The sequence below is a fragment of the Ischnura elegans genome, chromosome 9 (assembly GCF_921293095.1).
Source record: "Ischnura elegans chromosome 9, ioIscEleg1.1, whole genome shotgun sequence".
Taxonomy (NCBI): Eukaryota; Metazoa; Arthropoda; class Insecta; order Odonata; family Coenagrionidae; genus Ischnura; species Ischnura elegans.
In genome coordinates, this window is record NC_060254.1 from 111,628,561 (window position 1) to 111,700,649 (window position 72,089).

Consider the following 72,089-nt stretch of genomic DNA (forward strand, 5'->3'; position numbering starts at 1 on the left):
AGTTTTCACTCTTTGACTTGCATTTTATTTCCAGATAGTATTCAAACAAGGACCACAAATGTGAGCTAATGATATAATTTTGGGTTGTGTAGACCAAACAACTTACTGAAACTGTGAATAACTGTCATGTATGTACTTAGTCCATGATTTTGTAAAACCAGAGTATTACATTGTTTTAATTTATCTGCTGTCTTTTTTTTGATTGAATAAAAGAAATTTTAATTTTTGAAATCTTTTAATTAATTTCTAATGGTGTAAAACCAAGCCATTTTTTTATTGGGAAATGCAGCAGAGCAGCATGCCAGTACCCTTATCCATGTTGGGAAGTATGACCATTGTAATTTTACCAGAAATCTCAGGTGGAATAGTTCCATCAAATACTTCCTCAAAAATTGCCCTGTATATCAGACACTATGAAATGAGATCACGTCATCAATAGCAGCTTCTCGACTCGCGAAAAGTATTTTGCTGCATTTTGCAGGTTACTCCTGCCTTTCTTTCCTTCCAGCTTGAACTTTCCCCTTGAAGTCACAATGAGGCCAATTCCCTTTCATTAAATTTATAATTTCCTTCGTCATCCTTCCCCTTCCTCACATTCACTTACGTTCTTCCCTCTAACACTTTTTCCAACATCCCCTTCCCGCTAAGAACTCCCTCCATTCATACCTTCTGTCTCCTCCGTATCTCATCTAAAATCTGCCTCTCCTCGCCAATCATATCCAGCACTTCATCGTTCCCCTTCCTCTCCGTCCACTTCACCTTCTCCATTCTTCTCCAGACCCACATCTCGAAAGCCTACACTATCTCTCCACGTCCTTCCAAGGGTCCATGTTTTCACACCTTAAAACACTACACTTAAGATGATACTCCACCCTTTTCTTTCCTTACTCTTAGATACAGTAGCGTAACTAGGAATATACTTTGGGGGTGGAGGATGAGATGGCCTGGGGTGGGAGAATTATTGAAAAATGACAAAAATTTAAATTTAAGCAGATGCAGTTCTTATATTTCAAATCTAGGGAATATTTTTAAATAACTATTTCATTTCTCTGATGCTTTCGGGGGGGGGCTATCCCCTCATCCCCCCCATAGTTACGCCACTGCTAAGGTGACAATTCCCTCATCAGCTCTTTCCTTAAATCCTGCTCATGTCAACTTCGCTAATGCATTTATTTTCCCAATTTCCCCTCCTCTGTTTCACTTTTCCTTAAGTGTGCTGCTAAAACTAGTTGAACTGCTCTGTATTCTCAGGGTTATGACCACCCCTTTTTATCCTGAGCTTCACATCCCTTAGTCGAGTTGTTTTCCCAATCAACGCATGACTTTTCTCTCTCGCGATTTACCCTAAAAGCATTATTCCTTTGCACTTGAGTCTTCAGCCCTCTAGCTCACGGGCGGAAAAATCCTCACAATCAGGGGCGCAGCTAGGAATTAAGGCTGTGGAGGGGGGGGGGGGGGGTTTGGGTGCAACTAATACCGGGGTGTGTGGGGGTATAGAATACCCACCAGGATAAGTGGTAGGTGCGAGATTAATAAATTGCGGAATTATAAGATAAATGGTCCAAAATGGTGAGTTTTACGGCGGAATGCACACAACCCACAAATATGGGTGTACCCAGAATCAAAACTGGGGGGGAGGGCAAAAGTAGCTGTGGTTCCTGGTGTATAAGGAGGACAAAAATCGTGGACCGGCATCATCTTCGACCTGAAGACGCTGGCAGCAGTGCCAGCGAAACTGTTGTCATCACCAACAAACCTACGCTGTTGCACCGGAAACATGGAGAAATTGGAACATGAACACCGCGGAAACCTACGTAGTCAAAATGGAACAATTAATGTCCACCACTTTTACATTCAAAATATTTCTGAGAAATTCATTATCTCTGACACTAATAAAAATATTTGAACACATGTTATCATGGTTTCCATCAGTATGCTATCAATTTCATTTTTATATGCATGCATAAAATGCAGTTACATACATACATACTTTACATGCATTATTTGCAGAAAATAACACATAGAGGTAAGAGATAGTGATCACATCCTGCTTATAATTTCCCCACAAAGCACAAGATTTTGGGATAACCCATTGAAATAGTCTGTGGGGCAATGGAAGAGAAGAGCCACCTTCAGCAAGAAAGGGTTGGTCATTTTCGTTTGCTGCTGCTATTAATGATGTGATATTAGAAAATGCAGAGCCACTGTTTGTGGCAATGATAACATCTTAAATGGTCATGTTTGTATTATTGGTAGAATACTGGCCTCCCACTCAGTGGACCTGGGATCAAATCTCAGCAGTGTGGGAGATTTTTCAGTGACTTCCCAATCCCATCATGAGGACCACTTGGAACAAACTTCAAATGCACTTGAATCAAAATCACTCTTCAAATAACACTCTATAAGAGATCACTGGATGCTTCACTAGGAAATTAAAGGCATTAGTCAATGGTATGTCAATTTTGTATAAGTCAATGCCCATCAGTCATTCCATCAAGAAGGATTCCCGAATGACCTTTACAAAATAAACTGGTGTCGTATTGGTGAACTCGACTCGATCGACGAAAAAGTGGAGACATTAAATTCTCTGCTCCTAGACACTGTCGACATTCATGCTCCCATTAGGACTGCTCGAGTTACTCACCCACCAAAACCTTGGATTTCAACAGAAATAAAGCTTAAAATTTATGAAAGAAACATAGCTCGAGCTACGTTTAGACGCCACAAGAACCCAGTCATATATGCTGAATACAAAGAACTACAAAATTGAGTCAAATATATGACTTGTAAGGCCAAAAGCGAATACTTGAAAAATACCATTGGAATGCAGACTGCTACGAAAACAATGTGGAAAACTATTTGTGATCTTGGAGTAATACAGCCAAAACATATGAATGTCATCAACATAAATCTAGATATACTCAATAATTATTTCTCTTTAAAAGAAATTAACCACTAATGCAATGTGAGCAACGTCCTAGAGGGTCATAAAAAAACAATATCTCTGGAAACCATTTTTATTTCTCCCGCATTTCTTCCTTATTAGTCACGAGAGCATGCAAATACATCACGAAAAGTGCAAAAGGTCATGACAAAATAAACATTTCCGCAATAAAGATGGCTCTTCCAGTGATACTTCCGGCGCTTCCCAATATTTTCCATGCCTCTCTGCAAACAGCGCAATATCCAACTTTATGGAAACATTCCATAATACGTCCAATCCCCAAATGCTCTGAACCTACCTATCCGTCAGACTATAGACCAATAGGCATCATTCGCGCTTTTGCTAAGATTCTAGAACGTGTGGTATTTGAACAAATCAATAGGTTTGTCATATTGATAACCACATATTAAATTCATTACAATCCGGCTTCCGAAAAGGACACAGTACTCAAACTGCACTATTGAACATTACTGAAGATATAAGAGTGGCTATGGAGAACCAAGACATCACACTCCTGGTACTATTCCATTTCTCTAAGGCTTTTTATTTGGTAGATCATGAACTGTTTCTTCATAAACTGACGAAATATAACTTCTCAAGTAGTTCAGCAAATTGGTTTCGATCCTACCTCAGTAACCGAACCCAATCAGTGGTTGGACCTAATAACACACTTTCTAACTGGATATATAATTCCAGAGGCGTAGCTCAGGGCTCAGTCCTTAGCCTTCCTTTTTTCTCATTATTCATAAATGTTCTCCTCGAAGTCATAAGACACTGTAAATACCATCTCTACACTGATGATTTCCAGATATATTGCCCCTCGTCAATTCCGGACTTAACGTCTACAATTGCTCTGATCAATGAAGACGTTGAGCAAATGGCATCCTGGACACTGGAAACCCCCCTATGATTAAATGAATGTAAAACAAAGTCCATAATAATTGGGCAAAGCTACTTGCATGCTCAAATAGACATTTTATCTCTGCCCAGCATTCAAATTGGAAAGTACACCATACCATATGAGGAAGCAATAAAAAAACTTGGTGTAACATTTGATAAACATCTTATTTGAAAGCTTCAAGTACAAAGTACTAAAGAGAAAACCCTAGGTATGAAACACCAGCTGTATACATCAAAGTATATTATACCCCCAAAAATATGCACCATCCTTGTACAAACACTAATCCTTCCACACCTGGAAGACTGCTCTTCCCTGCTTACAAATATAGATGAAAACAGCTACAAATTACAAGTGACAATGAACTCGACAATGCAATTTATTTTTGACCTCAAAAAGTGGGATCGAATTAGTAGTTCATATGCCCGCCTAAACTGGATGAAATTCAAACAACGTCGCCTTTATCATCTCACCTGCCTAACATACAAAATACTTTCTTCTGGTAACCCGCCTTATCTGTACAAAATACATATTTATTGGGAAAAGAAATATTCATTTCATACCCACTAGAAACCACAGCTTTGACATTCATATCCCCCACCATGGAACATCTCAACTCAATAAATCATTCATGGTAACAGCGGCTAGAATATGGAACTCACTGGCGATAGAAATAAGGAATTTGCCATCAATGCATGTATTTAAGAATAAAGTATTTAAGTTCTTTAGTTATAGTTCGTAGTAATTCCCAGTGTAACGAGCCATGTTGATGTAATTGAGTACTGATGTGGATGAGGGGAGAATATATTCTGTATTCATGAGATAAATTTCTATTGGTCCTTCGTTTTTCTGTTACACCTGAATATTTTTCTTTGAATTAGTTGTGATACTGTTTCAAATATATTTAATATGTCTGAAAATGTTGTGCGGCTAGATACCCGGGTATCCGCATTCGGGATGCAATTGTACGTATTGGTATGCCTGTATAGACTTATATTTCGTTTTTTTTTTATTTTTTGTATCTCTATTTTTTGCTTTTACTGAGTATTGATTTTGGGTTTTTTTTTCTTTGAACCTTTGTCAAATTTTTTTTACTGAATTGTTGTGCTCTTGTAAATTATCTCATGGGCCAAATGACCCACGATAATAATTTAATTGAATTAATTGAATTGTATTCAATGCATTTATGCTGTTGTTGATGCAGGAGGAGAATTATATCCATCTGCATTCCAATTATGTACTCCAACATTTTCACCATTCCAACTCAATTACTGCCTGAGGAGAGAAGATGATCATAAAGATGGAAAAGAAGGAGGCAACCACATTCATGGGGACGTGGGATGCTAGGATGATGAAGAGGGGCTGGAAAATAATAAAAGGGAATTGGAGTGAGGGAGAATGGGTCTGTGTGAGGTGAAGTGGAAGGATAGTGGGGACTATTGGATTGAATACAGCAGTGGGGAGGAAAGTGACGGGTAGAGTTGGTATTCAGTGGGAAACTTGCTAAGTGAGTGGTACGAATGGAGCACAGGCATAGCGATTCTGTCTCTAGAAATTGATTCCACAATGACCCACAAACACTGCTTTGGTTCAAGTTTATATACCCCCAGCAATCATGGGGAGGAAGAAGTAGATGAGATGGTTGAACATCTCGAGGAAATAATCAGGGAAATCCTGGGAAAGAAAAATTTGCCATTGATGGGGATTGGAATATAGGAAGCGAGGGATGGAAACGAAAATTATCTCTGAAATTTCCTGGATATAGACAGTTACTTATACCACTTATTTTTTAAGTGCGCGACCCGGGTTTCAATGAGTAATCATCATCATCAGGCGCTAATTAACGCCTAATTAATTAATAATTAGCGCCTGATGATGATGATTACTCGGGTCCCGCACCGGGTCGCGCACTTAAAAAATAAGTGGTATAAGTAACTGTCTATATCCAGGAAATAATGGAATACCACAAAGTTAACCAAGAATTAGTGAATTTTATCTCTGAAATGTCTGCACCGCATTGTGGGTTCATAAGAAATAATGGGAAAATTGAGAAAGCCCTGCAGGCATGCTAATGGCGGTTTTAGGGGTGCCTTCAGGGTATTTCATTACATAAGTCAACTGTGGAAAAAACTCTGCCACCACTCAGGGAATAGTGTAAGTCCCTATGTGTGGGGCAGTGGCGCCGGGAGGGGGGGGGGGGGTTTGGGGGTTATTCCCCCCACCCCCCAGAGCTCATAGAAATTTTAAAGTATAATCCATTTTACTTAATTAGATTTATATTACTAATAGAGTAGTGTAAGGATTAATAAAATATCTGCAGAAAGCTGTAAAACTCACCATTTTGAACCATTTATCTTAAAGTTCCGCAATTAACTAATCTCGCACCTACCGCTTATCCTAGTGGGTATTCCATACCCCCACGCACCACCATTGTCAGATTGCAAATTGAAATGTAGACTTCATCTCCGAAATATATTCCAAGATCATATTTTCAGTGATGATGTTAAAAATCGAAGACTGACCATAATAAAAAAATTAATGAATTGATTGCCAACCAATGATTCTAAATTCATTTTTTCCTCTTACAATTAGGGATATGAATAGAGGTTAATATGTCCAACACGAGTGAATCAATGTATATCATAGGTAGCTCCATGTTGGTTTAAGGACATGAAGGTAACCCAACTAATGGCATATTTTTACATTCTTACTTTGCTATATTTATTTTTTTAATAGTGCGGTTTAGACTAGTACATTATTGCCAACTCATTTTCATGCATGATATGTAGTGCATGCTTGATGAGAATACACCCCCTACCACACACCTTTATTTTGGCTTGCAGGATGTTGATGTACAGAAATTCTGGTAATTTATGATATCCCGTTGATTCACACTGCATCTACACAAGTTTTAATTAACAGGCAAAAAAATTGGTATAGGTTCCCAATTATGGGAGCAATGTTCATAATGTGACCATTACTTTGTGTTATTGTCATTCTGAAATGACACAATGATTTTCCTTAAAATATGATTCGTGAACCGCATCATCACATGATTCATGATTTGAGACAAGGAAAAAATCACATGATTCATGATTTGAGACTTGAATCAAATTTCCAGACGTGAATTGTGATTTGTGCTTCGAATCTAATTTCTTCCATGATTCGTGACTCGAATCAATATTAGGTGATTCGTGCCCAACCCTGCCTCTTACGTGGACTACAAAGGTTTGTAATGACAAATTGGCAATGCTTATCTTTGTTTGTCTGACAGAATTTGAAGGAACACAATTCAAATTCCAAGTAGCCAGATGATTTTATTGCAGAGAATTTCAGACGCTGCCGGGAAATTCTCCCTTTATGGAGTACACCCAAAAGTTTGTGCCTAAAGAGATAAAGAATTATTCAAATTTCACTGTTTCAGTTTGAGATCATTCCATTTTTTTCTTCTCTAAGGATTAAGTGCATTCCTTCAAGGAGTAGACGTTGGAAACTGAGAAAGTTGAGATGCCTTTGTATGGTGAACTGGTAATGAGAAGGAAGAGAATGAGGTGAGTTTTCCTCTTGCATACACAATCTGTTGTGAGGAGTAATGCAATGGTTTTGGTAGTTGAGCACTTGAAATCATACCAGTGATTTTTCTCACTCCCTTCGGTGATACATCATCGCTTGCCAAAGTTGCACCTTCATCCAAATAACTTGATAGTGATTCTTTAATATTTTGTTGTCATTTTGGAATTTTAATTTTTTTCTATCTGCTGAAGTTATTGTAGCGATGCCCGATCATAAAAATAAATTACAACTCACAACCTGAAAGAAAACCACACAGCATGAATGATTCTGGTGCATTTAAATGCATGTTTTGAATCCCCATCAAGGGACAAGAAAATATCTCGAAGGAGTCCTGCGTAAATGGTGATTGTTCAAATTGGTGAAAGACTGCAAATTTATTGTTGCATAAATTTAGATGTTTTTGCATACATAATAAGTTAATAAATGCGGATTCCCTACACTCTTACCCCCTACTCCCTTATTTGTACCTCTGTTATTTAGAAAGGTCTCTTCAGAACCATTTTATGCAAAAACCTGGGTAAGAAAGAAACCTCTATAAGCGAGAATATAAGGCTGATCCTTTGAACTCCCATTTATCAACGTTTTCGACTGTACATACATTTTTCTCGTTATGACAGTAAAAAATAAACCACTGATTTACTGCACATTAAAAAAACCCTTGATAAAATACCTAGCATATCCTGAATGCTATGCAGTCTAGTCTTGCCTACGAATTTAAGTGTGTTGCGTTTTATAAGGATGACCACTCATGGCTGGAAATTGCAGGCCTGTTTGTGGATGTATTTTTCTCAATATGTAAAACATTACACACTTCCTGTTTGGTAATTAGTAGCTGCCATATTTGACATCGGAGGCTTGGGTACACTGGACTGGTGTGTTGGTAGAGCTGACTGATCATGACGAGGTCTTCCTAGCTGATGAGGGGGCATACCCAGAATAAAAACTGGGTGGGGGGGGTAAAACTAGCTGTGGTCGTTCAACTTGTAAATTTTTGCACAGGAAAGGTTAATTAAACCAAAATTTTAAGGAAATTATGATAACAATTTATTAGTGTTTATAATTATTTGCTTGAAAAATCAAACTTTGGGGCGAATCAAGGATTTCCTTCTAGGTATACCACATAATACAAAATGGACGCAATGATAATGGGACCATATTAAAAATCTTGCATATTTATAAGGGTTTGGGGGGTGCAAGTTCCCCCGTGCCCCCCCCCCCTAGATCTGCCTATGATCAAAATGATTTAAAAATTAAAAAAAGTATTTCCTAAAAAATTTAATGAAACCAAAATTTTTAAGGAAATTATGACCCATTTATTAGTTTTTACAATTATTTGCTTGAAAAAATAATGATTTTTATTTTAGTTCGACGTATTATACAAATATCGTTTTCCTTCAAGAGAAAAATAAGTTATTTTCGCTGCCAGTGGGGCAGTACGCCTATGTGAGGAGGGGCAGCTCCAGCCAGTGGCATAGCAAGGGGGATTCTCTAAACTCTGGGGGAGACGAAACCCCCCAGAGGAGGATAATAACCTCAACAGAGCTCAGAGAATTTTTTATATAAAATTATTTTAATGTGACAAATTTTGTAACTAATGCCAGGGGTACGGATGTTCACACAGCCGTAATACTCACCATTTCCAACCAATTACGTCTTTGAATGATTTTCTGGGGCAGGGCCCCTGCAATTCCCGCAAAATAGACCCTGTTCTAAATTTCAAAATGGGCTAGAAATTGTGTCCAATATTGTGAAGAGGATATTGGACTAGAAATTGGTGTGTCAGTTTGACCACAATCCAATATCCAATGGATTGGTCAATAAATAGGGAAGTACACTAGTGTTTCAAATGCACCAAACACATTTTTTAAATTAGAGTTCAGAATAACATAATGTCGTAAAACCACAGTTTAAATCCTAATAGTGAATACTTGATTCGAGATGACCGTCCGAAATATGGAAAAAATCAAAGGCCGCTAAAACGGGTGTCCATGTTGAATATTGGCCGTGACGTCACAAGGCAGTAGCAGAAGGCAGCTTCTACACCGTTTAGTTCTACCACTATTATTGCATAGAAAAATTACAGAATTTGAGGGTATCCGTTTTTTGCTGTCATAAAATATCTTCAGAATATATATGTGGCTGCTTCTCTTTTGAGTAAATGACTTCATCGTTGCGTAATATATTAATATTCATTTACGTGTCAACTTCAAGTTTGGAAAGAGTAGTACGATTAGCACATTGAATCTTTAATAAATAGATGATGGTATTTATTTTTCGCTGGGTATATTTTGGCACAATGCCGTTTATCATGCCAAAACATTTTTTTTAGAACTGAGTCAAACTAATAAACCTATTTCCGACGTTTTGTGCAAGACTTATTCGTTGCGTATGTATTCACGCCGGCCGGAACGTTTGCCCTTCGCAACTAGAATCATGGGATGTTAGCCTTATTTCCGTGCTGGCTGGTTGTTGCAATGGTTCGCTGTCCAGGATGGGTTCAAGAAAAGCTAATCTTGGCTGGGAGAAGGAAAATTCCAACGATTTATAAACGGTATACCAAACTTTGATGTATTTATGGCCACTGAATTTTTGAAAAAGGAGGACAGGTTCAACGCTCCATAGAAATGCGAGACGTTACGGCTAACAAGAGGAGACCACGTACCTTGCTCCATCTTTTTCAATTAGGGCCTTAGTTAGGCTGTAATAAATTTATTTTCATGCGTTACTTTTCACAAGTCATATATTTAATTTAAAATATCCACCGTTTTCCACTGGGTCGGTTTGGGTAGTGGTAGCGTGTACTGTGTCAACGAAAGAATCCCACCCTAGGTACCAGTGCTCAATATTTCGTCATGGCATTATTTTTTGTTGTCTTCATTGTGATCATACGGCGTCAAGTTTATCATTAATTATAATTGTAGCAATAATTGACATGAGACAATTTTTTTATCATCATAATGGCGTTAAGATATTTTAACAGTGTCATTACAAACGCAGAGATACGATGACTACAAGGGTTGGTGTGCGCAAAAATGTAAATTTTTTTCTTTGCTTATACTGACCAACTTCCACATTAAAAATGAAAACCACTCTTGCAAGAGCACATACCATTAAAGGCTCGCGGCAAGCAACAATATGCGTACAGGCATAATTAATAAGAACACAAAGCGAATATAAAATGCCATATATCTCGAACACTTGTAATTCACATTACTCCAAAGGGAGTTTACTTACTCAGTACATACCTCAGTACCTTGTACTCAGTACCTACCAGTTTACCTCAGTAGCAGTGCTAAAAGAACCATTCTGAAATATAATTTCAACTAACAAATAGGATGAAATAAAAGTTGATAACCCTAGACCGGGCGCGCTGGCGTATAAAATACGTCAATCTTTGAAAACCAAGGATTTCGACATTGTACGTACATTCTGGGCTATAATGGTCTCGTGTATTCTTACAATGTACTTTGACTGCCTATATTGCGAGTTTTCAAAGTTCGAGGTATTGTAGCTAATTTTTTGGATCAGCAAGATGAACCCGTCACCAGTGGTGTACAAATTACGCCGCGCGACCTGCCGTGTACCTTTATATCTGTATCACCTATAAATGTACTAATTTCAACAAATAAAGATTAACTTTAACAAAAATCGTTTGTTATCATATATGCACATATCATGGGCAAAGTACGCATTTTGCCCGGTCGTGTAAAAAAACAGTCGCGCCATAATTCTTTAACCAAACTACTTTCAGTTTATAAATTACGTAGGTCAAGCGGAAGATGACTCAACACACTTTCTGATGTGACTGAGGTACCTATTAAGTAAATGATCATAATATAAATATCAATTTGATCTTACAATACCTTCAAATGATCTTCAAAACAGAATATCATCGATAGGTAAGAGTCAGGAACAGCCTTGAACCATTTATTCCGTATAGCTTGTGCTTAAGGCACGGGAATGAATATCTTCTCCAGGCTTTTGTTTCAACGTCGAGATAAAATTTGGAATAAAAAATCATTTATAATTCTATTTGAATTCATGTTTTCGGTACTAGACGACATTTTTAGGAAGCAAACTCCACCGATTCCCGGAAACTCTCGCCGCGCTATAGAAGGCGACGGAATACAGCGATACTCCACTGGTGACTACTGCCTTGTGACGTCACATCTCAATCAAGATGGAGGCACTGTGTTTCAGCGCAACATGAAATTTTCCGACTTTCAAAACGTTTTAAAGTGCATACCCCAGATGCAGGAAATAAAAGTGACTATACTAATGTTTCTTTTTTAGGCTGAACTTTCAAATTCGGCAATAAAGAAATGAGTGCACTTCCCTATTGTTTTTAAATTTATTCGAGGGTCAAGCAGGAATAATTGTATTAGATCCTGAGCATTGGGTAACTCATTTGATTGCCTTGTTGCTCCGGAAAATGGTCGAAGTATTAGCCAGGGAACCAAGTAAATTGCGACATGATTATCATCTTGTGAAGAAAATAATATTGGCGAAATATAAACTAGGTACGAAGAAACTTCGACAGCTTTTTATGAATAGTCAGAAGCCAGTAAATTTAACGAGAAAGGAGTTTGCGTACCGGATGAAAACATATTGCGAAGGTTGGTTAGAAGGACACGGGGTGAAGGAATATGAAGAATTAAAGGATCTGATAATATGTGAGCAATTAAAAAGGAGAGTTCCATACGAAATCAAGGGTCATTTCATTGATAGGTGGGCCAAGCTGAAGTCTACGGACGAAGTAACCACGTTGGTAGAAGAATATATCACCGTTCGTGAAGAGAAGTATGGAGAGAGAGGAAACAGGCAAAATACAGGAACCAGTAAGACGGCAAATTATAAAGTAAGTAATACCGTCAAAGAGAATAATAATGAATATTCAGCATCTAACCGTGGCTTAAGACCAAACTTTCCTTTTCGTCAAACTAATGATTCCCATATGCAAATCTGGGGATCAAATAACATGAAAGATCCAATCCACAAGGAATACGAAAAACGAGCGGGGAGGACTTGTTATATATGCCATTCTGCGACTAATTTTCAGGCTAGCTGTCCGAAAGTCAGAGAAAGAAATGGGAAGACTGCTAGCGTAAATTGTGTGGAGAAAATCGCCCGAAATGACAACTTTAAGGTCGAGAAGAGAGAGAAGAACAAGATGAAAAGGAAGTAGCAAATGGACGAGAGGATATGTGCCGAGTTGAGAATATTGACACCGTCAAAAGGGAAGATACTTCAAGCGGACTTTTCCCTTATATGTCCAGGGGATATGTGAATGGGCATGGCCTAAATATTTTACGTGATACTGGCGCATCCATAGATATTGTCGCAAGTACATATGTAAAGCCTGAAATGCACACTGGAGAATACGTTAGAGTGAGGACACCGTTGCCAGAGGAATCGGTATGTTTACCTGTGTCGGAAGTAGAAGTTGTGGGAGATTTTGGGCGTGTATTCTCTAAGGCTGCTGTAGTAAGAGGTTACTTAGACAAAGGGTACTACATTTTAGGAAACAAAACTGCAGATTTTATTGAGCTACAGAGGACGCAAGATCCTCAGCCAGAAATATTATACGCCTTTTCGACTACAGCTACAAAAGCGAGACAAGAGATTGAAGAAGAAGAGCAATTTACGGATGAGACTGGACCAACAGAGGAAGAGGAAGATACGATTGAAGAACATGATACTAAAGAGCCTGAAATTTTAAGGTTGATGGGTGTGGCAGCAGAAGAGTTTCGCAAAGAAATAAGACAGGATTCGGACATTAAGAAATTAAGAGAGAAAGCAGGACTTCAGACTTCAGAAGGAGAAGGGTGCGTCGAAAGAAATGGCTCATTATTAGTGAAAAATTGCGATCGGTTGAGGGAGCAAAAAGAATTGATTGTGGTGCCTGGGAAATATCGACAAGGTCTATTGTCAACCTGTCACGAGGGGACAGTTTCACATTTGGGGGTCTCAAAAGCCAAGGAGCAATTGTTACGATATTTCTATTGGCCCGGGTGTTAAAAAGACGTGGAGAATAATGTGAGAACCTGTGATCTACGTCAAAGAGTTGGGAGAGGCGGGGATATGAAGAATAGTCCGATGAAGATATTACCGGTAATAGAAGAAGTGTTTTCTAGAATAAACGTAGATATTTGTGGTCCTTGGCCGGAGTCAGAAAACGGACATAGATACATTTTTACGGCAATTTGTATGGCTAGCCGATACCCCGAGGCCATCCTTCTCCAGAGGGTTCATCGATAACGATCATGGATGCCTTTTTAGACTTGTTTAGTCGAATTGGATTTCCTAAAGAGATTCAGTGTGATAACAGGTCGTATTTTGTGAGTGTATTAACAAATGAATTCTTGCAGAGACTTGGGATACATGTGGTTCATAGTTCTGTGTACCACCCTCAGTCTAACCCAGTAGAAATGTTACACCAAGAAGAAGATTATAAGAATACAGTGCAATAGTTGTGTTGAGAAGACACAATGGGAAAAGGCAATCCCGGCGATGCTTTTCGCCATCAGAACATCGGTAAACGAAAGCTCAGGGTTTTCTCCCGTTGTGATAGTACATGGAAGAAATTTAAGAACGCCTTTGACTTTATTATATGAAAAGTGGAAAATGGGTGACACAGCGGAGACTCAAACACCGGTAGTTGGAGTACGTCTTGCGAATTATTAATCGTATCCACAATAGCATGAAGATATGGTTGAATAGGTCTCTGGACAAAATTTTAATATCCCTTCAAATACTAACTAAAAATCGTAAAATATAGTAAAATTGTCATAAAGGCCACTTTAACGCACTCATTTCACATATTTTCTAAAGAATTTAGAAAAGAAATGACCGAAACAGTTCCAAAAACACACCCACTTCAAAACGTAATTGCATTGGCCAGCCGGAAAGTGACGTCACCTCATGCAATCGTGTGGGAAATCCAGTGGCGTTGCGCATTGTCACCAAATTTCTCGGTTTATTTAATGACTTTAACGTGAGGTTTTATTTCTTATATATCTTTCGGAGGTTTTATCGTAAAAAACAAACGCCTCGGAACCCGGTTTCACCAAGGCTGACACCGGAAACTAGCCGAAAATTACAACGGCAGCAATGTTTACTTACATAAGCAACAGAAATGCTACATGCATGCTGAAAGCCGGGGAGTGAATATGCATAGCTATGGAAATATAATATCACCGGCTCTTGTAAAATAGATATTAAATGTGTTTATGAAATTTAACAATGAAATTCCATTTATTAGGGTCGGACGAGAAGATTACGCTGACGACGCCATTCGCACAATCTAAACATATGTTGATTGCCATTGGTTGCGTGCAAATTATGCACTATGAAAACGAATGTATCGTTCGAGCTCGTGTGTGCCCCGAGCACAACCTATTACGTGGAGGAACGAGTTTTTGAGGAGGACGGTGAGGTGGAAGTTAACAGCCTTTCTTGCAATGATTGCATAGCTAGTTCTGAGAGCAGTTCAAGTATTGTGTAAGTAGGGCTGGGCAAAATTGAAATGCACAATACCTGTGACTTGGGAGTTTGAAATCTAAAGCAGTATTTGAAATACTTTTTGAAAAAAAAAAACATGTGTAAGCCGGCCGGTCGACGGCCGACAGAGGTCTTCGTTAATATTTTTAAAACACCTTCCCTAGGTATTTCGCTGGAATCCTCATTCCATGGACAGGTGAAACTTATTTCAGTTCCAAAATATGTCCTCAAAATGCAAACCACGGCATCACCTTATTCATTAATCTCCAGAATTTTCCCTACATAGTGAGCAACTGACTTTTTGCTGCTGAATCTAGCCAGAATCCAATCTCCACTTTGAATGTTACGGAGTCGCGGTGACTAAATATTTTTTAAGATCTCTTAGTTTCCATAAGGTGAGTTCAGTGAGGTGGGGTAAGTGCTCTTACCCCACCTCACTGACCTCACCTTATGGAAACTAAGAGATCTTAAAAAATATTTAGTCACCGAACTTGTTAAGCTTTTTCGACTCATTGGTATCTTGTTAATGAGAGGACTCTATTAAAAGACCTAGTTTTATAAACTTCGGTGTTTTGCAACATTTATTTAAGAAAGTTTAACGCAATAACTGCCAGACAGAAACTAAAAAGTTTAACGCAAGATCTGTTAGACAGAAACTAAAAATTCAATCCATACTTCAACCTCGTAGCCTGGGGTAAGTGCGACAGGGGGTCGCACTTACCCTAGGCACAGTCTAAACATGTTTGGACTGTGCCCTAGGTAACGGGGTCGCACTTGCCCCGGAAGGTAGGAATGAATGGTTACGACGGGGAAAGTGCGACCCCCATCTAAACTAAATATAATGACCCAAGTTCCTAAATTTTAAGTAAAGCAAGGAAAACCAATCCATGAAGAAGAGAAAACAAGATATAGTTCTTACCTAACTCCTCCGATGCGTTGATTCAGAGGGAACTGCGGTATAGACCAGGGGCGCCGACTTATAAAAAATATTGGGGGGGCCCATATCGGGGGTCTTTCCCCGGGAAGAGGTTAAATTCTAAGTGTGTCGCAGCACCGAAAAGCTGTCATGATTCACACCACCTGATGCAGTTAACCTGCTTAACCTTATAATTATTTGTTTTAACACATTGCTGAATTTATTTTAAAAGGTAACTATCGTCAAACATGGGAAAAAAATTACCAATATATTTTTGTGATTTCACAAAGCATAATATAACTTAATTATTTTCTTGAATTATTGAGGGGGCTCCGCCCCACCAAACGAATCTTTGAGGGGGCTCGGGCCCCCTCAGGCCCCATGGAGTCGGCGCCACTGGTATAGACTCTCCCATAGAGTTTACATTATTTATGGACTCTCCTCAACCAACTAAGACTACGAGATGAACGGACAGGTATATTTCCAAAGCATGTGGAACGAGAAATTAAGGGATAAGTATTACAAAGTCGTTGGCTCTGGTTTCATAACAATGTGTGGAATATGTTGCACGACCGCCACCTGCTTCGAGAACGGAAATACGATTTTCCTGGAGGGGAGTCGCACTTACCCCGCAGTCGCACTTACCCCACCTCACCTTATGGAAACTAAGAAATCTTAAAAAATATTTAACCTGTTTTTGCTCGTAAGAATAGTTACAAATAGTACACGAGAAAGGTATGTTTTAAAAATGTATATTTTATTTTTTAAAGTAAAACTTCTCAAATGTTGCTCTATATGGTTGCATTAGTCTCCTTGAGGGATACAATTTTTTCAAAAAGTGTCGGACAGAGATCCCCTCGAAGTGGATAAAGCCAGCTTGTGAAAAAACTTTCCACTGGTGAAGATGAGTAGGTATAGGATTGTGTCAAATCTGATAAACAATGCGTTAATATTAGAATTCATTTTTTTCATTCATTCACATTCGTCGGCACTTTCTCATCCGAACCAATATTCGTTCTACGTCTTGGGTGACCGTATGAAAATATTTATTTGGAGCATTTCTAGTCGTATTTCTGCACTTAGGCACAATGCAGTACTTGAAGCTATACGCTGCGACATATCGAGGAATAACTACGACATGAAAAATACGGCGTAATAACCACAATATCTCCGCTGTAAACTTCAATAATGTGCACGGTCAAGGTGGTTAAGAACAACACTATTGCATGAGCTGACGTCATTCAAGATGGCGGCGGTGCGAATTACGTTTTTCCTTGATGGCTTATAAGACGTATTTTAAATGCTCGTAATAAAAAAATAGATGACTTTACAGCCATATTGTTATAACTTTTAGCTTAATAATTACAACTACTTTTCAGAAACGTCTTTACCTAAATAGGTGTTCAGAGACCTATTGTATTTGTATTCGTATTTGTGTTTATGTTGGTGGTTTGCAGTTGAGGGCGCTATGGTGATGGAGTAAACAGGGGATAGTTAGTGAGAGAGCCATTTTGGATGGAGGAGAGGAAATAAAGCTCTAAAGATAATAAAAGATTATTATTGTCTGAGAAGAAAAAAAGGTTACGACATCACACCAGCCAGCCGTTGCGGGGTGGGACATTAAGGTAATCAGTAAATAGTCTACAAATACGAAGCTGCAGAACGCGAGGAAAAACATAAAATGTAATGATACCATGTACTAAGATATCTTCTTACATAACATACAACACAAAAATCTGGCTTCCAAAACACCCATCTGAGGCAAAAGTGACGTCCCAGAGACAAGATCTTCGAGATTTGAGATTTCTTCATCTATCTACATGTGTATAATAACCCGGAAGCCGCCTACAAGGCGTGAGGCAGGGAGTGTTCTGGCTCCAGCCGTATAAACATAAAAAATTGAAGTGCTCTACCGAAGTTCAATTTCATACATAAAACAAAAACATAAATTAAAGGTCTAAAGTAGGTAATTTCTCTCACTTTGTCGTTGCACTTTCCTTATATACTTTTAACAAAACCCATTTTACGATTAGCTTGACCGGTTATTTCTCGAATATGTTTATTCCACGATAGATCATTATTGAGTCTAACTCCTAGATATTTCACGGATTCAATTGCCTTTAATTGGGTGCCCCGAATGATATAGCTATGCTGTGGGGAGTTATTCTTCTTTCAGAAATACATTACGACGCATTTTTGCAAATTTAATTCTAACTGCCAAGCATCGCACCACGCTTGGACAGCAGCAAGATCTTTCGTTAGTTCATCCCTATTTTTGCTGGAAGCGATTTCTCTGTAAACTACAGCGTTGCCTGCAAATAATTGTAACTTACTGTTTACTACTATTCCAATGTCGTTTATGTAAAAATGGAATAGGAGTGGGCCTATGACACTACTCTGAGGGACGCCAGAAGTGTCCTGTCAGCTAATCTTATCACGCCCGCCTATCTCTTCTATTTCACAACCTTCTTTAACTGTTCCATACCTTTTATTTAAGGTCTTCTTTTTTCCTTCACACTATCTACCAGTCCTCCCACGGTTGTCCTCAAGAGGTCATCGTATCTCTAGACTTCTGCCGATTAGGTTGGAAAGTCCGATGCCTCTTGGGCGTTATCAATTTCTTATCTCGTGCAAATACTTCAAGTGCTCCGGAATTTTCCACAGATGAGGACATACAGCGACATTTAGCGATGAAATCGGGTGGCATACGCTACGTGAGTCCACTGCATTAGAGTGAAAAAGTCAGGAGCTAGAGAGACGAAGAATTTCTCCAGGATAGAGTGGAGTTATTTCTACCCCCTCTGAGGTAACAATGACAAATGTGTACAGTATTTAACCCCTCCTCTCCCCAAAATCTCACCGTATCACTATTCGTATGTACTAAATGATTATTTTAGTTTAAGTAAATCACTTATCACAAAAACAATATATACCTACCAATTATATTTGTCACTTGTCTTTAATCGAATGTGAATATGGTCCATTCCTTTAGTTATTAATGAGAGTATTTGATTGATCCAGCAAGTAATATGGAGAGTGTTTCATGTTTACCATTTACGTTATCCTGAATACATGGATGGCATTGCTTACCCTCAACAGGTTGACTGTGAGCTACGTGGCCCTGCGATGCCCATTGACCCTGTTTCAGCGTCCTCGGCGACCTACTGCTGCTACTGACCACGCTCAAAACCTGCTGCCACGTGTGAGTAGGTACAACCTCCGTAATCCGGGTTTTCGGCAGTCTAACACGCTCGGACATCCATTGTCACTCACCTCGCACTCACTCACATGACTTACGACACTCTGCCGTTTTAAACGCATCACTTTCCAATTTTAAGTAAGACCTTTCTTTGCTAGATGTACTGTGGGGGGAAAAAGTATCCAATAGAGTTTGTGTCGCCACCATCGCTTCGCAAGAGAATGAATTCCCTTTCTAAAGGTATATAATCCTTGGAATGAGACGAGGGAAATTCAAATACGGTCTTTTTTCAGCCACCAAGGTCGTCACGGTGAATTTGCCTGCCTCGAACCGAGGCTCGAACGTATTTCGTACTCCTCTCTATAATGTTAGCGCATTCGATATCAATAGGAACTGTGCCTTCCTTTTACCCGCTATCTCCCTATAACCCTCTTTTCCGTTCCTTCTTCGCACCTACTCCGGCACTCGTAATAAAATTAACTGGAAGCCCATCTCCACTTCCTCATATTCTCGTCTCTGAAAATTTACGAGATAAATATTCGCTATACGTAATATGCAAGACAGCAATGGCGAGGAGCAATTTTGAGCATGAGGAATTACTCTAAATACACTGGTCAACAAAAACTTTTTTTCTATCCTAGAGTTGTTGGGTGATCATAGAGGTGCTTTTCGTCCGGGTTCCAAATCTGGGCTCAGATATTTTCTATCACGTCTACTTTCTTTAGGACAACCGAACTAAATAAGGGTTCAAGGATATGTAAGTATAAATCGTGATTTTAAAAAAAATGTGAAAAATAGGTACTTTCTTGGAATTTTCTCGTATATTTAGCATCTTGTAAGTCCCTATTCAGTGTCCATCACTTATCCGCTAACATGTTGCTGAAATTTCCTTGGTGCTATTTTTCCAAATGTAAAATATCTTGGTCACTGTGTTCATCTGTGACAGCGCTGAGATTTGGTGGAAAAAGGGAAGGTTTGAGTAACGAAAATATTGCTCTTTTGCCAAATATATGACGCAAGTATATATTTATTGAATAGTATTATTAGAATTATAGAATAGCTGATATTCTTGGAAAATATCACTTTCCGAATGACCACTATACATTAATCAAATATTTACTGTTTTTCGCTTAAATGTTAACTAACTCAGAGAAGAACTTCTTTATCTCCGCGGAGACATTTTCATCAAAAGTTAGAATGATGTTTGTTCTATGCAACAGAACAATAAAATCCTGCGCAAATTTGCAACCTTCCGATGTTTTCGTGATAAAGCAAATTGATGTCGGGCGGTTTTCGCACCCAGTGACCCGCAATACACGGGGTGGGCACTCGGCAACTTTGGGTTACATGCGTAGCAGTCCGTTTGAGAAAATGGATTTTCCCTAAATCCTGAGTGTATTACACTACTTATCTACTACCTCTTTATCACTTGTGGTGTCTTTATGGTAGATATCCCATACTGACGATTTTACCTTCGAGCCCTTGCGCGAAAGCCGCGGTCGGACGGCAATAAACCTAACGGTTCCCCTTTCTCCTCGGCGGCTGCCCCTTTATGTACCCAGATTAGCTCTTTTACTTTGTACATGCGCAAATTTTTCCATTAAAAAAATGGGATTTTCCCATAATGAACCGTCTTTGCTATGGGCTCATTTCTAGCCGAGGGCTCATCATCAGTATTCCTTGTCGAAGTTTGTGCTGAAGGACAATCACAGTATAGCTGCCCTGTTATGGATACGACGAAAATGACTCGCCAAGATTTACATACATAAGTCTTGACAAATAGAGGGGGGTCTATGAAGCAGAAGAAATCATCCATGTTAGATTATTTACAAAAAAAAACTATTTTTGCAAAGAGACGATAAATTAAAAACTTTGCTTGTACCCTTATTAAAAATGTTTTCCATCAATGCTTTCGAAATTGGGATAAGTTCTCCAGAGTGAATGGTAGATTTCTGAGTTTGACTAAAATTCGGTTAAAAAGTCATTAATATTTCCTGTTAAAATATCGTCGTGTTGTTAAAATTATTAATCGAAAATCCTAAAAAAGTGCAATGCTAAATCTTTATCTAGGAATTTCGGACGACCTAATTATCCACTTCTCAGTAATTCTGAGAATTATATCGGCTGGATTTCTAATAAATGGTACGATCTTCTCAGCTTACTGTATTAAAACAGCTAAACTGTACGAAAAACTTTATCCATGGCATCACACGCCACCGGATATTCACAAAATTTTAATACATGGAGTGTGAATAGTGAAACATGCCATTCTTTCTCTAAAGAAAATGCATTGAAATCCCGACTCAAAGATATTAGAAGATATAGTGAAGAACGTGCCATAAAAGTATTCAGGATTGCTACAAATAATGACCTTTTCCATAGGCTTCTGCTTCCACCAGATTCTATTATTTCTTGTTCTGCGGGGGTTCACCGTAAAGTAAAATATTACCAGAGGCAGGGGCGCAGCCAGGAATTAAGGCTAGGGGGGGTTTAAGGCGCAACTAATACTTACGGGTGTGGAGGTATTGCATACCAACCAGGGTAAGCAGGAGTTGCGGGGACCCTCCTCCAGAAAATTTTTAAAGAATAATGGATTAAATGGCGAGTTTTACGGCTTCCTGAGGGATATTTGATTGATTCTAACACTATTCTATAAGTAATACTGATCCAAAAAAGTAACATGCCCAAACCCCCCCTCGCTGCTCCACTTACCAGAGGACTGGAAAAATCTACCGGTGATAGAATATAATACTTTGAAAGAAAAGCTGTCTTCATCCACTGACTCAGAATAAGAGTTTAAGTAATTAGCCATAAAAATATTTCCTCATGGTATATTTTATATTATTTCTCTTCAATTACCAAAATTTTAAAAGTTAAAATTAGTTTAAACACCCATTAGCAAACTTTAATCATTATTTACCCTTTGCGCAGCTATTTGATAGAATTACCATGGAAGAAATGCTAACTTTCCGTTGATATTACAGAATCAAAAATTTAGACTTGCCCCTGGCAGCTATGTTTCCCGCATCACTTAACCTTATTTATTATTTTTTCATCGACCTCCTAAACAGTAATGTGGAATAAACCCACAATAAGTATCTTTGCATCTATAAATTACACGATGTGCAAATTCTCATTAATCTAGCTATAATTAAGGCTACAGCTATGTTTCCCGCATCACTTAGCCTTATTTTTTTCATCGTCCTCTTAAACAATTCACGGTTTAACGTCCCATCCTACGGACCATGTGATTTGTATCCAATTTGACCTCCACAAAACACCATAGCATAGAAGGTTTACGAGAAATTTCCGCCGGGATTTGAACTCTGGCCCCCGCATTGGGAAACCAGCACTTTAGCCATCTCAAAAATCCCATCTCCTATTTCATGTGCAATCGAATTTAAAAGTATGGCAACTAATGAAGCAGCTGCATTTCCACCGCAGTTCGGGAATGGAGTTTCTATATTTCAGTAGAACTGTTAGGAGAGAAATTATAATAACTACGGGAAGGTAATTACATTCCCATCCTTTTTAGAGAAGGTAGTTTTTCTGCCTAGTAAAATACGGGAAAGAGAAATTTTATGCCGTGGAGTGGGATCGTCGCCGATCAAAATTTCCAAAACGGTTTTGCTGCGAATAAAAATTGATGGGTTAACCTGGGACCAGGAGTTACTGATTCTTCCGGGTTGCCCGGTTTCAATTATTTTAGGGGCGGACTTTATGGAGCACGCAGGTATGACCTTGAATTTTGTTAGCAAGACTTATTCTTTTAAGGCACGTCCCGGAGTGATAGGTTGTGTACTCCCTACCGAAAATGAAGAAGCAGATGTGGATTCCGCGATATCTTCTAAGTTAAGTAATGATAAAAAAAAGAGATTACAGAAATTATTGGAGAATATGGTGACGTAATCACAAAGAAATTGGGGTGTACTGACCGTTTGGAATATGACCTTCCGTTGTCTGATTGGACGCCAGTGCGTTCGCCCCCCTTCCAATGCAATCCGATCAAAATGTCAGAGATGAAAATGGTAGTTCAAGATTTATTGAAAAAGGGGGTGATAAAGGAATCTAATTCGGCGTACGCCAGTCCGGCATTTTTAGTATCTAAAAAGGATAATTCTTCACGAATGGTAGTAGACTATCGTGCGCTCAACGCGAAGGTGGTTTTTGATGCTTTTCCGTTGCCCACCACCGAAAATGCGTTTCTTCATTTCGGTAAAGCAAAGTATTTCTCGGTGCTAGACTTGAACGCGGCTTACCACCAGATTCCTCTTACGTCAAGGAGTAGGCGAGCCACCGCTTTTATTACGCCATTTGGGCTGTATGAATATAATCGTCTGCCCTTCGGTATTTGCACCGGGGGACAAATGCTGTCGCGACTGATTGATAAGATCTTTAGTGATATAAAATACGAATACGTATTTAACTACTTGGATGATATTGTGATTTATAGCAGTAATTTTAGTGACCATTGTAAACATTTAAGGGAGGTATTACAGCGGTTGAGGCACGCCAAGATAACGGTTAATCCTGAAAAAATATCTCTAGAACGGAACGAAATTAAGTTTTTGTGGCACGTAATCTCTGAGAAAGGAATACAGATTGACCCCGAGAGGGGTAGGGTCGTGTTTAACTTTCCTACACCAAAAGACCTCAGGGCAGCTAAGAGATTCTTAGGCATGTGTAGTTATTACGCTCGTTTCATACCCGGTTTTTCGGAAATATCAGCTCCCTTAACGCTCTAAAGAAAAAAAATTGTCGGTTCGTGTGGGGGCGTGCTCAACAGAATGCCTTTGATGAATTGCGGAAGAGAATAGCCTCACCTCCAGTGCTCCGTATCCCCGATTTTAGCGAGACGTTTGTCGTGCACACCGATGCCTCCGCCAACGCAGTAGCGGCCGTGCTATCTCAACGAATTGAGGGGCATTTGGCGCCGGTTGCGTATGCCAGTAGGACACTCAGCGAAGCCGAAAGAAAATATGCCGCGTACGAGGCTGAATGCCTAGCGGTGGTATTTGGAGTCGAAAAATTCGACCAATATCTGCGTAATCGGGAGTTTGAACTATATACCGACAACGAGGCTCTGTCTTGGATGCGTCGGCATCCAAAGCAATTAGGAAAGGTCGGACGCTGGATGCTACGCTTGGCGGGTTATAAGTTTAAGACTATGCATGTTAAGGGTAATGAAAATGTCGTTGCAGATTGTTTATCGCGTATGTTTGAAGAAGAAACTCAGGAAAAAAAGTCCTGCCCTTTGTGTCCTTCAGACAGCCCCCTTGAGTTTTATCTCGATATTGGAGCACCAGCAACAAGATCCCGAATGCCAAAAAATTAAAGATAGGATTAACAGGGGGGAAAAGGTTAGAGATATGAAGGTTCGTGGAGGGATATTAGTTTTCAGAAACAAACGGGCGCGACGAAATAGAGTATGGATTCCTTCGGTTATAAGAGCCATGACGATGGCGTACTTTCATGACTCTGTTATTGGAGGACATATGGGGTATCATAAAACAAGGAATAAGATAACTCGTGAATTTTATTGGCCTAATATGAACAGAGATATACTGAATTACGTTCGGTCTTGTCCCGATTGTCAGAAGGCGAAGCCGGCGCAAAATACTCGGGTAGGATACCATTCGGCAGAAGCGCCGGCTAAAATCTACGACCAAATTTTTATTGATTACATGGGACCACTAACGCGCACTCGAAGCGGGCACACGGCAATTTTGGGAGTCATAGACGGTTTTTCTAAGTTCACCATGTTAATACCCACATTATATGGGTTATGAGGGAAATATGACGGCTGCGAACACCATTAAGGTTTTGTTTAATAGGGTGTTTTCTATTCTGGGGGTCCCCAAAACAATAGTGTCAGATAACGCCGCCATTTTTACAGGAGGCGCGATGAAAGACGCGTGTTTCAAAGTGGGAAATATGGAAAAGGTGAATGAAATCAACATTTTGTTAGTCATCTTCGGCGATGGTAAACGGGTTCGGGGGAAACAAAGCAGGGAACAAGTCCAAATTCTCACACAATGCAGCTTCACTTTATTCAGCCCAAAGCCTTACACTCTGTTTCACTGCACAACCGCAACTGCCTCCCCTAGCCGACGCCAGCCCACGTCCCTGGAGTCACCGAGACAGATCGTTTCTCAAGCGACTCTTCCGATGACAGCAGGAACGTGCTTAATGGCTGGGTCTCTAACGAAGTCCGTTCGAGGCGTCTCCCCGTCATCTCGCAGCTTTTAATAATCTTAATGAAACCGCGTTTACAATTTTAAGGAAACTGCAACAGCTCTTTTTTATTTTTGTAAATTATTTGCTTGAAAAAATATTATTTTCCTCATAGAAATTTGCGATTTTTGCTTTTAGGGGGGGCCGACTGCCCCCTCCTGCCCCTCGCTGGGCACGCCCAAGCAATGACGTAAGAAAATTCTTAACACGTTGCGTACCGGGGTATTTAAATTCCTAGAAACGCCGATTCTGGTTGATGAGATTAGAAATATATGCCTATTAGGGCGAAATGCGTTTGGTTTAAACATGGTTAAAAGCTAATGTTTAGAATATAACTTTACCCAATCAAACGTTATGATGCATCAATTCACTATGAATAAATGAGACTCTAGAGTGGTTGAGTTGGCGCCTTGGTAATGCAGCAGCCTGATATCCATCGTGAATACGCCGAGGTGGAGTTTCGAACCTTTTTTCGAAGAGAAACAAATTTTCAAAGTCTCATAAAGGGCAACAAAAAATACTTGTCTCATCCACTTCAATTTATACTCCACTACTTACGCTATAAATTTTTTTGGCGATAATTCATTTTGCTTAACGCAAAAATCGTTATTTATTGGTCTGGGATTCTCGCTTGGTTTAATCGGCATCTCAAAAGGCCTTTGCTTATGTCATTAAATGAATGACGATTTTTGCTGTGTCATAATCCTATCAGAAAATCTTGATTCTGATAAAAGGGGCACTAAAAACGTATTTTATCTCAAAGTACCTATTCCCATGTTCAATTAAGTAAGTAAACACATAGCTAACGCATGATACCCAAATTAAGAGAACCCGTACGTGCTGCTATAAGGACGTCCATGGATAAGGACATTAAGGTATAGTTACAGCACAGGCTCTCCTAATTGGCTCCCTAATGCTACTCATATTGGAAAGATAAACGTTTATTGTATTCTGAGGTATACTATATGTTAACATAATCTTGTTACATGACATATCATCGCTACATCTCATATCATCACTAATATCACCTCATTTTCTGTGCTTAAAAATAGTCTAATATTCTTCTGACCACAAAATGCTATTAGGTACAAAGTTTTAGAATATACAGCGGATATTAATTAGTATCACCATCAATCCACATTTGCAGTGGACAACGCTTACGTGTGAATTCTGCGTCCTACTTAATTTTGAATATCTTAAATTAATGGTATTCTAAGTACGGAAAAATGAGAGCTTTGATGTTTCTCTCCTCGTATTATTTGGTAGAGGGTTGAAAATATTTTATGTTCCTTGTTTTTATCCACGCAAGTGAATGAATTGCCTAAGTTGAAATAAATTCATCATATTTAATATCCCATGAAAATAATTTTTTTAACGTTACAACTCCTTAAGTGCAGTGGCAATAATTCCGGTCTTTAACGCAAAGGCAAAATCATCAGTCGTTTTCGTGATGCTTAGCTGAAATTATAATTCCTTCCGATGGTTAACTTTCAGTGATCCGGGAATGGATCTGGCGCGGTTGGAGGAGCACCTTGGGGTGAAGTTATCGTCCTGCAGCGAGGGACAGGTGCTGCCACCTAGCAGTTGGCTGAAGGAGAAAACTGAACCTGACGAGACCACGTTGCTGATGAGGGCGGCGCAAGAGGGCGCCGCTGACGGTGTCCAGCTTCTCCTCTTGTGTGGCGTCGACGTCTGCGAAAGTTGAAGTGTCGGCTATAAAGAGCAGCGGGCGATCGACTCTGCCATTATGGTAGATCACCCAACGGTGGTGGAAATTCTTCTCCAATGGGACTCAAATTTTCCAGACAACGCTTCAAAAGAGCTTAGAGCCAAATTGAGATCAATGCGTGAAGAAGATGTGGGCATTAAGGAATTCTTCGAGGAAAGAGACAATTTTCATGAGCTAGTTCGAAACGGAGATATCATTGAGGTCGAGAAAAAACTGAACATCAAGGACGGTAGGAACACTTCAGGCCCCAAGTACTGGGTCAATAGTGACGTCCAGTCATCTTTGTACACGGCGGAAAAGGGAGGCAAACACGATCTGTGGGTCTTCCTGCTTTCTAGGAAGTTTGAGTTCTCAGGGACGGAGGAAAGTAAAATTAAATTCCAAATGGGTGAGATTCAGATGCTCCATTTCGACCGAGCGATGGAGAAATATTTCACTGAATTTGAAGATATTCTCGTGATCAAGTTGCTTTCGAGAACCAAATTTCGCGGGGGGAGTAAAGAGACACGATTGAGAATTCAGAGTATTTGCCTCGAAGCAAAGGAGGTAGCGGAAGCCAAACTGCTGATTCAGTGCCCTCAGAACGGTACTCAATTGGATACTGTATTTTAATTAGATCGGCCGGATATTGAATGTGCATACGTAATGGGAAATGCTCAAGTCCTAGGTGCCACGGATTTACACCGCATCTACGCGTCTGTGGGCCTAAAGCCTCATTCACGAGTTCTCAGCAAATTAATTCACGAATTTTGTCATCGCGTGATGCTCATTGTCTTCATGAACAATGGGTTGCCCTACAGAGTAAATGATCTTGAAATGATGAATGCTTACGATAAGATTTTCTCCCAAATTATGTCACCGGAAAACAAAGAAAAATGCGATCCAATAATTCAACTGGTTGGTGAATCTGATAACAATTCACAACAAGAATTACTTGTTCGAATTCCAGAAATAATAATGAGGCGCACAATAGATAATGGTGGTGAAGGATTGCGGGGGAACAAAGTTGAAAAAGAACTCGATGATTTCTACCACAACCACGTGGAAAAGAAAATCTGTGAATTTGTTGCTTCAAATAAGGGAAAGGCTCGTATTCCAACTATAGAACTTTCATTATATTCCGCGTTGCTGTCTAAGTACAATCAAGATCACGCACAGATTTGCGTAACGAAGCAACCGAAGATTTCTTCGCACGATGGAGTCAATTACATAACGCTATCAGATTTGTCGCTGGGCATTAGCCACATGGAGAAATCACTAGGGGGCGCCACGACTGTGGATTTGATTTTTTTTTTTTGAGGGATCCAGAACATACTTTGACACCCAATTGAGAATAGGTTACTTGCGAAACATGGTTGTCGTTTGGAACAAGAATACTGACTTTTGTCATAATCCTCATTCGTGTTCCTGCTCGGCAAGGTGTTTTTCAAGTCCTTAAAAGAATGCGTCACTTTAATTATTCCGAAGGAGTTGAAATCATCCGATGAGGGAGAGTGTGCTGAATACACGTGGAAACACTTGTCAGAGGGAACGAAGGATTGGATACTCAAACAGCACGTCAGATTCCAGAGCAACGACGTGACACTGAAAGATCTATTGGAGGGTTTAATATCCAACAAGGAAGCAGCAAGCAGCACTCAGCATCATCATTGGCCCCAAGGATATATCAATGCTTATCCAGAAAGAGATGTATTCCCTTGGTAATCATGTGAAATCTGATTTGGCGAAGAAGAGAGGGAAGCTGCTGGGCGGCCTTATCCAATCCTTCGTCCCCCGCCGAACAAGAACCAGACCTGTCGAGTTTATCGTGCAATTAATGACACAGCGCACAAAGGACGCTGTATTCTTTCTCAATACCACCGAGTACGCACTAAAAGAAGCAAAAGTCAGCAAATCGCGTCCGTGGATAGGAGTGATGACGCCAGTTGATGATGTAAGACACTTTTTCTTGGAAGGAAATATTGAGGCGGCTGAACGACTCGATAACATCGAAAAGATATGCTCAGAACTTCGAGGTTGGCCCAAATCAGGTGCTTGGATATATGCGCACATCTTTCTTCAAGAACAGAAATATTTTGTCCATATACATTCTGAGCTCATCAACGACCAACGCTGTCAATTGCTGGCCGATGAGCCTGGCACAGGTATACCGGCATTGATATATCCTTGGGGCCAATGATGGTGCTGAGTGTAGATGCTGCTTCCTTGTTGGATATTAAACCCTCCAATAGATCTTTCAGTGCCACGTCGTTGCTCTGGAATCTGACGTGCTGGTTTAGTATCCAATCCTTCGTTCCCTCTGACAATGGTTTCCACGTGTATTCAACACATTCTCCCTCGTCGGATGATTTCAACTCCTTCGGAATAATTAAAGTGACGCATTCTTTGTTTGTACATTCAGAAGCCACGGAAGAGAAACTAAGACATAGGGATAGGTGGATAGAAGTTGTCCAGCTAACAGAGTGTGAGGAAGTCATTAAAAATGGAACGACACGAGCAGAAGCATGGATGGAGAGAACAGGAACAGCACTGTGCTAAATGGAACGGTTGAAGATTCCCTATACCTGCTTGTGAACAAGGGAAAAGTCAATGATATAGATCTCTCTCTCTCCATTCGGCAATATTCTCACTATTTTGCCACGCCAAGGAGAGGGTGAAGGTGTTCTTCGATGGTTTCGATGAAATATGCCCTACGTATAAGAATATTATCTCTTCATTCCTGGAGGACATGTTGAAAAATACGAGGGTGTCATTTGTCGTGACCGCAAGAACAAATCAGAGTGTGGAGCTAGAGAAACGCCTCTCCACCTTCGCTCTCTCCTTTTTTCCCTTCGATAAGGAGGAACAAGTGCATTTCTTAAACCGCCAGTGGAATTGCATGCTCAATTTCTTGTCGAAGGAGTCACGTGAGGAGAAAGTTAGATCAATCGCTGTAAAATACAAAGCCCAAGGTTATCACGAAAATAAAATAATTTCATTGAAAAATGTAGGCGAGGGCTCAAATCAGTATGCCGATGCTTATGACTATAATTTGGAGAGGGCGGCACGCAAGATCTGATAGTGAAAGGAAAGCCCCTTATAAAGGACGAAGGCTATTTTTCTGAAATACCTCTACACGCACACATGATGGCCACCATGTACTTTGCGAATGATTTGTTCACAGATGATTCACTGAATCTTTCTTCTCTGTACAAGAACTTTGTGGATACAAAAATCGAATTATACTGTAAGGTGTATGTAACAAAGGTGCATGTATGTGAGAGAGATAAGCGTGTGCGGTAAAGATTTGCAGCGTCCACGATAGAGATATTGAAGAAATTTTCAGTCAAGTTTTTCCTCGAGGAATCCACCGACAACCCAACCGACGAAGACATAGAATACATGCTGGAAATAGGAATTTTAGTGAAGAAAGAACTCTCGATCAAGTTTATCCATAGAACGTTTGGAGAGTTCTTCTTTTGTTATCTACTCCTCGAGGAAGAAGGCGCAAACCTAAGGATGTGCTTTTTCAGCGGGTGCTACTGGAGGACAGATTCTCCAGGGTGAGATATTTTTGTGATGCAATAATGTTATCAGAGAGAAGCAACGAGAATTCAGAATGCAGCGAATGAACAAGAGCAATTGATATACGTCAATCCTTGCTGCATGAGGGAAAGGAGTGTGGGATGACTTTGATTCGTAAGCTGTTTCACAATGCAATTTCGGAGTGCCGTGAGGGAATACTTCAATATCTTGTGGAAATATTCAAGGAACATCTTCCTGCTGTTATGTTTATGGATTCAAATGACAATTCAAGCACATTGCAGAATGAAAGAGGTATCGGATGCCAGAATGCCTTCGCCTTGTACCTTGCGCTCTACATTGATTCAAGAAACCTCAAGCACATACGATTCCTCCGGACTCCTCCATTACAAGCAGAAGCAAATTATCTCATCGGAGACCTAGGGAGGTATATTTCGGCAAGATGACGCCGGTGGAGTGGTGCGTACGAGACAGAAGTTTGGTGGAATAAAGAATCTACTCAATGTTTTAAAACTGCTTTCCAAGGGACTACAAAAGATTAATTAAATTTTCTATTGGCCTGAAAGAGTGGGAGCATAAGTATGTGCTCAACCATTGCCAAGTTTTAATTGTGGACTAAATTCAGTTTTTCGGTATCCAAACCTGTTCTGCCTCGCTTCTGTTGCCTCCCAATAATACATTAAGAAGGTCGCCCTTTGAGACTCATAGTCTCTGGAATTGATTCCTTGACTTATATAATTTATCGAAATTTCCTTCTGGTTTATCCCAGAGTTTATACCAGAAAACCGAGAATCGCCATTCCTAAGAATATTTGTTCGCGTGTGCAATCTTGTATCTCTCTATTCTTGTATTAAGTTTCTTTTGTTACGCTTATGTCTATTGTCAACCGAGTTAATTCATTTATTTGTTTATAGTTTATTTAAATGTTCATTTAGTTTTAGAAGAAGAGATTCAGTTTTTTTCCATATTTTTTTATGACTCCTTTGTTACCCTTATTTCAATTTGTCATCGCACACATTGTAATTTAATATTATGTTCTAAAGGAGTTCAGACACTTAGAACAATAAATGAATTTATTTAATTGTTCATTTTTGTCCCAATATTTATTTATGTGTATGCATCATGCCTTTCCCATGGGCTACAACCTTGCAGCGGTTAAAAGGTTTGCACAATCCTATGACCCCTAGAGCTGCGCTGGCGGGATTAATTCTAAATTATTCCCGGTAGGGCCACCCATGCCAGAGAGATCGAAGGGTAGGAGCCAGACGAAAGGTAGCCCACGTGATGGTGTCACGTAAAAAACACTGAAGGAATGGAAGTGGAAAACCCTGCCAGCTATCTCTTCCCTGATAAGATGGATTTTGATCGAACTAGCCCCGGATGGAATCGCGGGACCCAGCCCTTAAGGGCGGGTGTCGTAGGTGGCAACGAGGTCGGCGATGTACTCGGGGTCCTAATCATGCGAAATCCTTGCAGAGACATACCATCATCATCTTTTTCAGCATCAGCGGTGGCATTCAAGGAGGAGGGTAAGAAGACCAAGAGGATGGAGAAGAAGAAGGCATCGATGAATGTAAGGACGTGAAATGTGAGGACAATGATGAGGGCGGGTAAACTGGAAAATATAAAAAGGGAAATGCAGAAAGGGAATATAGATATCTTGGGTCTATCCGAAGTTTGGTGGAAGGGCAGTGGGGACTATTGGAGTGACGGGTACAGGGTTATATATAGTGCCCCCCCCTGCCCCTCGCTGGGTACATCAATGTTTGCATATGACATTCATAGTCAATGTATTTAATACGATCGCTTCTAGTTTTAACTCGATTTATTTAGCCTTTTGCGCACAGTCAAAGCTATAAGATGCCTTAGTTCATCGTAAAAATATATTTTTTAATTCTATAATCATTTTTTGTGCCCAATATCTTCACTTATTCTTCAGCGACTTTGCAACGGATGAGTGTTAAAATATCTGAAGCGAGTATACGATATGTCGTCTGCATTCCCAACCGTGACGTCACGCTCCCTCATCCCCCCCTCACTTCCACGCCGTGCGATGTTGGCCACAGCGTTCCGCCCGAATATGGCGAAGAAATCGTAGCTGAATCTTTTGCGCCTTGTTATAATGCTACGGGCATGATTATTTCCGCGGTATAAGGGATATATTGCTTTTAAAACTCCCGGTTGTATGACAGTTGCACAAGTTATGGAAGTCAAAGGAGAATCGAAGTGGTCGAAGTGTGAGGCGAGGCTGCCCTCTTTCCATACAGCTTTTTAATTTTTATACTGAGGAAATTATGCGGGGGGCACGGGAGGAGCTAAGAAGTTGTTCCTCTCCACGACATTCTTTACTGGCACCCAAAAAATACAAAATATCCTCACAGACCTCTATCCAATCATCAACACAAACCATACTACATCCAGTCTCCTCCCTTCCATCACGTACAGACGGGCACCCTACCTGCGGAACATATTCAGATCCACCCGCTCGTCTCCCCCTTTCTCCATCCCTGCAACCGCTAAAGATGCAAATGCTGCTTCTTGTTCCACTCTTCCTACTTACCAGGGATCAACAATTCCTACTCTTCTCTCCGCTGCATATACTCCATTGAGGTGTACCGCCTATCCTATAATTTTTCCCTGCCCATTGCATTGAAGTATGCACCACACATACATGTAACCTCCCACTCCTCTACATCGCTGAAGACTGCTACAAGAGAGGCCTGCACCAGTTTTCTCTCTCAGACTCTAGTTCTAGAAGACTGGGGAAAGGTCCGCACAATATTTGTTAGTGTCCCATTTTTTTGTGTTTTTCTATGTTTTAAAATCTAGGTAAGTATTAAAAGAAACGTGCAATTATACGAGGGGGCTGGGGAAGGATTTGCAATACATTTACATTTAACAACAAGAGGAACTCCGTCATTTACACGAAATTACATTCACAAATTGACGTTAAGTAGCACACACTCATTACGCTAAATAACACACTCGTTGACACATAAGAAAACACACTTACACCACACACAATTGCATAAAACTAAATAACATACTCATTCACACTTAACTAAATCTCATTTCACGCTCAATTACACATTCTCTCCACATTAAATTTCATACCCTCATACACACTTAATTAAGATGTATTATTCTCACTAAACCGCTTACTTCTATCACACCAAGTCACAAAGCCATTCACACCTAACTACAGATATTCAACAAACGAAATAACATAACCATATTTGCACTTTATGACATTCAGCACAAACTATTGATCACTCTATATTTAAAAATTTGAAAGATAAAAATGTCATTGGTACGTACACGCAAACAATAAAAATATACCATCTTCTCAAGTTTTTATTTTCCAAAGTAGCATATTGTAACGGCAGCGCTAATTATCATTTATGAGTAGCACTTGTCTCAATTCCTACCCTTTCCTTTTTGTTACTATTTGAGTGTATTTGGTATAAATGTAATTGTTTCATGTGTGCGTGTGAATAGCATTTTTTTAAATACCGCGCGAACAAGGTGAATCACGACCCGACAGAGCGCGCTAGTGGAACCACTGCCCTCCCCTCCCTTCCCCTCTCACGAGACAGTCAGTGATGGGACACTCAACATCGGGGAGAGACAGCCAGTCATTTGAACCACTCAACATCGGAGAGAGACGGTGGAGAGGAGTCGGTCGAGCAGTCATTGAACCACTCAACATCGGAGAGAAACGGTGGAGAGGAGTCGGTCGAGCAGTCATTGAACCACCCAACATCGGAGGAGTCGGTCGAGCATTCATTTGGACCACTCAACATCGGAGATAGACGGTGGAGAGGACGGTCGAGATTGATCGAGCCACCAACGTTGGAGAGAGTCGGTGGAGCATTGGAGCCACAGGCTACTGGAGATAGAGAGAAAGCACCTTGGCAACTCCCCAGTCGTCGGCTTGGAAAATGCAACGAGGAACCATCGCGAGCGCATGAGAAGTCTACTCGGCCACGTCACCACCTCGTGTTCCCGAATAAGGTGCAGTAATCAACCGTGTCCCCACCACTGTCCCCGGTCGAAGCAGCGTCGAGAACGTTTCTCCCTCCTACCCCCTCTTTTCCCATTGCAAGAAAGCGCTGGAATAATTAGTGAATCTTGAATCTCAAAAGTGCAGCAGAGGACTTTTAAACCCTGCGAAAAGATTTAAATGCAGTTCATTTCAAGTTTACTTTTATGTTATCAAGTTGATTTTTGGTTTCTTCGTATTTTGTATTTGATCCTTGATAATCCGGCCCTACTAACATTTTTTCAAGTGCTACTCCCCATATTTTTGTATGTTAAATTTAATTATTGCGATATTTGTCAATAAATGCATTTCTTGTGTTCGCAACCCAGGAATACGTGTGGTCTTTCACCCTCAACCTCCCCTTCCAATTATCCCGTACGTTTCGCATTCCCAAAATTACTCGTTTTTTACGTCGCCCCCGCTCTGAGGTGTTTCTTGCTCTATTTTATAACGGACGCAAAACCCGTTCGCCACATGTTTTGGCGCTCCAACGTGTGGGGCTCGATCATGCATTTCTGCATGATCACGAATTCACCCGATTTTTCGTTTGACGAGATATTTAGTGGCACCGCAACCACGCCGTTGCCTGATCACGCATTTGACGCCGTCATTCTTGTTTGGTGGAGCGTGGCCTCTCCATACCTATTTGAGTGGAATGGGAACTTTGCTCCGCGCCACGTGTTAACTCGTCAACTCAACATTATATTCATTGTTTTGAGTCAGAGGCCATTTCTGTGCTCTTTTCCGCAGTTTCTATTTGTGGTCATTACCATTTATTTGCTAATTTCATGTGTGAGACGGACGAGTAAGAAAAGAAGGAACGACGAGGATAATTAATTTTGTTTAAGATGAGTGATTCGGAGACAGCATTCACTAAATACCGTGACGCGACGACCAAAATGCGGTCGGATGACGACTCGGAAAGCGATGAGCAGACCCCGTTTAAATCCTTGGCCAGCCATTTTCAGACGTTATCTGTTCAAGGGGAGACGAGCTCCGTGGTGAATACAACTGAAGTGGAGGACGAGACGCCTATCGTCGCCTCATCCCCGATGAATTCTCCCCCACCCGTCACTTCCCCTGATAAACTCGACAGTTTGCTCGCACTAGTCCAAAAAATGTCTGATAATTTAAGTGCAGTGGAAGGGAAAATGTCAGACAATTTGAATCATGTTCAATCTCAGATAGAAGAGAAAATGTCAGACAATTTGAATCATGTTCAATCTCAGATAGAAGAGAAAATGTCAGACAATAGGGAAGTGCACTAATTTTTTTTTATTGCTGAATTTGAAAGTTTAGCCTAAAAAAGAAACATTAGTATAGTCACTTTTATTTTCTGCATCTGGGGTATGCACTTTAAAACGTTTTGAAAGTCGGAAAATTTCATGTTGCGCTGAAACACAGTGCCTCCATCTTGATTGAGATGTGACGTCACAAGGCAGTAGTCACCAGTGGAGTATCGCTGAATTCCGTCGCCTTCTTTAGCGCGGCGAGAGTTTCCGGGAATCGGTGGAGTTTGCTTCCTAAAAATGTCGTCTAGTACCGAAAACATGAATTCAAAATAGAATTATAAATGATTTTTTGTTCCAAATTTCATCTCGACGTCGAAACAAAAGCCTGGAGAAGATATTCATTCCCGTGCCTTAAGCACAAGCTATACGGAATAAATGGTTTAAGGCTGCTCCTGACTCTTACCTATCGATGATATTCTGTTTTGAAGATCATTTGAAGGTATTGTAAGATCAAATTGATATTTATATTATAATAATTTACTTAATAGGTACCTCAGTCACATCAGAAAGTGTGTTGAGTCAAAATATAGCATCTTCCGCGTAGACCTACGTAATTTATAAACTGAAAGTAGTTTGGTTAAAGAATTATGGCGCGACTGTTTTTTTACACGACCGGGCAAAATGCGTACTTTGCCCATGATATGTGCATATATGATAACAAACGATTTTTGTTAAAGTTAATCTTTATTTGTTGAAATTAGTACATTTATAGGTGATACAGATATAAAGGTACACGGCAGGTCGCGCGGCGTAATTTGTACTCCACTGGTGACGGGTTCACCTTGCTGATCCAAAAAATTAGCTACAATACCTCGAACTTTGAAAACTCGCAATATAGGCAGTCAAAGTACATTGTAAGAATACACGAGACCATTATAGCCCAGAATGTACGTACAATGTCGAAATCCTTGGTTTTCAAAGATTGACGTATTTTATACGCCAGCGCGCCCGGTCTAGGGTTATCAACTTTTATTTCATCCTATTTGTTAGTTGAAATTATATTTCAGAATGGTTCTTTTAGCACTGCTACTGAGGTAAACTGGTAGGTACTGAGGTATGTACTGAGTAAGTAAACTCCCTTTGGAGTAATGTGAATTACAAGTGTTCGAGATATATGGCATTTTATATTCGCTTTGTGTTCTTATTAATTATGCCTGTACGCATATTGTTGCTTGCCGCGAGCCTTTAATGGTATGTGCTCTTGCAAGAGTGGTTTTCATTTTTAATGTGGAAGTTGGTCAGTATAAGCAAAGAAAAAATTAACATTTTAGCGCACACCAACCCTTGTAGTCATCGTATCTCTGCGTTTGTAATGACACTGCTAAAATACCTAAACGCCATAACGATGATAAAAAAATTGTCTCATGTCAATGATTGCTGCAATTATAATTAATGATAAACTTGATGCCGTATGATCACAATGAAGACAACAAAAAATAATGCCATGACGCAGTCTTGAACCACGGTCCTTCGGGTGAGATCTATCCTTTGAATTGTGCACGCTACCACTACCCCAACCGACCCATTGAGATGTGGTGGACATTTTGAATTTATATATATAACTTGTAAAAAGAAACGCATGAAAATTAATTAATTACAGCCTAACTAACGCCCTAATTGAAAAAGATGCAGCAAGGTACGCGGTCTCCCCTTGTTAGCCTTAACGTCTCGCATTTCTATGGAGCGTCGAACCTGTCCTCCTTATTAAGTAACCATAAATACATAAAAGTTTGGTATACCATTTATAAATCGTTGGAATTTTCCTTCTCCCAACCAAGATTATATTTTCTTGAACCCATCCTGGACAGCGAACCATTGCAACAACCAGCCAGCTCGGAAATAAGGCTAACATCCCATGATTCTAGTTGCGAAGGGCGAACGTTCCGGCCGGCGTGAATACATACGCAACGAATAAGTCTTGCAGCAAACGTCTGAAATAGGTTTATTAATTTGACTCGGTTCTTACAAAAAAAGTTTTGGCATGATAAACGGCATTGTGTCAAAATATACCCAGCGAAAAATAAATGCCATGATGCATTTATTAAAGATTCAATGTGCTATTCGTACTACCCTTTCCAAACTTGAAGTTGACACGTAAATGAATATTAATATATTACGCAATGATGAAGTCGTTTACTCAAAAGAGAAGCAGCCACATATATATTCTGAAGATATTTTATGACAGCAAAAAACGGATACCCTCAAATTCTGAAAATTTTCTATGCAATAATAGTGGTAGAACTAAACGGTGTAGAAGCTGCCTTCTGCTACTGCCTTGTGACGTCACGGCCAATATTCAACATGGACACCCGTTTTCGCGGCCTTTGAATTTTTCCATATTTCAGACGGTCATCTCGAATAAAGTATTCACTATTAGGATTTAAACTGTGGTTTTACGACATTATGTTATTCTGAACTCTAATTTTAAAAATGTGTTTGGTGCATTTGAAACACTAGTGCACTTCCCTATTTGAATCATGTTCAATCTCAGATAGAAGAGAAGATGTCAGACAATTTGAATCGCGTTCAATCTCAGATAGAAGGGAAGATGATTGCGTTCCAACACGAGATTACAAATAATTTCTCTAGCCTCGCGGCCTCCCATCAGAAGAGTATTAATTTTATTAATACCAAATTGGAAGCCTTTAGCTCTGACGTTGCAAATGTACGTGCCGAGATACGACACGAAACAAAAAGAGTTCAGGATAATTTTGAAAGCCAACTCGAAACAATGCCCCGGGCAAAAACCACAGTAATAAATTCATGCCGCAAGGAAATTTCCGATGTTCACGAAGAGGTAACGGTGAACTTAGGACGCGAAATCGCGGATTTGAAAGGGATTATACCACGTGTTGAATGTGAAGTAGCCAAGTTGAATGGGCGCATCAACGAGTTAGGTACCGAGCGACCCGTCCCCTTCCGGGAAACCGTGACTCCTGTCCCAATAGCTAAACCTTTTTTTAGAGAAAGGCTAACGGAACACCCCTTGGCTTTTATTAGAGATTTGGAGGACTATTTCAATTTCACTAACACTCTGCCCGAGCATCAGTCCCGTCTTGCTATTTATTTGCTGGAAGGCAAGGCAAAAATGTGGAGTGATTCGCTGGACCCAATTCCTCCCACTTACGCCGAGTTTAAGGCAAAGTTCTTGGAGAATTATTGGGATTACGACACCAGGTATTCTTATAAAATGAAGGTGACGACTGGGAAATATCACCGCCCCAACCATGGGACCATGAAGGAATACCTCACGAGAAAGATCGCGTTAGCTAGATTAAGCGGATTCGACCTGAACGATCCCGATCTTTTAACCGCTATCATTAAGCAGTTCCCGATAAACATCCAAGATTTAATACGTTCGGCGGGTCCCGTATTCATTGAACGTTTAAGACAGCTGTTAGGTTGGTATGACCATTCCGCAGAGAGTTTGCCCGCGTGGTCTGATCGTCATGAGCAAAAATCCAGCGTAAACTACATGTGCGAGGAACGTCCCTCCCAACGCAGAAACTTTGCCCGAAGCGATACCAACGAGTCATTTAACATCGCGCCTCCAGAACGAGGGATTCAGAACCACGTGTTTTTTAACCCTCCCCCCTCTCATTCCCCTCCCTCCTCTTATTCCCCTCCCTCGCCAGCGTGCGAATCTCCTCACTCACGACCACATGGTCGAACAAACAGGCCCATCCCTCCATTTACCACCCCTCATTCTTCACCTCCACCTTTGCTCCCCTTTCCACCCCGTCACCCAGCACGACCCAGTGATGCCCGCCGGCCTTCGTCGACTTTAAACGAAGTAGGTTTGGAACCAAGCATTCCCGGGAACCGGACCGAGAGACGAGAGGTAGCGAACCCCAGTGGGTCCTACCTTACCAAGTAGTAGGGAATGATCCGCATGATTTGTTGCACGAAGAAGTATTCGCACGACCCGAACTATTAACCCCCCAAGTGAAGGTAAATTATCAAGGCACAATCCTAGACGTGCTAATTGACACAGGAAGTGCAATCTCAGTCGTATCATATGACATGTGCGAAACCTTATTATCCCGTGATCACACTCTCCCAGTATTTCCTATTAGAAGATCCCAAATCCTTTGTGCGAACAACAAAAAATCTAAGCCCATTACGAAACAGATATTGTTAACATGTCGTGTCCATGAAATGGAATTGTCGGTTACTTGTCTTGTAGTCCCAGACCTTATTGTTCCTGTCATTTTTGGTATGGACGTTATATCCAGGTACCGTATAATTCTTGATTTCTCGAAAGGGATATTTAATTTTGTATGTCATGAAGCCCCCCCAGATCCCCCGGAAACGAAGGGATAGCGATCGCATATAGTTGCCCGACCGAACTCCAAGGCGAGCCACAACCCCCCCTTCCCCAAGTGTTGGATGACGCGCAGCGACATCAGCTCAACGTGTTATTCGTAAAATACGGGCGCGTATTTAGCCCCTCCCCCTCAGTCGCTCACAAGGTTGTTCATAGGATCCGCTTGAGTGATGAGAGACCTTTATTTCAAAGGTCATATCCAATCCCCATTGCCCACCAAGATGATGTAGATCGCCAAATTGATATAATGTTAAAGGAAGGCATCATACGAAAATCCCCAAGTCCCTATGAAAGTCCCTTATTGGTTGTGAAAAAAAAGACGGCCGTTTGCGCTTGTGCATTGACGCACGAAAGTTGAACAGCGTAACCATCCCTGAGCATGATGAACCCCCCCGTATCCCCGATGGCGTGAACCTCCAGAATATGGAAGATTCCGCCACCCAAGAAGTGTTATTGAAATTTGCTTCCCAGCGTCTGAGACGTGCCGCTAGGACGCGCATCCGTAACCAGAGAGGGAAAACACGCATCTTTTCGTTAGGACAAAAGGTACTCCTATGAACGCCTCGTGAACCAAGCACGGAGCTTAAACTGTTCCGGAAGTTCTTCCACTTATATACCGGCCCGTTTCAAATTTCGAGAATGTCTGGCCCAAATGCGTGTCACTTAACGAACTCTGAAGGAAGAGATATCGGAGTATTCAATTTTCATAACCTGAGGCCTTATTTTGAGGCATGACGCAGAGGATTATCTCAGAGCGGATACCCACCAGTAATCCCGCACTGACCCCAACCTGACCTCCTAAACCTGCGATCTTGGGTTCTTTCACAATCTTTGCCTTAAATTTCTTTTTGGGATCAGCTAGCCGTCCGACAGACAAAATTTCAAAATTTCTGTACGAAAATTTTGAAATTTCGTCGTGGGGGCAATGTAACGGCAGCGCTAATTATCATTTATGAGTAGCACTTGTCTCAATTCCTACCCTTTCCTTTTTGTTACTATTTGAGTGTATTTGGTATAAATGTAATTGTTTCATGTGTGCGTGTGAATAGCATTTTTTTAAATACCGCGCGAACAAGGTGAATCACGACCCGACAGAGCGCGCTAGTGGAACCACTGCCCTCCCCTCCCTTCCCCTCTCACGAGACAGTCAGTGATGGGACACTCAACATCGGGGAGAGACAGCCAGTCATTTGAACCACTCAACATCGGAGAGAGACGGTGGAGAGGAGTCGGTCGAGCAGTCATTGAACCACTCAACATCGGAGAGAAACGGTGGAGAGGAGTCGGTCGAGCAGTCATTGAACCACCCAACATCGGAGGAGTCGGTCGAGCATTCATTTGGACCACTCAACATCGGAGATAGACGGTGGAGAGGACGGTCGAGATTGATCGAGCCACCAACGTTGGAGAGAGTCGGTGGAGCATTGGAGCCACAGGCTACTGGAGATAGAGAGAAAGCACCTTGGCAACTCCCCAGTCGTCGGCTTGGAAAATGCAACGAGGAACCATCGCGAGCGCATGAGAAGTCTACTCGGCCACGTCACCACCTCGTGTTCCCGAATAAGGTGCAGTAATCAACCGTGTCCCCACCACTGTCCCCGGTCGAAGCAGCGTCGAGAACGTTTCTCCCTCCTACCCCCTCTTTTCCCATTGCAAGAAAGCGCTGGAATAATTAGTGAATCTTGAATCTCAAAAGTGCAGCAGAGGACTTTTAAACCCTGCGAAAAGATTTAAATGCAGTTCATTTCAAGTTTACTTTTATGTTATCAAGTTGATTTTTGGTTTCTTCGTATTTTGTATTTGATCCTTGATAATCCGGCCCTACTAACATTTTTTCAAGTGCTACTCCCCATATTTTTGTATGTTAAATTTAATTATTGCGATATTTGTCAATAAATGCATTTCTTGTGTTCGCAACCCAGGAATACGTGTGGTCTTTCACCCTCAACCTCCCCTTCCAATTATCCCGTACGTTTCGCATTCCCAAAATTACTCGTTTTTTACGTCGCCCCCGCTCTGAGGTGTTTCTTGCTCTATTTTATAACGGACGCAAAACCCGTTCGTCACAATATAGACTAGGTATGTATTAAAACTAAAATGCATCGAAAGTTACAAGTTATAATATATTAAAATAATGCATACGCAATGTTCCTGGAATACAAAAATAATATAGATTAAAGAATTTAATGCACAATTTTCACGGCAGAAAATGAATTAAGCAGTAAAATTAAGTCACACACGGTTGTATCATATCGGCACAGTTTAAAAAAACATAATTTATTGCAAACTTAATCTACAAAAACAATATTACAGACTGATTTCACACTTAGATTTACTTAAATTATAGGATTACACAAATAGATAAAAACACTATAGAAACACGGCAATAGAATATTTCTATGACAAATACATAATATAAATATTTTATTTTAATTTCTCTCGGTAGCACACGGACTAAGAGGATACTTAAGTTTAAATATCGACACAGTTTAAAACATATATAATTTATTGCAAATTTAATCTACAAAAACAATATAACAGACTGATTTCACACTTAGATTTACTAAAATTATATGATTACACAAATAGATAAAATCTATATTTAAAAAAAGACACTGATAATTCTCATACATAAGCATCCATACCGATACATAAACACCAACTGCATTTGCCAGCGGAAAGTCATGTAATTAATTAGCCAGTTTTACATTAGGGAAACGTCCGGGCCGTTTTCATTGTATACTTAGCTAACGCTGCGAAAATAAGCAATAAATCCACCGAACATTATGTGGCAGTTTGGAATGAATCTCCTTGGTAACGTCAGTTAAACATGACTGTCCGCTGTTACACCCCCTCTCCACGTTGAGGACGCAGTTGGATTTGAGGGGGACATGCACTACTCTACTTTATACACTACACTACCAAATTCTACTATATGATCAAACATACCAATCTCTACCATTCATAAATACATTCCAAATCACACTCTCTCACTCATACTAAATAACAATACTTGATATCATACTCAAATTCTCTCATTCATACTAATTTTTCTATATTACACCATACAACATTCATTCAAAATCCCAAAGTCCAATGCTAAAGAAGCATTAAAATTCAAAATAAATTACATTCGACTAATAATCTAAAATAAACTCTTCTCGACTACGAAAAATCACTCATTCCAATGTACACTAGATATCACCTGCATTCACACAAAATTACATACGCACATTATCTCATTCATACTAAATTAAATACCCACTTTCACACTAAATGGCACACTCATATTCACACTATATTAGATAACCTCAGTCACTCATTCACACAATATTTCACACTAAAACTCAAGAAAAATAACATACTCTCATTCAAACTAAATCATATAGCCTCATTCACACTAAGGAAATTCGATTGTATCATTCACACAAAATTATGCTCTAACATTAACACTATAAATACCTTCATTCACACTAAATAGCATAATCGAATACACCAAATATCACACTCTCATTCACACGAAGGAACATACCAACTCAATCACTCTGAATCATATACTAAAACTCACATTACGTAACATACTCTCAATCACACTAGAAACATACTCGATCTCATTCATACTAAATGAATACCCTCATTCACACAAAATAGCGTTTAAATACTCTCGCATAATAAAATACCCACATTCACACTTAACATACTGTCGTTCAAACGTAATACCTTACTCATTCGCACTAGATAACCGTCTCATTCATACGAAATAACACTTCTTCATGCTAAATTAATACCTTCATTCACGCCGCATTACGCTGTAATATTCGCACTTAATAATATACCCTCATTCACACAAAATATCATACTCGCATTCACGCATAACCACATTCAGCAAATTAAAACTTAAATACGCTCTATCAATCACACCAAATAACATTCACTAAATCACACCAAAATCATTCCCCTATGAAAAAATTGTATAAAACCGTATAAAATTTCTATACAACTTATACAGGTTGTATACAATTTGTATATATACATTGTATACAAATTGTATAAACTGTATTAATTCACATGCTGTATACAGCATATACAATTTGTATACAATGTATACAATTTGTACACAATGTATACAATTTGTGCATAGTGTATACAATTTGTATAACAGTAATTCAAAGTAGGCGTCAAAAACTGAAGTCCAAAAATCAACTTAGTAGGGGACCAAAATAATGTTCCACCTTCGAGAGTTCAATTGCTTCTAAAGATCATGAATCGCGTTTTAAAGAAGATTCTCGGAGATGCATCAACGCTAGTCATTCAATGCCACTTGGAAAATCTTCAACCGAGGCGTCAAAAATTTAAGTCCAAAAATCAACTTAGTAGGGGACCAAAATAATGTTCCAAATTCAAGAGTTCAATTGCTTCTAAAGATCATTAAAATTCCGAGGATTTTCAGGGCAGACAGAGGATGGCCGGCTCCCGTCCATGCCATCCGTCTCCACCACTCCGTCCAATCTCGGACGACCAGCGGGCGTCCATATCTCCATAGCCTCCATCGCCTCCATAGTGTCCCCGTGTCCAGTTTGTACGAAGCGGTACGAAGGTTTTACACAGTACACTGGCAAATTCATATGCAGCGATAAAATTGTATCACATACGCCCAAATTTCCTAAAAACTCGTGATTTAATATGTGACACAGTAGTCATTTCGTATCTGGATACGCTGGATTAAAAAATTCATATCCGGTGTAGGACTATTTTCTTTTGCGGATGGGGCCATAGCCAGCTAGAAAGAGAGCCCGCGGAAGGATCGCCCAGGATCGCAGTTGGAGATTACGTGGTTCACGTTACGTTTCACGATATTCCATGGATTTTTGTGGTTAAGTTGGTGAAAATTAGAGTTTTTGTGAATAGCGAAGTTTCCGTTATTCTTTAATTTCATTCGGTGGGCTTCAGAAACTAGTTTGTGAGGCATTTTTGTTAAATATGCCTTTCTCGTGTGTGGTGCCGGTATGCGAAGGAAACTCCTGCAGGACTAGACCCAAAGTTTAAGTTTTTAGCTTTCCTATAGATCTTCATGGGTTGAAGAAGAAGTGTGTTTGGGCGATAAGAAGAGACAATTTCACCCCTACGAAAAACATTAAGGTATGTACCCTTTCTCCCTGAAATTCTTTGGACGTAATTTCAAGTTAAAAGTGGCTTCAGGATTTTGTTGAACAGGACTGAAAGTGGTGATTTAAAATATTGTAGCAGCAATTCATTTGGAAATTCTTGCATTTTAGTTGTGTTTGTTGTATTCTGTCGTTCGGATCTCTCGTGCAACAATTGCTCTATGAAAAATGTTCTTAATTATAATATATGTATTGCTAGTATATTTTATAACTTTCAATATAAATACATAATGTATTAATATTTTTACTTAAAATCTTCTCTTTTTTAAGAAGGAGAAAAATCCAAAGAAAAGTTTCTAAAATGTTTACGGCCTAAAATGGACAGGTTTCCTAATTTTGAAACCTTAAGAATGTTAAACACAAGACTAATAAGACTGTAGTTTCCTGTCTTATGTAATCTGCTTGTTACCTACAAGAGACAATTTCTTGCTACAATGAAATTTTTATATACTTCATTACTACAGTAGCAGTGCAGGAGAGCATGTCAGTCTCTGAAAAAGATGTGGAGGTGGCTATCAGAAACTCACTAAGGCACGCCAAGTGACAGCAACAACACGGTTGCAGGGGGAGAAGAAAATTAAGTACATAATATTTATGTAGTTTCTTGTGTTGTATTATTTCACCAAAGAAGCCCAATAAATATTGTGTATGGAATTGATGCCTAATTTATTTAAATTGTTGTCTGGACCTATTATTTAGATACTAGTATCGAACGAAATTCAGTCCTAACCTAAACGTGTCTTAAAGGTGTCCGTGTGCTGTGTGGGAAGTACCACGTAGACGTTTACTTTTTTATGAGTAAATGATGTTTTACTTTGAATTAATTACATGCTATTCTTAATTTCCACTGTTTAACTTGAGAATCCCCTATTTATCATTTAAAAATCTGGTATTGAATGGCTGGTTAGTTTTCAGTTTAACAATGTGTAAAGGATTATAATGTTATATTTTGGCCAGCATTCACTCCATTTTTATTTAGGCCTTTGTATGCATGTGGGTTCCTAGAGGAAGTGTGGTAAGGGAAATGGTCTGTTGGAATATTTTTTATGAGTGTTTCTTTAGGACCTGAGATGAATTGAGGAAGAAAATGGGTAGTATTACTCCACCTATTTTGGATGAGGTATTCCTAGGTCTTCTTTCATACAGTCCGTATACAATTCTTAGCCCGTATACAGCCCAAGTACAATTCTTATGCTGCCCATATTTAATTCTTATACAGCCCATGTAAAATTCTAATACAGCCCGTATGTAATTTGTGTAAAAATGCATATTTTTATACAAACTGTATATGTACACTCATTTTTGTATATAACTTGTATACAGACTGTATAACATCTGTATAGAGATTTTATACAATCTGTATTGAGACTGTATACAACTTGTATAACATTCTATACAGAATGTATACAAAACTTTTATACAATTTTATACAGGTTTTATACAATTTTTTCATAGGGTAGGTCTTGTTTCATACAACCCGTATGCAATTCTTATTCAGCCCGTATACAATTCTTATACAGCCTGCATATAATTTGTATAAAAATGTATATTTTTATACACATTGTATACACTCATTTTTGTATATAACGTATACAGACTGTATAAAATCTGTATAGAAATTTTATACAATCTGTATAAAGACTGTATACAACTTGTATGTTATTCTATACAGAATGTATATAAAAATTTTATACAATTTTATACAGGTTTTATACAATTTTTTCATAGGGGTTCTCACATTCACTCAATATAACATTCCCACATTCACGCAATATAACATTTTCTCAATCACACCAAAAACATTATGGCATTAACACAATATAACATTCTCTCATTAACACCAAATAACATTCTCACATTCAAACCATATCACATTCTCTGAATCAAACCATATATATTCTCACATTCACACCAAAAAACATTCTCGCATTCACACAATATAACATTTTCTCAATCACACCAAAACATTATGACATTCACACAATATAACATTCTCACATTCACACAATATAACATTCTCTCCTTCATACAAATAACATTCTCACAACCACGCAATATAACATTTTCTCAATCACACCAAATTATATTCTCACATTCAAACCATATCACATTCTCTGAATCAAACCATACATATTCTCACATTCACACCAAAAAACATTCTCGCATTCACACAATATAACATTTTCTCAATCACACCAAAACATTATGACATTCACACAATATAACATTTTCTCATTCACACAGAATAACATTCTCACATTTAACCACATCACATTCCCTCATTCACACCAAATAACATTCTCACATTCACACAATATAGCATTCTCAACCTCATATCAAATCACATTCACACAAAAATACATTTTCCATTTCACACAAAGTCACAATCATCAAAATAATACAGAAAGGCACATACAATTGAAATAGACACAAAATATCAAGCACAAAATAAGGTCAAGTTCCTCAGATAATCATTCTTCACGTCTTGATGCTAAGAAATGAATGTTCCTCTTGTGTCTTCAACTCTGAGGCTTCAGATCTTCAATTTCAGTTTTTGTTTCATTCTTCATTTTTCCGGTTTCATGTATCACTTCACTGTAGAGGCCGTCCTGCTTTATGATATTCCTATGCTGCTGTTTCAAGGTCCATGATTGCAAGCTGCCGTACTCTCCCTAATGTAAGAACAACATCGAATGTACTCAACAACAATAAGATAGAAACGTCTCTTTGTCAGGCATAAAAAGATTTAATTCATGTAAAAGCAAGTAATTAACTGACCATAATATAGGATTCGACCTAAATTATTACGCCGATCATTATTAAACACATTTGGTGCGTCTAAGTTGTTGTATATTAGGTTCAAGGCAAGGCAAGTGAAAGCATCTCGAGTAAAGTACAACCATAGTAGATTTTCCAAAATGAAAAAAGAAATCATTATTCAAAAAACAAGGAAAAAAAGCATTTCAAAGATCCAATGATATCGAATGGGTTTAGCATGAGAAGGATTATTACGTAAAAAATAAATAACTCTCGATAGAACATGAGCACGCTACAATGAGACAGGTTTATAACTGGAGGTTTTCGATGGGAGGGTATCTGAAGTAACATTTACATCTATGCCATAACGTATTGTAACCCACCCGTCCGCACTCCGTCCGACTGGGTTCCACTTTCAGAGGGGTGGGGGAGGATAGTTTGGAGGGATTGCTCAAGGTGAGCGGGTCGCGGTTCGATGGCAAGGGGAAAGGGAAGGAGGGGGAAAGAAATGGAAAGATAAGTTGGGGTAGGTTCACTTGCTGAATGGAGGCTGGCGCGTACGAAATAATGAAGGCTTACGTAACAGTTTACAATTCCAACAACACGTTTAATGATCACTTTAAATAGGAATTTCTCCACAAAATACATAAATGAACAACTCTTTGAATAACACAAATTAAATTACTGTTACTGGCCAGTTATGAACCTAATAACATCAATTAATAAATGAAAGAAAAGAAAATAAACCTTGAATACAATTGTTGGCGTGAAATATTATAGAAATGCTGAAAAATGACAAACGCCAATTTCAAATAATCTCTTATTGTCCTACAAACTACCATTAATCATTCACTCACACACGGGGACACGGGGGAACTTCAAAAAAAATATAATAAAAAATGTACGGGAAATATCACTGTTCTTCTTCTCTTGAATGGAAGAGAGAGGGAAATGGGCTCTTCTGATTCTGTTGAAAATTTGGGGATATTGGTGGCTAGAGTACTTATCACTCTTGCTGATCTGCTGGTGGAGAAGATTTCCTTGGCTGGCTCGATACTGCGACTAGTATCGTTGTGGGATGAGAGAACTCCTGTGTTGGCGCCGTGTATTGACGTCTTCTGCTGCGCGTGCTAGGAAGATACCGTCTTATCTCCTCTTTCCAAAGTCACCGCCGTTTATTACTCGCGTCTTTTTCCACGCTGGGCTGCCTTCCTTTCTTTCTCTCTTCACAGAGAACGGGAGCTTCGCCACGCAGAGCCTCCGGCCAATCTCTCCAGCAGAATCCTTTTTGCATGTCGACCGCATTTCGCTTATATAGCCACTTTCTGGGAGGGGGATGGGTGGATGGAAAAACCCCGGGCATCGGGTTTTTTCGGCTATTCTTCCGTAGGGGAGGGGGGGGGGGTTTCTGTGAAGGGCGGGGTTGGAGGATTTCATCATCTCCGTACGCAGGTGTTCCGGCTTCACAGTGGGATGGGGAGAAACATGCTACGTATCACGTAGGCACCGGAACTTTCCACTTCGTAGACGGGAGAATTGTGGGAGGGATGGGGGACGGAAAAATACAGAATCTGGTTATTCATTCATCACTTCACATTCACACAAAATTGCATGAGCATTTACATAACATTAAAAAAACACTTTACAATATTTATACGACCCTTCATAATTTACGCAAGCCTTCCCTACCTCGTAAATGCCTCTTTACTACATCATGTACCTAGCCAAACGGCAACGGCTACAGTATGGTGTTATAAAATGAAAGAGAAAACAAATTTGACGAGCGCGAGTGTAAATTTTCACCATTTAAAGGGCTTGAAGAAATACTTAATTTGCAATTATTAGCGTGAAAATCTATAAAACGTCTTCTGGAATATACTGACGAAAAAACTGAACTCTCACTAATACACAGTGAGATCATATAACACTAATAACACATCGATGACAGCATTAAAAATTCAATGATAAGTCGATTTTTAAAAATATATTAAATGAGGAATGTGAACAAGCTAATAAAACCACATTCTCCTTTAAGCACCAAGATAAGCAAACAGAGGATTTCATAGTGTACTATTTTTTTCCTCTTGTGATGATTTCCCGCGAAAAATAACTTGGGAAAGGAAAATTTTAAGTTCCATATTGATGTAAAATGTATTTTCAAGTAAAATGTCATTTTTCAAAACTTTTTGGGGGGCCTGAGGGTCACCACCTTGGCACCAAATCACCCCAAATCATATATCCAGTCACGCCAACGATGTGAAATGTGGCGGAATGATTGTGGAGAATACTGAGGAGTAGAATATTTGTTTATACATATTTCGGTGAAGAATAAAATCTACGAGGTAGTTAGTATTAAATGGGAAGATGGATAAGAGAGTTGTAGGTAGTATTAGGATTTTGGTGTTATAAATTGATTCGCGACCCACCAACCCTGTGGTAGCTGAAGTTTACATTGCCTCTTATAATTATAGGGTGGAAGTAGAGTAGGTTTATTAACGGCGCTATGAAATAATAAGGGAAATCCAGGATAAGTAATTCTAATTGTGATGAGGTTCGGGATCGGCTCAGTTGGAGAAGAGAGAGATGGAAACGAAATTGAAGAATATGGATTAGAAATAGGGAACAAGAGGGAAGAGAAAGGAGCGGAATTAAGCAGGAGAAACAAGCTTGTTGAAGCTAATGAATTAACCAATTGCTGATTTTAATCAAAAGAGATAAAAGGGTTGCCAAGGGTAACGATTTGTTGATTAGTGACAGGATAAGATGAATCAGCCAAATAGACAACGAGTTGTATCATTTGAGATTAATAAGATCATTATTTACATTAATACTGTGTCCAATAGTTATTTATGGAGCAGAAGAAGAATAAATCCAATAAAGCTCATCACAAACACGGCGAGATCATAATAAAGTTCAAAAGAGCATAGTATGGAAGATTCCAGGGTACTTAGGGAGATATGAGGTAGACTACAATATGGTAAGTCAGTGGTATATTAATGATGTGAAAAAGTCGCGCAGCTTCCCTGCAGCGGATGCGCATTCAGAACACAACCTAATACTTAAGAAATGCAACTTAAGATTAGAAAGGAGAGGAAATGGAATGCAGAAGCTCTGAAGGGGACTACGGGGAGGGAATACCTGAAACTAGTGGAACAGAGTCCTCTGGATGGCAGTTCTCTACACTACTCCCTCATAGGGTCGAGTCGTTCCATACACTTCCACCACTTCCACTATGGGAATTGAGACGTCCGCCATTTTAGTTCTTCCGTCTCTATAGAGTCTTATGGGCGAAAGTGATATAATGCCAGTTTTTTCATAAATACGCGATTCCTGTCGCATTTTCGGTAATTATAAATTGTAATATATTCAGTCTTGAGGTACTAGGAACACTTTACTATCAATTTGTAAATTTTAAATCGTGAAAAATAACAAATATTCGCGCTTCAGTTAAGTTTTGATTCTTTTCACAGGACGTTTTTCTAGATATGAAACTCTCATATTTATGTCTGAAACAGGGTAAATTATTTCCAAAACTACTATTACTGCTCTCAGGGCTACTATATAGCGATTTTTTCTCGTCAAAGGAATAATTTCAGATTTTGAAAAGTCCAATATCAGCTGAGAGAGAATTGTTATCTTCTGATCGGAAGAGATTTCGCATGTAATATCCGAGTAAACTTCCATGAAAACAGCGCAATGGATATTATACGAGGAATTTGAGGACAAGTCTGGTCAATTTTTAGTGCCGACAAATCGGAAATATTATCCTACCCCAAAATTAGACAAGAAACACTACAGAAGTCACAAGCTGACATGCAGTTTTTGTACTTTTCACGAGAGTTGCAGATCATAAAAGATATCATCAAAGGAGGTATATAAAGGAAAAAATCACATTTTTCCAAAGTATATAATGTACACACACCAGAAATGTTACATTTTAAGATTTCCAGAATGATTTAACAATTCCATTGAAACTAAGATTATTTACATAATGCAAAATAAGCAAAATAAATAAATCTGAAGTGCACATGATGTAACATTTCTATTAAAATGGATTCAAATTAGTAGGAGAGAATGATGTACAGGTGATGACAGCTGCCACACATCTTGCATTATTCTCAATTTTGCTATGTTCCTTTACCACCAATGACATTGACTACTCGAGTATATGAACCTGTAATTAAAAATATAAATAAAATTTCGTTAATTACACCAAAAGCATTAATTCACAAGTAATTTTAAAGAACAGCATCTCAGTGATACATCAAATTCTCACAATCAACAGTCATGATAAAGTTCTATAATGTGTAGATGTTTATTAAACATGCAATCACTTGTTTCTATATCATAATTCATGGTTTGAGCAATAGGAAATTAATAAATTAAATTTCAATTGGCAGACAACTTTCGGGAAATTAATTCTATTACCAAGATGGCAATCTTCCTGTCAGCATACAAAATTATAAAAAGGAATAATATGACATTAACATTCCACAACACTTTAACTCAGTGGCATATCTACGGGGGGAGGAAGGGAAAGATCCCTCCCCAAAGCCTCAGAGAAATAAAAAAATTATTTATAATTATTTTATATATTGAACTGCATCGACTAAAAGTTAAATCTTTAGTGCCAAAATGATTTCAAATGTATTTCCAGGAATGTTATTCTTCAAAAATTTTCTTGGATTGATTCGTTGTCTGATGGGGGGGGGGGTGCCACCCCAGGCCATCCTATCCTTCCCAAAGCATATTCCTAGTTACGCCATTGCCATTACTCCTTGACACAAATATTTCAACATTTATCAGATCATCTAAAAATATTATCAAATTGAAGACATACAGTCATATTAAACTACTCCATTGCCTAATCTCGACCATCGTATGCTCTCCCCCTTTAAAAAATATTTACATTTTAAAACATTCCAAACAGCGGAATAGGTTCATAGATTTCACATTTAATAGGTATTCTCAAACGTATCCCATATTTTAACCCCAGAATACTGTTTAGCAAAGAATTCATGTCAATGGTGAAGGTACCCCCCAATTAATGACCCTCATTATAACGATGAACACCATTTACCTATCTCCATTAACACCATCATGGAATGTGTCATACAGTTTCCTCCGGTATTACATCCATTATAATAACATTCAGACCAGGATTAAGTAGTCAATAGTTATGGAAAAAAATTGACTGTATAAGAGGAATCTCAGAATAGTAGTGAATTTATGCACAGCAAGACCAAACTTGCTTATCAAAAGAGACACTAGTAATTATGAAGAACAGATTTCAACCCCAGAAAACTGTTGAGTGAAGGGTTCAAGTCAATGTTCATGGTACCCTCAAATCAATGAGATGAACAACATTTACACTCTCCATTAACACCGTCATGGAATATATATTCCTTTAAGTACAACATATAATGTAGTAATTTGCCAAAAGGATTAAGCAATCCACACTTCTGGAAAGAAACTAACTTAAAAGGAGGAATCTTTGAATTGCAGTGCATTAATGCACAAAAAAACTAAACTTACCCATCAAAAGAAGTATTCTCAATTATGAAGAAGAGACTTGGCACTAGAAAAAGCTTTGAAAGCAACTGAAGCTATACCAAGAAGGGCAAGTATCGAAGGAAAAATAAATATATTGGCCTATGCTGCTGATGTAGCCTTAAAAGCCTATAGTAAAAGTAACCTCAAATCAGTAGCCCAAGTAGAATACAGTAGACTCTCGTTAATACAAACAACGTTGTTACGAAGTTCTCGTTATTACGAAGCAAATCGTTGGTCCCGTCGAAAAGGCCTATCCAAGCTATAGTAAAAGAAACGTTATAACGAAATTTTCGTTTTTACGAAATTACGAACCCAACTCCCGGTCCCGGCGGTTACAATATGAACTTTATTACGAAGTTCCACGCACAAGTCACGGCATTTAGGTGGATATTCACTACACTTAAGTTTTAATAATCGCGCCACGTTTAAGTTCTTCTCGTGTACTGTGCCAGAGAGCGTCAATTATGGTTCTTTATTCAGTTTATACGCTACATTATATAACAAGCTTCATTCCTGTGAAGTCATAGTGACCCACTCATAACCGTTAGTAAATTGGTTGTACAGTCAATCCTCTTCCTATGCACATTCAATTTACGAATTTTCAGAGATACGATCATTCAAAATTTTCAAATTTCGAATTTAGCCGATACTACGCGGTGTGGCGCTGGGAAACTCTCACTGTGATCACAATCTGAATAAGGTATCATTTAAGGTGAATTTAGGAACTGTTCAGCGTTTCGCCCGTTCTTCGTCATCGTGGGGAGCTATTTTTTCGGCTCCGAATGCATCGCAGACCCCGCTAGATCAGTTCGCCACAATCGTGAGTTAGCGCATACGTGTAATGCAGTGTTGTATTCCGCAGGATAACAGTACTCATCGATAACTTGCGTACAATCCGGCTGGCGAGGGTTGTCTGATTACGGCACAATAAGAGGGGCGGATAATCCTGCGCCAGCACGGTTTAAAGCCAATCGCTGTCCCCCAAGCGCACCTCACACCCTCGCCTAGTCATACAACGTTGTCAAATGCATAAACGAGCACCGAAATAAGCCTGATCTACCAAAATAAGCCCATTCTTCGAATCACAAGAACAAGTGATTATTCCTCTAGGTACTTCACGCTCGTTTTTCTTCACGGAACAATTTGTAAGCGTTTCCCTTTCTTACCTGGCAGCCTTGCTCCCTACCCAGACCTAGACCATTTTGTCTGTTATTGGACAAATCTCGGTGGCCGGACGGTAATTTTACCAACCTAGGAACAAGGTCTTGGGACGCATCTAGTATGAATATCGGAGTTCATGTATTCGGGAAGATATCAACCCTCGATTGCGTCATGGCGTAGTCTTCTGTTGAAAAACTGAAACGAATTTTCCTGTTAGTATATATTCCCGCGTAATTTAATCGCGTTTATAATACACTATTTTTTTCGACGATTCCTATAAGAAACGTTCTTACGAACTTCGTTATTACGAACCTCCGGTTTTTCGGTCCCGTGAGCTTCGTAATAACGAGAGTCTACTGTAGTAATAAAAGTAGGATTACAGGTAATTGAAGATAAAACTAAATATATGAAAATTGGAAGAGTGGCAGAGCCTAACATTTCTCTGCTGGTATTTGGTAGTCACCATTAACTGCCAAAATGAAATAGATGAAGAGATACAAATGGGGATAAATTAAGCTAATAGATGCTACTGGAGCCTATCAAAATTATCATAGATTCAACTTCTCAATATACCAACTCCAGGTATATATCAACTCAAGATAGATAAAAATTAGAATGTATACTATCATAATACAGCAAGTGCTCTTAAATGAGGCTGAGGTAAAGACCCTAACAAAGCAGCCTTAGAAGAAGTAAATAACTGTTGGAAATTAAATATCGAGAAGGATATATGGTCCAACATTTGACGAAGGGGTTTGGAGAATACTGAAAAACATAGAGCAGGAAACTTCATAAAACAAGATATAGTCACTGTGATCAGAAGTAGGAGAATTGCATGGCTTGGTCATGTAAGAAGAAGTGAGGAGTGTGGAGAGGTCAACCAGAGGGAAGACACCCACAAGAAAGACCAAGACTAAGATGCAATGACCCAGTGTTTGAGGGCATGGGATGAGTTGGGGAAAAGGTTGACATTATGGAGGACAGAGGAGTCTGAAGAGACAACTTGTTGGTGAGGCCAAATATCGACTTGGATTTGAGTATGGAATCATATTACTTGCAATATTTAATTTGATTAAACATGTTTTTGGCTTGAATTCCCCCCTCTCTAAGAACGACTGTTGCACTTATTTGTAATTTGATTTCAGCATTAATCTCATGAACAGAATAACATTTCATACATACTAATTTCCTCTGCAAAAATAAGGGGGTACTTCGTAACTGGAACTTTAAAACTTGACTGAAGGATAAAAAGCAGTGGCTTCATAGTATGTGGTTTACAATATCATTGATTAAAAAATTCAACCATGTTGCAATGAACTATTGCAAAATTATTTTAACTATATGCTGAAGTAGAAAATTGAAAGTAAGAATTACAACTCTACAGCATGCTTAAAACACTCTGTTGTACTTCAACCATACAGTATAGTAGGCCCTTATAATGTATTCTACTGAAGACAAAATGATTCTTTGGCGTTCTATACAACAAATACGAGAACTAAACAAGAAACCTAAAAATTACATTTAAATATGAATTATCTTCTGCATGTTTATTGTTGAAGCCATAATATCTTTGGAAAAGAATGATGCCAATCTTAAAATGATAAAAATTCAGCCAATCAGTGATGTATAAAAAAAGTAAAGCTTATACTACAATTAAAGTTAAGTTCGAACTCAAAGAGAATCAATGTGTCTAATATTTATATGCCACTTTCATTATGAGGTTTTTGGCTTTTACTTTGCAGTGCACCATTTTCCTGTAGGAACTCTAATGAATTACCTTCAACAAATATATTCAAAGCTACAGACACTAACCTCAACCCTTAAGAAACAAATAAATAGAAATGTGGTACCCTATTCATACATACTGGTGAGAAAGGGTAGTTGAACGTTCAATGTCAGGGTATTTCGTGTAAAATGTAGAACTTGCCCAATCAGTAATTTTAGCATCGCGCACTAGTTCTTCCTATGTTGCTCCCTCGCCAAATGACACCCTTGGAACCTGCTTGAACAGCAGCAGCAACATGCAAGTGATAATGCAAATCAAATTTATTAATTTATTCCAATGGTAAACATTACTAATCACTAGAATATAGAATCAACGCAAAAGGAAATGGCAGAAAGTCCCCCTACGGCTTAGGATAAACACCATAAATGGATTTAGGAGTACAATATCCTAGGTTTATCGCAACATATCACTAATAAATGCATTTAAAGAAGTTTTTATTGCAACAGAAATCATGATATCTCCAAGATATCATTAAAACCGTATTATTTTCACACAATACCGCATCAGGTCTTGAATAAGTTATATCTACACATTAACAATAAGCTTCCACTCCACTCTTAATAATCACTATTTATATAAGATTTATAAAAGCACAATTAAACGCACAGGCTTAATAAAAGTAAATATAAAAGTAAAACAATAAGTTCTAGAGAAATGTACATGAATAATATACACACTGACAATAACGCATTGAAATTGAAATGGTGTACGAAGAAATAATCAAAAACTCCTAGTTATCCATAGCCATATTTTTTTAATAACTCTCAATAATTAGGCATGAATGGTACCGTCCTCTTTGATAATCACTGAAGCCATTTCAGAAAAACCTAATTAATTATTTCCATATTTTACAATTAGTTACTAAGCTCGAATACGTACCACAAGTAAATATTCGGCCAAAGATGTTGAAACTTCAAGTACACAGGAGCAGACAGCAGTATAAGCACTGGGCCACGACAAAAGTTCGGTGTTGATGTATTTTTCCGTTTTAACCAGCCCTAGGAATGTAATCCTCTTCAAACAAAACTGGGATTAAAAATTCGGAATGAGTCAAGGAAAAGATTAGTCGCAAAAGCGACTCGTCGAGATTTTAATTGCATCCTAAAATTAAGCATTCACACTACTTCGAAATATAATAGTCATTCTTCTCATGAACAACACACAAATAAAGCAATGAAAAGCGGAGTTTCGTCCACTAATATGTATCCGGATATGCAGATTCTAGTCAAAAACGTAATTGTCTTTATTGTTGTAAATGACCGTAAGATTACTTCATAGGTACCGGCATTGACAAAAACAAATATTTTTATTGAATACAAAACTAGCAGCACTAATAGTTATTGTTACACTTTCTGGTACGTAGTAAAGAACTAAGTCAATCATCTCTGCAACCCAGACTAAATATTATATTTTAGTCACAAAATTTCACATATTCCATTGATGAATAGAAAACATACAAGCACAAAAACACTTTTCAAGAACCTCGCCGGATTATCTGAACCGGAATACATATTTTTTTAAATTACTACTTATACACAGTTCAAACCTAATAATTGGAATATGTGGATCAGCACTATTAAAAATTTAAGGTAATAGTATTAAAGGAACCATTATGTGTAGAAAAACTTACCTCACGTAGGCGGGAAGACGTTGTTTGGTGTCACTTGTCCCTTCGGCATATTTGAAGCCATTTCGCTCTTCTCTCAATATTTTGAGGGAAAATAAAATTTTTAAACACGTCCTTGGTGCTAATGTAGCAATTAGGAGCCGAACTACAACTTATTGTGCCGTATTTCTACTACAAATAACGGAAAATCTTGCCGAGCAACTGCCGGCCACATTCACTTTCATAACGTAAACAACGAGTGATGAGAACAAAGATGGTAGGATGCGACGACTCAACTTTGTAGTGTATTATCAACAATCCAGAGGACTCTGTAGTGGAAAATATAATGCGAGAGATGTGCAGACCGTAGAGGTGCTGGGATAATGTTAAAACAGGAATAATAGCGAGGAAATGGAAATTCTTCAGTAGGAAGGAGAGGTATGCACGCTTAAGAGAAGTGAGTGCTAGTTTTTTTAATCACAATAACTTTTTCATCCTGCGTCGCGAGACCACTTTGCGGCGAAATTATGTTTTTTGTGTGTGTGCATCAAAAAATGGGTGAAGGACATCCATCACGAACTGCACCGTTGCCGCAGATGGAGAAGTGTCGTGGTACAATGAATTACGACACATGGGCCATGGATATGGAGTTGTACTTCATCCATGAGGATATGTTGGGCTTTGTAAGTGGACCATTTTCTACAAGTGCCCTTGGGGTATAAAAAAAGTTAGCTCACAAAGCGAGGGCAAAGATTTATATGTTTATTGAGACTGGCACTGACAACTTCTGGAGGTGACGGGAGAGCAGATGGCCTATTGCATGTGAATGCACCTGGAGGCCACTTACGAAAAAAATATCAACCGGCATATGCCTCATTGGTCAGTTGTTCGATATTAAGTCAGTGAATTTCGATGATATGGAGGAATACGTGAATAATTTCACGGAGATTGACTCGGAGCCAACTCTTTCGTACTGTTTACCAAATTATGAAATATCAAAATGATGAAATATATCAAGATCTTATTAATTTACATCGAAGTTTAAGCATATTTAAAGAAAATACTCCCTATCACACCAGTTTGATAGTTTTACTCAAATCTTTTTTTCCGTGTAATATTCTATACTTGCATACAACGTGAACCAAAACATTGTCATGATGAGCACCGAGTAAATGAGTTATGTGGAAAGTTTGTGTTGTGTATACGAGACGAGATACGACAAAAAGTCTTGCGACGGTACCCTCTACAATTGTCTGAAACCCCCTGGAAAAAATTGTGAAAACACTAAATTTCCCAATGTTTATCTGTCTATTCATTTAAAATTTAGTGTGGGATTAGTTAAAAAAATGGCCACCAAAATCCAATAACGGTGCGGCGATCGTTGGAAGGAAGATAAAAACAAATAATCACAGCAGCATATTTTTTATGCAAACAAAAGGAGCGAAGTTGGAAAAGAAGATTAAGACGAGAGGGTGATATTTGATAAAGGACGAATTAAGACAAAACGATGACAAATCTAAGGTAGGAAATTTACAATGTAATTTTTGAAAAGTCAATTTCTTCATGGCTTCTTTCCATATGAACAAAAATTTCTTTACATCAAAACGTATTCAAACGAGAAGAGGAGATAAGAAAGGAAATTACTTTTTATTTTTGAATTAAATTATGAATATAAAATTTCGGTGTTATCGAAATTGAGAGCGTTGTTGTTATTAATTCAACAGTTAACAAGTGCACATAATGTCATTTTTAAAAGATGATTCGTGCTGTTGACTGTAGTTCCTGACTTGTTGCCTATAAACGATTGCAGTTGAAAGACATCTAAACAAAAATTCCTTTTTCTTCCTATTTTAATTGCCTTTATTTGCATATACCAACTTGGTCCTTCTAAGCCATATGGCTTGTCAGAAGGCTTAAAAGATAGGTAGGTAAAAAATTATTTTATTTTCACTGTTTGTGATGGCTACAACGTTTTATTTCTGTTAACGTTCTTTTTTTTCTGTTATTATCCAATTTAATGTGCACTGTTATCCGTGAGGTGGCGCGTCGAAGGCAGTGAATAATAGAATACGGAGGATAAGTGAAATTATAGGTATTTCATATTCAATTATCTTATTGTCTTACGAAAATCGAGTTTCATTGAATAACTTAGTTATTTAACATCTTCGAAAAAATGATATTTATAATGTCATGTTCATCAAACGTTGTCATCTGCTACTCATCAGATGATTTTACTGCGCATTATATTGCATATTAAAGCCATCAATCGCCCACCGAATCGAATCCGTTCATCTAGATAGCTCTTATAGTACTAGATAAGCGGATTTGATGATTTGATGTGGTTAGTTATTACACGTGGGGTGCCCGTGTTCAATGCAGGCGCATTTCTTCTCCGCATTTTTGTATTTATTTTGAGATCCCCTAGATTTAACTCCTAATTTTATGATTTTCAATCAGAACAACGTTTGTCTCCGTGTTTCTGGGTTTCACCGCGTGGATTTTTTTGTTACGACAGTTCTCCGGTATTCCAACCGGCGTCTTCAGGTCGATGTCGGGATTCAATTTTTTTTGGTGATTTATATAGTTCATTTTTCCACGCGGTGAAACCCAGAAACATGGAGACATCACCTAGACAACGCCGCGGAAAACTACGCATCAACAGAACAACGCTTTTTCTGGGAGGAAAATGTTTCATATTCTCACGCTACGTCGGGTTTATTATGCGTTAGATCTTAATTGTTGTATCGAATTTATGGGTGCCATGTTAATAGTATTAATCAAACTACATTTATCAAACTTGTTTGGTCAAAGTAACAGAAATATAAAATGCTCCATTTGAATCCAAATTACGATGAGCTCGATCAGAAACTTGTGTTTCTAACTGTACCTTTTGCAGTGTTTACCCCCTTTATGTGATGCTTTATAAATTAAAATTTTGTTAACTGTACTTCATTGTATTACGTAAATTATTTGTTATGATATTCAGTATAATTTGGGTGTTACAGAGGAACATCCACTGAACTTTTTGAGTTTGAATTGAATAATTTAGCGACTGTGACCAACTATGTTTTTTTTTAAGTCCCTCAGAATAACGTTGCTCTTCTATAAAAATTTATTTTCATATCGTAACTTATGTCCCATGCGCTCGCTTTACTTGAAAGTGTAAATATTTCTGAATTTAGTGCAATATTGGAAGTGTAAGACCTTCTATAACGGGCCGCAGGCCGTTTGCGGGAGTGGCCTGGGGAGCCCCCCACCCCACCTCCCACAGCGAGCCAAAGCGAGTATTTATTCACGTGATCAAGTTGCTAATGTGTTGCTTGAACTTTGGCGCTCTTCTCACCTCTGTACTATGTGTGTTGGTAGAAATAAAAGACTGTCGTCTCCCGGTGATGGTTACTTAAGGTGGTGCGTTTCTTTTTGACTCCGTTATAAGCGCAAAAATATCCAATGCCTGATCAGTAATCTCTACATACGACAAGGCTAAGTCACCAAGGGGCGGCAAAAAAGGTCAAGCCTAAATTAAGGCTAAAATGAATGGAAGGATGCTTATCGAGTGATATGAGTTGTAGAGTAGATGAAGGAATGTGAAGAGGACCTGAATGACATCAGGAACAGGCCGGAAAGACTGAATTACGATGAGAAAATTGCAATGGAGGATAACCTTGGGCTGCGGAAATCGAGAAAGTCCTTCATCATAAGAAGGCGAGGAAAGACAATATCCTGCGTGAGCAACTGAAGCATATATGGAAGGATGGTAATAGAAGGCATTAGGTTCAAGGACATAGGATCTATGAGGAGGGATGTTGACCGGAGGATTTCATGAAAACTTATCTATTTCTGCTACCAAAAGAGAATAAGGGTCTTGAATGCGGAGACTGCGGGACTATTATCTTAATGTAAGACAAGGCGAGAGTTGTAATGAGAATATTACACAGATGAATAGAAGTGAGGGCAAACGAGTATTTGGGCGAAGATCAGCTTCATTTCATAGCAGAAACGTCTCGAAGTTGACTCTGGTAAAATTTGATTTTTTTCGCACATGGCTCTTGCCTGTTATAGGTAAATACGATTTCCCAGATATGACTTGATATGGAGGGAGATAAGGCTGGAAATGGGATTGCCTCCTTCGTTACGAGAGCGAAAATTCTTATTAGGAATTACTGAGAGCGTCGGAAAATGAGTCCGTCTGCTAATGGATATATTTACCTCTCATATAGAGAGAGTTGGGATAAAATGATGGTATCAAAAGTTGTAAAAGTCCATAAAAATTATTTTGATCAATATATTGCATGTCGGTACATTAGCGCATCCTTATTCAAGTACGCGATTAATCAAGTATTTTAGCACTCATTAAGGATTCGAGTTTTCGGTTAAGTTGAATAAATTATCGACTTTTTTGAAAATCTATTTTTAAAATTAAAATCGAAAATCTATTCAGAATACTAATTTACAAAATTAAAAGCATTCCTGGATCATCCAAATTCAAGCAAATGCAAATGGCGGCATGTGAGCCCGTTAATGGGAAAATATAATCCCCTAAGTCGCGTCGTAGTTCCTCATTCTCAGGTTCATTGAAAATCGTGAAAATAATACAGAAAAAGAAAAATAATACCAACTTTACTGATTTGAATGGATGGGGTAGGGCTGTTGTTGTGATTCCTTGAATAAGGTAGAAAAATACTTCCTCCGCTGGAATTCGAGCCTAGGGGAGAGTTCTAGACCATTTACTTTAGCCGTCTGCACCACGGTGCACAGTGGTCCCAAATCGAAAAAAAGCTGACCAAAACTATTTACGCCGTTGCTATTATGTATATATTTGATCTAAAGGTCTATTCTTATTGGTTTTAACCCGCTTATTCTGAATTTATAACTATTTTTTATGTATTTACAATACATTAATTGTTATTTCACATTTTGTTTAAAAAAATAATTTTTTTAACATTGGAATTTGAGATTATCCAGGCGATAGTAAATACAAATTCATAATAATTAATAGTAAATACATATCATAAAACTTAATTAGATATTTAAAGCAAATACATGTATGCATATAAAATGACTGCATTGTTTATTTTTGGACAATATTTGAATAACTGATTTTGAATGAACCAAGAGAAAATTTTCTACTGTATCATATGTTTGATCGTATTTGATACGAAGAATACGTTAATATCATTTGGAAATTTATATTATAAGTCTATTATTAATGTTATTGTACTGCATTAATTGTTTTAAAAATTATAACATCTAATTATAAACGTGGACAATTTTATAGTTCCTTGAAACGTGCCAATGGATTTGGAAGCAATTTTAAACGGGGTTCCTTATTTCACAAGTTTCAAACGGAGGCATTATTACAATCATTGAAATATTATAAACAATATTTCATAACTCCTATAAATCAAGTTAAATGCCAAATTTATTGATACGCTTGCAATAAGCTCTTTACGCGGTGGCGCATCAATTTTACGGGCACATGTGTTGGTACGAAAAATTAAATGAGATTTTCCATTTATTTGGATTTTTTTTAATGATCAAAAAAATAAGTTCACATTTCTCCTTATCTTTCTCAGTCATTGTTACGAAAAAAAATTAAATACATTCATAATCACTATCCGACAAATCCTCATCTCTGTCGTCATCACTCTGCTCACTAAATTCTACCAGGATTAATAAATTCTTTACCTCGACTGGTAACTGAAGTAATTTCCTTTTTTGAACCTTAGAAATACTTGATATCATTGCATCTGAAGTTAGGAGTAATCTTTTAAACAGGTCTTCATTCGTTGCTATCCAAGAAAATATCCTTGCGTGGTGCTCCCTGAATGTTCTTATGTCCTTTTTCCTCGCCTCCATTGTCTCCTCGGACAAGTGGCCAACAGGAAGGGCAGCTTCTTTAGATGTCCGTCGGAGGAGCAAGTACTGATGTTTCGTGAAATTACCAGAAACGATCATGGAAAGGGCTTCTTCCTGGGAGATTTGACTTTGCCTCACCTCCTTGGCTCTCCATTTCGATAACACTCGCCGCGCTCTTGAGAGAGTCGTTGTTGTCACCTCTTTTATTATTTTCTCTTGGCCCTTTCACTGGACTTCTCAAATTGTTTTTTTTTGTTCGACCAATTTCAATAAACCTGATGAACCTTCAAAAGTAGCAATTTTGATTAACATACTGAATTAAGTAGAATGAATATCACTCTAAATTCATCACAAATTCCCCATTAAATACTTACTGAATGTGATGGGTTGACGTTTAAATAAAATCTGCGGAAATTTCAACTTCTAATTTAGGAAATCAGCGAACTTTCTTCTAAAAAACCTGTCATTTCTTTTGCTTTCCTTCCATCGGCGAAGATAATTTGAGAGAAAAAACACTTCTCCGCAAATTTTTTAAGGATAACTTTTGAATTAACGTCCTCATCTAACTCTAACTTGTTGCTCCAGCAATCCAATAAGTATTGGTTTTTAAACGATACGGACCCTTTTCCACTTTCAAGAAATTTATCATGCATCTCAAGACGGGTGAAAATTTTCATATCCTCTGAGGTCTTAGCCGAAGGCACTAACAACGACAGCTAAATCAAATACCCTTATTGCACCAAAAGTAATAGCAAAATTGTTTGGCAGGGGTTGTCGAACTAAAATACTATGGGCACTCTTCTTCAACCCTACAAGTCTTCTTTACAAAAGTTCGAGGATACTCGACTTCTTCAAGACTCGATCTTCACGCTTGATGAAACTCACTTTTACGTCTTTCGTTTGGCAAAATCTGAGTAAAACTGAGTTTTGGCGAGAAATTTTCGGGCAAGCGATGTCTAGAAGTAATTTGGGTTTTCCACAGTGTGAGGTTCGCGATGCTGTTATCTCCATTTTCTAGGAAAATTCACATTTGAAGGGTGAAAAGGCTTCCTCCGTTCATCCCCGGTGGCCGGAGTGCAATTCATTACAAGTGTACAGAGAGCGGTGGTTGTGTTTTCCCGGTGGGCGTAATAAATAGCCTGGCCTTTTCGGCAGTCGTTTGCCCTGCATGCGGTTGAGGAGGCCGCTAAGGAGGCGACAGAGGGACAATGTGCCGCGTGAGGGCGAAAACTAATCCATCTACCGGAAGGAAAGTGTGGAGTAGCATTTGAGAAATTCTTTTTTGTTCTGAATGCATTCAAGTATTTGAGGATTACTATAAGCACAGCTGCGAACTTTCCTTCCATAAATATATCCTTCCTCTCGAGTCTTTAAGCAAATTTTATGAGAGCATGGGCACGCGCAGTGGCGCCGACTCCATGGAGCCTGAGGGGGCCCGAGCCCCCTCAAAGATTCGTTAGGGGGGGCGAAGCCCCCTCAATAATTCAAAAAAATAATTAAGTTATATTATGCTTTGTGAAATCATAAAAATTAATTGATATTTTTCCATGTTTGACGATATATACCTTTAAAAATATATTCGATAATGTGTTAAAACAAATAACTTTAAGGTAGTAAGCAGGTTAACAGAGAACAAGTGGTGTAAATTATGATAATGTTATGGTGCTGCGACACACTTTGAATTTAACCTCTTCCCGGGGTGAGACCCCCGATATGAGCCCCCCCAATATTTTTTATAAGTCGGCGCCCCTGGGCACGCGTAAATAAAAGGTAAGGTCAACTGGAAACTGTTAATGATAAAATATTCTACGTATGACAAGAGATGTTTGTTAGGATAAATATTTGTTATAGAAATAAAATATCCAACAATGTTGAATACCACCCATAAATACTGGATCTCCTCTAGCCCTACCACGCGCCAGCCAGGCCGCCGCCCGCGTCAGCGCATTGCATCATTGTACTTAAATCAATGCTGAGGTCGGAGTAGCAACTAGTAGCAAAAATTTTCTTTACTACTGCGTAGAATATACTCTTCCCTTTGTATTGGTGCAAAAGACACCGCGTAGGAACGTGGTGCTATAAACGATATTGTATATTTTATTTGAAAATTCGGGTAAAAAATACTGAAAGTTAAAAAATATATATAAAATAGTAAACATAGTGAAACCCGAATAAACTTTATGTCCCACCATGTAAAAATGTTTATATATGTAGTTAAAAATATTTTGGCTAAATATATCGCGTAAAGGTTGTCCCGCATGACGCTGAACTTCTTCAAAATCGACCGATTTCACGCAACTGTTATTTTTACGGTGAATGCTCCATGTTTGACGGATCACTGCAGCCGCTCTGATGAACAAAAATACTAACTTAGTAGTGTATTATGTAGACCATATCCTGTAGAATCCGAATATTAGGTCCAAAAATTCCTTGAAAAAAATTCGAAAAAACGACTTTTGGCCAGCTTTTTTCGATTTGGGACCACTGTGCGGTGATTTTATCTATGGAAGTCTTTGTGCGATTATCCTTCGAATCCGGGTCTATGGGGAAGTAACTTATGACGCTCATGACAGTTTATCTACATAATCTGTATGGTTTCAGAAAAAAATATCTTTGTTCAAATCCCGAGCGTCACTCTCACGCTATTCCTCTGGATTTCCTTGTTATCACTGTGATGAGTCCTCAGTAATCATTATTTGACGCTCAGTACCGTTTGAGTGTCCAAGTAATCATTCAGGTACTCCAGTAACAATGAGGGATTACTTTGAGTACACCCATACTACGAGTACTCACGTGATGAGTTGAGTACTTAGTTCTCATTCGAGTATTCTTTATTCGTTTGGGTAATCGAGAAATGGCTTGTGTACCCACTTAATCATTCGAGTGCTCTACTGAATTAGGATACGATGGGAATTACTTTCAGCGCACCCAATATATTAGTAGTCCCGCAATCATTGGAGTACTCGATAACCATCCCGGAACTTAGTGTACTCAAATAATGATTTGATTACCGATTACGTCATGTTAAGTAGCACTGTATTTCTAATGCCTCCACTCTTGCCCTTTCCTGCATTATAAATGAAATATGGAACGAGATGTAGGAATGTTGGTGGTTGCTTTCGGGAAATGCCTCGTAGGTGACATCATCTCCTCGGCGTTTCACTCCTCCCGCTGGGAGCGTTTTCAGGAGAATGGGAAAAATTAAGTTCTATCTAGTATTAAGAAAGGCGATTTTAGCGGCGGAAGGATCTCCTATCAAATCGAGGTTTTCTGTGATGAGCAGGACGCTGCTCATAGCTGAGGATTTTTATTTTTCATATTATTCAATTCAATTTATAATTTAATTATGTATGTTTCCCCATTCTCTTGTATACGCTCCCAGTAGGAGGAGTGAAACGTCGAGCAGATAATTTTACCTACTCAGCATTTCCCGAAAGCAACCACTAACACTGATAAAAGAAGCTGAGAGGTGCAGAAATATTAATATTGGTGAAACAGGGTGCAGAAATAATTGCGTCTCGAAATTTTAACCCTTGGTAGCTGATTCCAATGGATGCTAATGTTACCAATGACTTTCTGATCGTAAACGCACCGTTTTTTAACTACAAAAGCTTTGAGCAAAGCTCTTCGATTAATCGAGAGTTTGCTGTGTTACCAGATGCTGTCGACAACTCATGACTTCTTATGTTTTGCCTGCCGGAGTTCGCGATGTATCCAAGGAATCCGGCAACAGGGCAAACTCACAGACAATCGGAACGCTTGGCTCAAAGTTTCTGTAGCTTAAAAAAGGCGCGTTTTCGACCTAAACATTATTAGTTAAATTTGGTTCCTTCTTGCAAAAGCTATCCAGGGACAAAGTTTCGTGACTAAATTTTTCTCCTCCCTGTGGAGTGAGAAAATACACCAGAGGATTCTTCGGTAAACTTCGTTTTATTCCGTTTGCCAACTTTTACACGAAAAGGATTATCGTCATGTCAATCACTTCGCGTTTACCTTTTAGTTTATCCACGAACAATTTTTTTTAGCGATGACCTATCTGCGTGACATTATCAACACGGAGGAATAAGATATTGGACCTCAAATCTGTCCTTAAGTGTTAGCCTTACTCAATTCACTATTTATTTTTCACGTCTAATATCTTATTTATGACACAATTTGATTAAGATTTTTGTTTGGAACGGTTTTCACGCATTGGAAATTTTATAACTAGTAGGTTTTAAGTTTTTTAAGCATTTCAGAAGAGTCATACGATCAACATTAAAACCCTGATAACTCGAATCTCGATATCTGTAATATTCGCGGAAAATCGGCAATCGTAGCACATTTTTCCTCCCACCCTAATTAATTATTTCGCATTGGAGAGATGAATAATACGTGGCTAAATTATTTATGGTATTATCATCAATTCCAAACAATAGAAATAATCTTACGTTTCCCCGAGAAATATTTTGCTACTCTTTTGACAGAATTTGAACAATTTATGATTCAGAGCCATGCGTCGTTTAAGGCTTCGGAAATTGAATGATAAAGAGCCTACATATGGAAAATGTATGTCATGGGAAGTTACTTAATTTTTCTGACTTTTTGTTATTGTTTGATGACTAAAAGAAATCGACTTAGATAATTGTAGTTACGAGAACGCGAAAAAACTGGCAAAAAAAAGTTACATGGGGGATAATGGGTTTTCATGGAAATAACAATATGGCATGTATTTTGATACATTTTTGCAATATGTATTGGCTTTTTTTAAGCAACTGAAAAACTTTTAAATTACAATATAATTTTTATTTTATGTATTCCAGGATGAAGGAAGGCAACCGATTATCCGGAGTAAAAGGTTGAGCAACTATCTTAAGAATTATGAATGCTGACACAATGAAGGAGACACAAGATGTATCTACTATTGAGGAAGGCGTATTTGCGGCGGGCGGATCTCCTATCAAACCGAGGTTTTCAGTGATGAGCAGGACGCTGCTCATTGCTGAGGGATTTTATTTTTCATATCATTGATTATTGCTGTTAATAATATGTTTTTTCTTTCTACAGAGTTCATCCAAATGAAAGATCATGATCATGGTATATACCAAGGTATGAATGTAAAATGCGGTCTCTCTTTGAAAAGTGTGTTTCAAGAGGGGCCACCTGGTCGCATGAGTTGAATTCAGCTCAAGGTAAAATAGGGCCCTGAGAGTCAAAAAGATATTGACTCTTGAACTGCATTGGTATTTTTATGAGATGCGTATCTCGAAAATGCGCACAAAAAAACCATGGTGAAAGATAAAATTTGCAAATTTGCAAAAGGGTCCGAAAATCCTTAATGAGCCGAAAAGTGCACATAACATGCTTAAATGACGAAAATTAAGCATATTTAGGGAACACATAGCACAAACACAAATTTGAAAAAAGGTATTAATACGGTAATGGGGAAAGTGGTTTGACAGTGGTATGGAATCGGGGACGACTATGGTATTTTTCGTTCGCTTTCCTATTTTTTGGTAAATTGCAATTATGTACTACATGTATTTTTAAGGTCATGCGCACTCACCCCTCTATTCCAGAAATACGGAGAAGAGCTCGAAGAAAGAAGAAATATCAACGATATGCGTGCGAAACTGTTGCGTGCGTTTTATGCGATGCGTTTCGTTATTGAGCGATATTGCCTTATGATCGTACGAACGGAAAAAGGCTGCGTCTGATCTGTGTGACCTTCACATTTAGGAGGTGAAGTTAGAAGACTCGAGGACAAGAAGACCATACTAGGAGGAGATCGAGTGATTTAGATTAGCTTTGGGCCCTTTGTACTTGATGTTTTAGTGTCGAACCAAGGTTTTTCATGCGCTGTAAACCACTACAGTATTCGGGGATGAAACTGTGTCACTGGGACGGAAAAGTGGTGATTTCCTCCTTGTGCCATGGTGACTTCCCGTGCATTGTAGTGGAGCGTATGCGATTCCTTGGGGGAAGGGTGATTTATTTTCCTTGTATGTATTCTCTGAAAATGAATGAATATGAATGAAAAAATGAATGAATGAATATTGAAAATGCTTTAAAATAAATTAATAGTCATTCAAAATATCATGTAATGGGAAGTAAGGGATTACTTTTTATATGAGCGTAAATATGTAAAATATTTAATTTGATTGTTGTACTGAGACCTAAATAGTGAATTGCATTACTTTTACAGGTGTGTGTGTGTGAAGAGAATTTTGCTCCTCATGGCATAATTCGTGAATTAGGGAAGTATGATGAGAGGACAGCGAGATTACTTTCCGCACCATTGAAATGGTCACGACTGAGACGCTGTGACATCCTAACTTCCCTATTACCCCATCTACCTGTCTTCTCAGGCAAGCATACGGGAGAGCCCAGGCAAACGAAGAAAGGTGAAGGAATTTTGTGCATTGGAAGAGGCGGTGGAGGAAAGCATTAGGGTGAAGGAGACATACGACCGAGAGAAAATTATTTCAAGCTTAGTGAATCTTGGAGAAAAGTTCAGTTTCTTGATTTGTGAAATGTTTGGACAGTGGTTCATAAGCATGACTGCATACTTGTTCCGAACACATTATCCTCAACCCCATACCTTGAATTTAGCTCTCTGTTGTGGTAAACTAGGCACGCAATGTTAGTGTTAATTTTGAAAAAGTTCCAATTTTAAAACTAGGGAAGTATAGCTTACGCAAGAATGTTTATAATGTTGGAATCTTAGGTGAGACTTTCTCCCAAATGTTTTGATCTGCCTCTTGTGGTAGATATAGCAGTGACTCCTTAGTCATTGCCTCTGATTACTGAAAATCTGTCATGCCAGACACTGATCCCTGTTATTACTTTATTGGCGAACACCTGTCCTTGAAATCTGTTAACAAGCCTGACTATTCCACAGATATGTAGATATTTAGTGCAATTCTTCTCTCTCTCTCTCTCTCTCTATCTATCAACTTCTGCTTAAAATTAAAAGTACCAGGGAAACGTGTGCAGCCGCATTTGAGATGTGTACAATTACACTCGGGTTTTGATGATAATAATAAACATGTTAATACGCAACTGTTGACATCCTTATTTATGCATCACCTCCACTCCCCTATGACTTTTATTTTTAAACAGGTCCATGGTATCCAGATAATCAATTTCGGAGAGGAGCACGTCAAGTAAGTGAGATGTCTAAAGCTACCGGAGTGATATACTGAGAATTTTGGTTAAAGCCTTTGCCAGCTACTTCATTCCGATCAGATTTTAAAACGTATTAATTAACGTCTCGTGGAATAATTTATCATATATTTGGAGAAAACTAATGAGCAGTTGCTTTTCAAAGGATTCCCCGCAGCAAAAATGTGTTATTGAACAAGAAGTTCGAGCATTGCGTTTGCTTACTTGCGGTGGTTTAGTTTGCAATCGTAAATATATAAGGACGTTAAGAGCTGAATAAAGTAAACCTGAAACATTTGTAGCAAATATTTTAACGTAGCAAAGTAAATGCGAAGGAATTCTACTATCTAATTAGAAAGAATTACGTTCACTCCAGTTGCGATCGTTCAAGCGAACGACGAGTGGCAATAATCTAACCCTTCTCATCGTGACGTCACGGCTGGTTGCTCAGGCCTTGTCTCTCGGTGGCTACGGTCGAACCGAGGTTTTGCTTGCGCTGTAAACCATTGCGGTACACGGGGATGAAACTGTGTAACTGGGATGGAAAAGTGGTGATTTTCTCCTGGTGCCGCGGTGACTTCCCGTGCATTGCAGTGGAGCGTATGCGATTCCTTGGGGGAAGGGTGATTTATTTTCCTTGTATGTATTCTCACCCCAGGCTCAAGACATCGGAACTTCACGTGAAGAGGACCCCAGCTTCACAACTAGGTTAGCTTTTGGGCCATTATGGCTATTGATCATAGCGTCGAGTAAGGCTAGGTCTTTTAGCTTGCGTTAATTTTAGTTTTTTTTTGTTTCGAACCGAGGTTTTGCTTGCGCTGTAAACCATAGTGGTACACGGGGATGAAACTGTGTCACTGGGATGGAAAAGTGGTGATTTCCT

At 38.9% G+C, this 72,089-nt stretch overlaps 1 protein-coding gene and 2 long non-coding RNA genes across 3 annotated transcripts in view; 2 read left to right on the plus strand and 1 right to left on the minus strand.

Annotated features, from left to right (window-relative positions):
- The window catches only part of LOC124165757 (leucine-rich repeat extensin-like protein 5), a 5,162-nt gene extending 4,989 nt beyond the window's left edge, over positions 1 to 173 (plus strand). The window contains exon 2 of the mRNA XM_046543245.1: positions 1 to 173. This exon is cut by the window's left edge and continues 424 nt beyond it. The gene's annotated coding sequence lies outside the window, so the exon portion shown is untranslated.
- An 18,248-nt stretch (positions 174 to 18,421) lies between these two features.
- On the plus strand, positions 18,422 to 30,795 carry LOC124165705. The gene is made up of 3 exons (XR_006866290.1): positions 18,422 to 18,637; positions 18,931 to 19,033; positions 26,759 to 30,795. It is a non-coding gene; the product is annotated as an uncharacterized LOC124165705 (long non-coding RNA).
- A 17,165-nt stretch (positions 30,796 to 47,960) lies between these two features.
- LOC124165408 lies at positions 47,961 to 49,366 on the minus strand. The gene is made up of 2 exons (XR_006866224.1): positions 49,102 to 49,366; positions 47,961 to 48,013 (listed from the first exon to the last, which is right to left on the minus strand). It is a non-coding gene; the product is annotated as an uncharacterized LOC124165408 (long non-coding RNA).
- Between the last annotated feature and the right edge of the window lie 22,723 nt (positions 49,367 to 72,089).